The sequence below is a fragment of the Schistocerca americana genome, chromosome 8 (assembly GCF_021461395.2).
Source record: "Schistocerca americana isolate TAMUIC-IGC-003095 chromosome 8, iqSchAmer2.1, whole genome shotgun sequence".
In the NCBI taxonomy this organism is placed as follows: domain Eukaryota; kingdom Metazoa; phylum Arthropoda; class Insecta; order Orthoptera; family Acrididae; genus Schistocerca; species Schistocerca americana.
Genome location: NC_060126.1, coordinates 47,286,932 through 47,359,020, shown reverse-complemented (window position 1 = coordinate 47,359,020; position 72,089 = coordinate 47,286,932).

The window sequence follows — 72,089 nt, the reverse complement described above, 5'->3', positions numbered from 1 at the left end:
AGTTGCCTAGAACCTAGAACTAATTAAACCTAACTAACCTAAGGACATCACACACATCCATGCACGAGGCAGGATTCGAACCTGCGACCGTAGCGGTCGCTCGGCTCCAGACTGTAGCGCCCAGGACCGCACGGCCAGTCCGGCCGGCTGCCGTTCACCTCGATGACGGCGTTTGTGGAGATGAGCACCAACCTAATGTAACAAAAACGTGATTCACCCGAAAGTGCGGACATGTTTCCATTGATCAACGGTTGAATCCCGATGGTCCAGCGCCCACTGGAATCCTAATTGACGATGTCGTTGGGTGAACATGTCTACACGTTAGACACTGGACTCGCATTCGGGAGGACGACGGTTCAATCCCGCGTCCGGCCATCCCGATTTAGGTTTTCCGTGATTTCCCTAAATCGCTCCAGGCAAATGCCGGGATGGTTCCTTTCAAAGGGCACGGCCGACTTCCTTCCCCGTCCTTCCCTAATCCGATGAGACCGATGACCTCGCTGTCTGGTCTCCTTCCCCAAAAACCAACCATGTCTACACACAGGGGTGGTCTGCTGCAGAGTTCCATGTTCAACAATGTACGATCAACGGTGTGCTTCGAAACACACATGCGAGCACCAGCATTGTGCTCTTTCGGCTGAAATGCCACAGATCACCATCTATCCTGCTTTACAGAGCAGACAAGCCTTCGACCCCATGTTCTGTGAAGAGTAGTGGACGTCCAACCATTTAGCGCCTACTTGTAGTTTCACTGTCCTTCTACCACTTTCCGTAGATGCTCACTGCCACAGCACGCGAACGTGCAACCATCTTCGCCGTTTTCGACATACTCGTTGGGCTCTGAGCACTATGCGACTCAACTGCTGAGGTCATCAGTCGCCTAGAACTTAGAACTAATTAAACCTAACTAACCTAAGGACAGAACACAACACCCAGCCATCACGAGGCAGAGAAAATCCCTGACCCCGCCGGGAATCGAACCCGGGAACCCGGGCGTGGGAAGCGAGAACGCTACCGCACGACCACGAGATGCGGGCGACATACTCGTTGACATGCCGGCCTAAAACGGATCAGCCGTTTGTCAAAGGCGCTTATCTCCATGGATTTCCCCATTTGCGTCCCATATCTTCGCTAGGGTGAGCCCCTGCCCCCGTCTGCTCCGCTTACTTACTTTTCTTACCGCGTCACCTGCCCGCAACGCCACCCGGCGACGTCCGACGTCGTGGTAGGCAGCGGTCATAATGTTTTGTCTCATCACTGTACACACTGCTGAAAGGATCACTATGAACAAAACCTTCAGTTACAATAGAGGAGACAAACATCGAACGACCGTATGTAACACCACATCTTAGGCTATACATGTACGAGAAATTGAGCTTCCATGAACAATTAAGGGTAACAAGAGACAAATAAGGAAAAATACTACACAAACTGGTGCGGCTAAATACAAAACAATACAGACTACCTCTACCTGTCGTATGGACATGCAATCCTCGAATCAGCTCTTAGCTTTGCAGTTAGCACTTAGGCACACAGACTGAACCTGAATACCAAGCAGATAGAGAGGGCAGGGAAGCGTCCTACTTAGGCTTTCGGAAACCTTTGGCACCACTTCCTGGTAGCACTGTGTGTGGTGGTCGGAATATGCCCGACAGATATCACGATCAAATATAGAGCTGCAAGGTACTGGTAAAAGACGGGGAGACTAGATAAGGTACACACAATTTACTGGTGTACCGGTACAGACAGCATGTCACCATAAAAGTTGGAGTTCGGATAAATAGTGACGCGCTATTTCCCGATAAAAAGATTTTGAAACAGGAATTTCTGAAATTTGATAAAACAGAAAAAACAGGAAAACCACAGCATGTGGTAACAAGGTCATATAGAAAACATTGTCTCTTCTTCAAATTTGTGCATATTGTACAAGTAGTAGAGTGCATTTTTCCTGTTTAACAGAAAGAAAACATAAGCCTGCTGGTGATGCTGAAACATCTGGGATACATGTCTGGCAAACAGAAGAAAAGACAAAAATGCGTTTTGCCCGAGGAGGACACTCCTCCCCGCTCCCACTCCAAAAAAATAAAATAAAATAAAATAAAATAGACAAATATACCATACAGGGGTGTTTTGTCTCATAGAAGTTAACAAAGAGGGTTATAGTCTACCTACCAAAATAGTTGCAATGGCTCTAAGCACTATGGGACTTAACATCTGAGGTCATCAGTCCCGTAGACTTAGAACTACTTAAACCTAACTAACCTAAGGACATCACACGCATCCATGCCCGAGGCAGGATTCCAATCTGCGACCGTAGCAGCCCCGTGGTTCCGGACTGAAGCGCCTAGAACCGCTCCACCACAGCGGCCGGCTAACTAGCAACTACCAACTGAAACAGTGGTCGACATCAATCTATGTTCATTACATAATTCGTTGCTAGAAAACATGAACAACAAATTATTACAGGCTCTGTTAGGTTCCAAGGTATTCAGAGAACAGGAAATTTATTCATTGTCAACATGCGACAGTACTAATCTAACACGTGAAAACGTCGTCAGAGATCGGATGGTTCGGGGAAACGGGACAGGACCGTAAAATGGGTTGGTTGCGGAGTGATTGCCTGAATCTGCCAGTAAATTGAAAAACTACACAGGTTAATATTTCCGACTGAGTCATAATGAACCTTTAATCACCAGCGAAATAAAATTAATTCAGAAATGTTGCTTCTCCTACCAGGGTACGTACAAACGCACGTTATTTCTTAGGCCGCTCGCCCAGGAAGCGATTTCTCACCCTATTCAACACCCATGGCATAGCGGGCGCCGCGATCTGCCGCAGACTGCGACGTGTCAGCTCTCCGTCCCATCTTCAGGCAAAGCCTCTAAGTCAAGTGTTCTCTCCACAGGCCCCACGTGAAATGTCTTTCAGCCGTATCCCGACCTGAAGAGTTATTACCTCCCGCTCCTAAGTGCGTGCTATACCGACACAGAATGCCTTCGCCACTCTGCAGGTACGCACAATTCTCGTGCACCAATGAACAGACTATGCAATGTGCTGGCCAATGATAGTTGAGTTAACAAGGCAACCATCTCCCCTTCTTGCAAATGTTCTGCAACATTAACCTACTGTTATACTCTATTGCATGCAGTGCATACCTGCACGTCGAAAATTCTCGAAAATTGGCATCCTGATTTCTCCTATACTGGTATTTGTTTAGATGAGCCAGTGCAGAGCCGTCTTACAACTTCGAAGGAAAGAGGTTAATCAGCTCACACAAAGTGGCGACAAAATATATCTCCGGTGTTTTACTAAAGGGAAAAGAATTCCAGTTCACAAAGCAGATCGTCCACCTCCCTTTACTTACTACTTACTGCCCATCGCTATGCGTTCTCGCAAGGCGACCTTTCAGAACAAAACAGAGTTCCTTTGAAGCCTGTTTCGGCAGGATGGCCTTGCTTGTCAAAGCTGAAACTCTCAGCGAGTGCAGGTGTTGTTCATAACTGTTTCTGGCCTCCATATCATGCAGGGCACATTGAATTACGTAGGGACTGCAAGAGGGTGAATCACATGTGCCACCCCTGACAAAGGCGGGGTCACTGTCCAGTAGCCGCTCTTATTAATCGACGCGCCTCGTGCTTTCCCCCGAGAAGGCAGGCTGCAGTCCACAGCAGGGTTGGTCCAAGCATCTAGTCACAGGTCTGACCGCTCTGCCGTCCTACTGCTTCACGTATCCAACTGAGCTGTGGAGAAAATGACATGCAAAACAACCACCAGGATAAGGAAGGAATTAATGTAGACGTAGACTACTTATTCCAGACAATTACTGTCGTTATTAATTAGAAGCACTGAATATTTTATTAACTGAAAGGAATAAAGTTCAGACAGTAAGGATTTACAATCATTCATGAACAGCAAATGATACGGGCCAGCCCAGCAACGAACTGCCACGTACCATAGGGCAGAAGCCGCACCGAGATTTGTTCGAGGAATCGCCTGCAAGTGTAGTCCACCCAGGAAAGAGGTAGGTCACAAAGCCCACGTCCGACCGATACTGGAGTCGTGGTCGTCAGTCCAGGGTTCAGATCAGATACGTTCGAAACACGAAAGAAAGAAAAGAGCAGCATAACCTTTCGTCACAGGTTCACTTATTAAGTACGACGGCATACTAGTTGCACTCAACCATCTCCATATGAAGACGCTACAATAGTGGCTTAGTGCGTCAGGTACCTTTCCGTGTTGAAATACCGAGAACGCGTCGTCTCAGAAGAGTCAACGTCTCTGACGTACAGCTCACGAAACTACCATGAAAAGAAAATTATAGAGATTGGAGCTCACGTTGAGGCTTACCAGGAATCCCCCCGTGGACCATTCTCGACTGAAACAGGAAAGGGGTGAAGTGACAGTGTTCACAAAACGCCATCTACTGCATACCATTAACTGGCCTATAGAATACAGTTGCAGATCAGATGTACTGCATTCGGAATAGACATAGTTTTGTTAAAAGGATCAACCTATTCAACATCTTCCTTATATGTTATTGTTGTTGTTGTTTTTGTGGTCTTCAGTCCAAACACTGGTTTGATGCAGCTCTCCCTTGCTCTACCTTGTGCGAACCTCTTCATCTTCGAATAATTACTGAAACCTATATCTTCCTGAATCAGCTTACTGTATTCACCTCCTGGTCTCCGATTATAATGCCCCACACTTCTCTCCCATAGCCGGCCGGAGTGGCCGAGCGGTTCTGGGCGCTTCAGTCTGGAACCGCGCAACCACTACGGACGCAGGTTCGAATCCTGCCTCGGGCATGGATGTGTGTGATGTCCTTAGGTTAGTTAGGTTTAAGTAGTTCTAAGTTCTAGAGGACTGATGACCTCAGAAGTTAAGTCCCATAGTGCTCAGAGCCATTTTCTCTCCCATACTAAATAGGTGATTCCTTGGTGTCTCAGAATGTGTCTTATCAACCGACCTCTTCTTTTGGTCACGTTGTGCCACAAATTTCTTGACTCTGTAATGTTATTCAGTACTTCCTCATTCCTGTATTTTACCCTTGCTACCTTCAGAATTTCAAAGATAGTATTCCACTCACCATTGTCAAAAACTTTCTCTAAGTCTACAAATACTATCAGTACAGGTTAGGCTTCCGTAAACCTATCTTCGAATGTAAATCGTAGGTCAACATTCTCACGTGTTGCTACATTTGTCTGGAATCAAAACTGACCTTCCCCGAGGTCGGCTTCTAACAGTTCTTCCCTTCTTCTGTAAATAATTTGTGTTAATATTTTGCAATCATGACTTATTAAACTGGTAATTTGGTAATTTTCACAGCTGTCAGCAACTGGTTTCTTTGGAATTGTAATTACTACATAGTTCTTAAAGTCCCCTTTTATAATCAACCGTTGTACAATGCTCCCTTTGAAAAAGTCATCAACATCTGGTTCTTTCTGCTTGTTCAGATCCTGTCCTCTTATTCCTTTTTTTAAAAAATTTCTTCATTTTAATCTATGGTTCATAACCTATAAATTGTGAAAATGCGTTAAAATTGAAGATCTCGCTCCTAAATCTCTGTTTAACGATTATACAATCAATTTGAATCCTTCCGGTATCTCCAGGCCTCTTCTCCCAGTCTATATTCACCTACAATTTTTCCTTCCCTTCCTTTCCCTACTATCGACATCCAGTCGCCCACCACAACTAAATTTTCGTCCACTTTAACTATCAGAATAACCGTTTTATCTCACGATAAATAATAATTGTGTGCATTATCGTAAATGAATCACCATATTTTAAGATGAACTCCGACTTATTCTTAGACAATTAAGACGAATTCTTGAAATGGGTACTTCAACTTACTGTCGCTTACCATTTATTTTTAGAGAATTTTATTTATTATGTGTACAGTGAAATCAAAACTTCTTGTTCGAAGAGGCAAACGCATACCAGTCTGTACACGTGCGTGGTAGGGCGTAAATACTCACGTCATGTTATTGAGTCCACCGTCCTCAGTCACCAACATAAATACTTGCACTTACTGGTACACCCGTGACACCAGAGCCGGCCGTGGCGTGCCACAGTGTACGCGTGCAGCGTTGCGGGTCGCGAATGGGCCAAACTGCGACCTGTCACTCGCTTTTGCTCAGTCTTTCTCGGAACAGCGCGCCATTTCTTTTAATGCTGCCGTGAGGCCTCTTTTGTTCGACACAACTCTATGAGTTCGATAGAGTCGTGGTGTCACCGCTGTTTATCCTTCGCTATTTTTTCTTTGTATGGAGGACGTTCACAGGTCCAGTCACTGTTTGCATAAGAAGAGGCAGTCTAGCGCAAGCCTTTATGATGAATGGGAATGAGAGAGGAGAGGGCCGAAAATTCTCAATTCGCATAAGCGACAAGTACTGCATATTTGCCATGAAACGACACTACAGTAAAATGCACACAGAATTTAAATATTATGTAGTTGACAATGAAAGAGCATAAAATTACATTGTTCGATTTTTCTGCACATCACAAAGCATTTTGTGTTAAATTTGCAGGACTGGAGTACGTGAAGAAATTAGTGGTACAAACAGAAAATTTCTGAAGCCGCACGCATTATTCCATTGTCAGGTCCAACAGTTTTGAGTGGAACCGAACGAAGAGTATAGAGACTACATTCAAAACTGCAAAGTAGGTTGGTTAAATTAAGGGGCATACCTGGATTTTTCGATTTAAATCTCGCTATTCTTGAATTTATGAAGCAGAAAAGAGTGCAGGAACGAAAATTAGAACTTCTGGACTGGGTTTCAGACATAGTATTTAAAGTTGACATAACTGCACACTGCTCACAGAAACACATTGCAAGGTAACTTGTTCCTAATTTGATTGGGATGCATTTAAAAAGGAAAATCGCATTTTAGAAGGGACACATTCAAAGCCAAAAAAAAAATGGCTCTGAGCACTATGGGACTTAACATCTATGGTCATCAGTCCCCTAGAACTTAGAACTACTTAAACCTAACTAACCTAAGGACAGCACACAACACCCAGCCATCACGAGGCAGAGAACATTCAAAGACAGTGCAGTACCGTAAGCTCACTGGCATTGAAGAATCAGCGTGCTTTGAAGAATTTATTGTGTCCGTTAAAGAATTACATGGATATTTTTGTAAAGATTTTGAGGGCACTGTCAGTCTTACATCTTTTATCGAGCGGTTTCTGTGACCGTTTGCCGTTTCAGTTGAAACCGCGCCATGCATGAGCACATAAAACTGACTGACCTGCAAGGTAATTCCAGTTTTAGCGATACATATCTTTACGTTAAAACGTCTACATTGCTTTCCTCAGGTATAGTTTCCATGTCTCCATAATGAAGTTCCAAAAGAGCCACAATATTTCATAAGCTGCGACATTGTCACGAAAAAACAGTGACCCGTATATGTAATAAGTTTCCTTTAATTTACGTCTGTGGTCACAAACGTTTTGTTAACAGATTACCGGTATCGGTTTTTAATGACCATCATCAGATCTGTTTCATAAAAACAAAGTCCTAATGTATTTCGATCCAGATATTTGTGTGAAAGACCTTTTTTCAGTTATGAAACTAAATAAGTCACGATTATGTGGCAACTTCAGTGCGAAACTCTGAGAAATTGTCTGTGTCTGTCCTCATGCCGGCAGTTTGTAGCAGATGAAAATTATATATGTCTTCAGAGCTCAAAAATGATTAAATAATAGTGAAAATTTCCTTTATTTGTGACACATGTTATCGAAGTGCAGTATAAAGCAAAGCAATATAGCCGGCCGGGGTGGCCGAGCGATTCTAGGCGCTTCAGTCCGGAACCGCGAGACCGTTATGGTCGCAGGTTCGAATCCTGCCTCGGGCATGGATGTGTGTGATGTCCTTAGGTTAGTTAGGTTTAAGTAGTTATAAGTTCTAGGGGACTGATGACCTCAGAAGTCCCATAGTGCTTAGAGCCATTTGAACCGAAGCAATATGCAGTGCGACTGCACTGCTACTTAAATGCGGCGCATTCGCTGCTTTCCCCTCTTCACCCCCCTCGTACTCAGCGACCCGTGGCGGTGGGGTACATGTGAAGCGAGGCAGCGCTTTGGCACTCGTACCCGGACACGGCCCGTGGCCTGAAATCTTTCCCACCCCTGCATTACACTTTATGTCGACCTATAGTATTGTGTATTCGACGACCCATGTTGACAGCTTTAAAGCCGTGTGTTTTCTCCAAATATTTAGGAATGCATCGCTACTCTACAAAGGTATGGTACATTGCTGTTACAAGAGGCGCAAGTTCTGTCGTGTGCCCTGTATACAATCGAACTGGTACTCCATCGGTTCGTTTGTCGAGCGATTTCAATTGCTTTGCTTCCTGTTGCTCTCTTATTGGGACATCTGTCATTCTGTTGTTCATGCAACGATTTACAGGAGGAACTACTGATCTTTCTGTGAAACTGTTTTGGAAAGAGACATTTAGTATTTCATCTTTTTCTGTGTCATACGCCATTTCAAAGCTATTACAGTCACAGCATGTCTGGACACGGGGCTTTGGATCCGTTTTCTGATTTAACATAAGTAGGATTTACTTTCGAAACCGTTGGACGCTTCACGGATAGCTCTCCTCACGCTAATTTTGGCTTCATTTAGTTTTTGTTCGTCTGCGAGGCTTTGACTGTGTCTAAATTTGCACTGAAGCTCTCTTTGCTTGTGTTTCTTTGATGTACAGATTGAATAGTCGGGGAAAAGACTGCACCCCCGTCGTACACGCTGGACATAGACGAGAGATAAAAGGAAAGGCGAGTGCAGGAAATGTCAGGCTGGCTGAGTCAAGAGGCGGCAGTGGTAGGCCACGTAGCTTTAATGGCGGTGCGGCCGCGCGGCACTTATCCTAAGCACGGCGGCCGTGTGGGGGCGCGCCCGGCTGTGTCATTACGGGACGCAGATGCAGCCAGTGGCTACCGGGGGCGAGGCGGCGGCGTTCCAGCGCGTGCGCTGGAGGCTCCAGTCCGCGGAAGGCCGGCATACACTGCCGCACTGAGCGAGGTGGCGCAGTGGCTAGAAGACTTGACTCGAACGACGGTTCAAACCCGCGTCCGGCTGTCGTGATTTTGGTTTCCCTTGATTTCCCCAAATCGCTTCAGGCAAATGACGGGATGATTACTTTGAAAGACACGGCCGAATTCCTTCGCCATCCTTCCCTAATCCGATGATCTCGCTGTTGGCCCCTCTTCCCCAAATCAGCCAACCAACCAACAAGCTACACTGCCACTCTGCTAGTTCTCCGGAGTAGACGGATCGAACAAACACGGAGGAAGTCCTGTAAAGAGCGCTCAGTGAAATCTGCGATCACAGTAGGTGGGAAAGAGGTTGAGCCGTGGTAAAAATTGCTGTTTTGAAGAGGGCGCCGCAGCGCGTAGTGTGAAGCAGTCGCCCTCCGTTTCTGGCGGTGGCGCCGTTGTGGCATTCGCAGCTTTGGTGTCTTCCTCTGGTGAGAAAGGGGAAAGGTTGCCTGTTCACGTGCATTTAAGGGGCGCTATAAGCTCGCCAGTCAGTCTGGGTCAGTCTCTCGTTCCCAGCTTGTTAGTCTGCCTCTCGTCCGCATTTGTTAGGCAGTTAGTGTCTGTCTGTCGTTCGGATCAACTTTTAAAGCCGGCAATATGAGAGTCTTTCCAGTTCGCCAGTAAAAGAACTCAGCGAGTGGTCGTCCGGTCGGGGCTTAGTTCCTGCATCTGTGTGTTAGCCCGCCAGGCTCCTCGAGTTTGCTCAGCAATGGTCATTGGCGGTTGGATCGATCGGTTGGTCGGTCGCGCACTGGGACACAAGATGACTTGTCCGTCTTGAGCGTCGGTGCATGTGAGGTCGCCACGTGAGTCCAGTGGGCCGCGGCGTATAGCGAGGGGTAGTGACTTCACGGTCGACACGAGAGCAACAGGAGTCAACCCACGACATCAGTCTGGCTGGTGCGAGCTGCGACGCCGTGAGACGGGAGATCGGCACCCCTTCCTGCGTCCGTTGAAGCGGCTGACAGCGGACGGTTCGGGAGAGCGATTTAGGGGGCGCTGCGCCAGGTCTTCTCGAGAAACTGCAGTTTATTAGAAGTTAAGTGATTGGGGATATGTTGTTTGATTTACTATTGTTAAATTCTACTTGTTTTCTTGGTGAGGTCATCAGTCGTTTTGCTTTGGGGTTGTCCCACCATTATTCTCCGTTTTCCCACTCGTGGGAAGGTGGTTGTTTATAAATTGGGTGGTCCGTTTTTCCCTTGTGGAGTAGGGGCGGGTTAGAGCAACCTGCGGTTCGGGTTGTTCGGTAATCTCCCTATCAATCTACCGTACGTTAGTAGCTGCCTCTGTCATGTTCGTCGGATTTGGTGTGTTAACGAATTTATTGCTTGGAGTGTAACGGCCTAATACCTGAAATACACTCCTGGAAATGGAAAAAAGAACACATTGACACCGGTGTGTCAGACCCACCATACTTGCTCCGGACACTGCGAGAGGGCTGTACAAGCAATGATCACATGCACGGCACAGCGGACACACCAGGAACCGCGGTGTTGGCCGTCGAATGGCGCTAGCTGCGCAGCATTTGTGCACCGCCGCCGTCAGTGTCAGCCAGTTTGCCGTGGCATACGGAGCTCCATCGCAGTCTTTAACACTGGTAGCATGCCGCGACAGCGTGGACGTGAACCGTATGTGCAGTTGACGGACTTTGAGCGAGGGCGTATAGTGGGCATGCGGGAGGCCGGGTGGACGTACCGCCGAATTGCTCAACACGTGGGGCGTGAGGTCTCCACAGTACATCGATGTTGTCGCCAGTGGTCGGCGGAAGGTGCACGTGCCCGTCGACCTGGGACCGGACCGCAGCGACGCACGGATGCACGCCAAGACCGTAGGATCCTACGCAGTGCCGTAGGGGACCGCACCGCCACTTCCCAGCAAATTAGGGACACTGTTGCTCCTGGGGTATCGGCGAGGACCATTCGCAACCGTCTCCATGAAGCTGGGCTACGGTCCCGCACACCGTTAGGCCGTCTTCCGCTCACGCCCCAACATCGTGCAGCCCGCCTCCAGTGGTGTCGCGACAGGCGTGAATGGAGGGACGAATGGAGACGTGTCGTCTTCAGCGATGAGAGTCGCTTCTGCCTTTGTGCCAATGATGGTCGTATACGTGTTTGGCGCCGTGCAGGTGAGCGCCACAATCAGGACTGCATACGACCGAGGCACACAGGGCCAACACCCGGCATCATGGTGTGGGGAGCGATCTCCTACACTGGCCGTGCACCACTGGTGATCGTCGAGGGGACACTGAATAGTGCACGGTACATCCAAACCGTCATCGAACCCATCGTTCTACCATTCCTAGACCGGCAAGGGAACTTGCTGTTCCAACAGGACAATGCACGTCCGCATGTATCCCGTGCCACCCAACGTGCTCTAGAAGGTGTAAGTCAACTACCCTGGCCAGCAAGATCTCCGGATCTGTCCCCCATTGAGCATGTTTGGGACTGGATGAAGCGTCATCTCACGCGGTCTGCGCGTCCAGCACGAACGCTGGTCCAACTGAGGCGCCAGGTGGAAATGGCATGGCAAGCCGTTCCACAGGACTACATCCAGCATCTCTACGATCGTCTCCATGGGAGAATAGCAGCCTGCATTGCTGCGAAAGGTGGATATACACTGTACTAGTGCCGACATTGTGCATGCTCTGTTGCCTGTGTCTATGTGCCTGTGGTTCTGTCAGTGTGATCATGTGATGTATCTGACCCCAGGAATGTGTCAATAAAGTTTCCCCTTCCAGGGACAATGAATTCACGGTGTTCTTATTTCAATTTCCAGGAGTGTATGTTTTGATCTTTGGAAACTTTGATATTGTTGCCTATGATCTTCAGAGGCGGTATCTGTGTACTGTAGAGCATCTTAACTGTTGTTTGGTCAACTTTGTAGAATTTTATATAAGATTGCATTTCATGGGCTTTTACTTAAATGATCATTTTAGTATATAAAGTTGCCACCCTTTCACCTTAAGACTTTTCTTAGAATTTAAGATCAAGTTGCACCTTCGCTGGCAAGGTTAATATTTTTATTGTTAGTGTTTTGTACCAATTCCTTCCCCCCTACGGGGATGCATAGTTCGTGTGCTTGTGTAAATGGTTAAAACTCTTAGTTTAAAGTTATCAGATGTGTTGCAGATTTGCACCAGTGTAGTCTTTCAGAGGCAGGCTGTTGTAAGCGGTCGTAACTATGGCCGTGTCAAAAGGGAGCGGTAAGGTTCTCTGCGCGAAAGCTCATACAGTCAAAACTTGTTTCTTTCTGCCTCTGAATAAATTTTAACTTTGATATTTAGAGGGTGCTTTCTGATTATAATTTTAAATCTGTTTCTTTTTTTAAAAAAAGCTTTTAGGCACTATTAAGGTGAATAGAATTCCCATTTGTTAAAAGGGATTTGATTATGATTTCATCAGTTACTCCCCGGCAGTTACTTCCATGCTTACATAGTGTGATTAAATGTGTTAATGTTCTTGATGAATCTCTATTAAATAAAATAAATTCTTAAGAATATTCTTTGATAATAAATCACGGTTCAGAGGTCTACTAATACCTCTGTCTGAAATCCAGCTACATGATCCGAAAGCCATTACGTATTACTTTGCTTTATAATAATACGAAGATTAAGAGGATTGGGTATGCTCAAAAAGAACTCTAGTGACAAAATACAGTGACAGAAAAAAAACCACACCAAAAATTAATTAGGGTACAGTAATGACGTTTCTGGAACACCTTTGCTTCCGTAATAAATTTAAGTGACTGACATTGCAAGATCACAGGTTAATTTAAGCGCGAGATAAGCAACTGCAAATGTGAAATACTGGTACATTAATAACTGTTGCTACAACCAAAATGTTCAACTCAAGCATGCAAAGGTGCATGTATTGTACAGGTGCTGGATCTCAGTTTGTGGGATGAAGTTCCATGAATGCTGCATTTGGTTGGTCAACAAAAGGACGGGAAATGCTGGTTGCCGATGACGCTGGATGACGTTCCATATGTGTTCGACTACAGACTCATCTGGTGATCGAGCAGACCAAGGCAACGTCTAGAGAGTCTGTGAAGCGTACTGGGTTACAACAGCAGTATGTGAGCAAGTGTCATGCTGTTTGGCCGGCCGGTGTGGCCGAGCGGTTCTAGGCACTTCAGTCTGGAACCGCACGACCGCTACGGTCGTAGGTTCAAATCCTGTCTCCGGCATGGATATGTATGATGTCCTTAGGTTAGTTAGGTTTAAGTAGTTCCAAGATTTCCGGGACTGATGACTTCAGATGTTTCCCATAGTGCTCAGAGCCATTTGGTCATGCTATTTGAAAACACTCCCTGGAATGCTCTTCATGAACGGCAGCACTACAGTTTGAATCACCAGGCTGACTTAAAGATTTGCAGTCAAGGTGCATGGGATAACCACAAGAGTGCTCCTGCTATCGTACGAAATCACACACCAGACTGTAACTCCAGATGAAGGCTCAGTGTGTTTAACATGCAGACAGATTCGTTGCAGATCCTCAGCTGGCCTCTTCTAACCAATACGCGGCTATCACAGGTACCAAGGCAGAGCCAGCTTTCATCAGGTATCCAACCAACCCTCCAATGAGCTCTCGCTAGATACTAGTGAAGTCACAAACGGATGGTGGTGGGCCGGCCGCGGTGGTCTAGCGGTTCAGGCGCTCAGTCCGGAACCGCGTGACTGTTACGGTCGCAGGTTCGAATCGTGCCTCGGGCATGGATGTGTGTGATGTCCTTAGGTTAGTTAGGTTTAAGTAGTTCTAAGTTCTAGGGGACTGATGACCACAGAAGTTAAGTCCCATAGTGCTCAGAGCCATTTGAACCATTTGGATGGTGGTGATCAGTGGAATGCACCCTATAGGGCGTTTGTCTCGGAGCTGTCTTCGAAGTCACTGTGGTGCCAACTGCTGCTCAGGCTGCGGCTGCAAATGCAGTATGATTCTCCAGAGCCACATACCGAACACGACGGCATTCCCCCTCAATAGCGCCACGTGCCCGTCTCCAGCCCGCGCTTCTTACGACCGTACATTCTCGTCACCGCAGCTGCCAGCACTCACGTACAGTCGCTACATGAAGTGTTTCTGCAATATAGCAGAAGGAAGATCCAACTTCTCGTAGCTCTGTTACTCGTCCTATTTCAAACTCAATTACGTATTTATAAAGGCGCCTTTGACGCCTTAAAGACGTTCAACCTATCACGTTTATTCTAGAAGTAAACAAACTCTCACGACTGTTACAGTATGTACGTACTTAAGGCCAACCTGATTTCTATCCTCATACTGGCGTTACGTAAGCTGCGTGTAGATAAGGCTGCGAGCGGCGGGGCGATGCGCAGTAGCATGGAACAGTGTGCCACATGACACTCCAACCTGTAGCGTCATTTTGCCGCTTCAGTACATTTTTCGAGTTAGTGTTGAAACATCCCCTTAGACAAATTTATGAATTACTGTGCTGATAAGCCTCTTACGTTATTTGATTTTCAAACAACTGAGCAGAACTGAACGTACTCAGACATTTCTCTCTTTACTTATTCTCATCAACACTAAACTGACATACACTATTTTTAGCGCAACGCAATCTGACTTTCAATAATCCCTACAAAACAATGGCCCTGACTAACAATAACCTATACCTTTCATAAATCACTTACCTCACAAAAATCTTCGTTACTCAAACTACTGCAATACAGCTAGGGCCAATACTGCCAGCTAAATAAAAAATTATAACTACTGAAGGCACTAACTACTGATAGGCATACTTAGCAAATGAAAGATTTTGATAGAGAACAAACAATGTATTTACCTTAATCGTGTTCGAAAGTCATCATATATATCAGTTCATGACATCCAGTTTTACAGATTTACTCTTTCTGATGGACATACGTCCAGATCGTCCGCTCTCAAAATTCTGCCATCTCTCTCCCCACATCCACCACTGCTGGCGGCTCACCCCCAACTCCGCAACGCTGCGCGCTGTTCGCATCCAACTGCCTACAATAGCGAATATTCCAACAATGCCAACCAGCCACAGACTGCACACAGCACAGCCAGTGATTTTCATACAGATCGCTACGTGACGTTACCAACATAAAAACCTAAACAGCCTACTTACACTGTGTGTGCTTTAAACGTGCAGTGGTGATTTCTCCTCCAGTCTAGATGTGTGGACGATTGCATTGTTTGCGAAGTTTCCGTTATGGCTGACGGATCTATAAAGCAAGCAAGAGCTATAGTAGTCAGAGTGTGCAACTTCTTCAAAAGACATGCCGAAGCAGACGGTTCCGTCCCACAGTGGTGCTCGCCCCACCGTTGCCAACAGCCAGGCGGAAACATCTGAGGCGTGCGGTGTGGGACTGCGAACTGTGCAGCGCATCTGCAGTGAAGCTAGCGCGCCTCTCAAGGCCAGTGCGTCGCCATCTCTCAAATCGCCAGGGAAGCGGCGGAATCGTAAAAAGGAAGTAGGCCATCTGGACCATTTCTCAAAGAACGTTTTACGTCGGACCATATTTGAAATGTATTTGAAAGGCAAATACCCGACTGCAGACAATTTAGCTTCCGGGCCGAGCGAGCTGGCACATTGCTCAGCACACTGGACTCGCATTGGAGCGGACGACGATTTAGGTTTTCCGTGATTTCCCTAAAGCGCTTCAGGCAAATTTCGGGGTCGCAACTTTGAAAGGACACGGCAGACTTCTTTCCCCATCCTTCCCTAACCCGATGGAGCTGATGACCTCCATGTTTGGTCTCCTCCCCCAAATTAACCAATCAACTTAAGTTTGCCAAATGTAAGAGATATTGGACAGTGCTACGGATATTAAAGGAAATGGGCTTGCGATACCATAAGATGAACGATTCTTTTTGGTGAGATGTGATATTGCAGCTGCAAGGACAGTATTTTTAAGAAGAACGCAGGACATTCGAGACAGTGGGACATTTCGCATTTATTGTATCGACGAAACGTATGTGAATCAAAACCACGCATGATCAATATCCAGGAAAATAAGCGATGGATTTTGTAGTCTTAAAGTTTCAGTAGGTGAAGATAGTCGACTTATAAAGTACGACGCAGGGTCAGTGGACACGGGGTTTATTCCTCAAAGTAAACTAATATTTAAAGCTTCGAATTCAAAGAGCTTTGAGGCTTACAATAGTGAGATGAAGTACAATGTATTTAAATAATGGTCTACAAAACAATTGTTGACATGCCACCACCCAAATTTAGTTACTGTCATGGTCAGTGCGACCGAACTAAGTCCCTACTATCCGTGCCAGGAAGTGAGATATTATCGCTTGGTTATCGAGCAGTAACATATCTCACAATCCGTGACGAACCAGAGCGAAACTGCTGTTGTTTGTTAACACAAATAAGCCAGCTCACCGTGCCCACGAAGTAGGCGGGATCACTAAACAACATGGGCACCAAAAAATTAGGCTACCACCATATCATTGCCACTACAGTCCCATCGAGTTGGTATAGGCGCAGTTGAAAGCTTACGTCTTACGTCATAAAAAATAACAACGTCTTTCAAATTGCAGATTTTGAGAGTCTTATGCATGCAGCGATCGAGAACAACACGATTTCTGCATGGGCGGATTGTACAAGCCACGCAGAAAAATTACAGGCTCAGGACTTTCAACAAGAAATTGGTAGGAACTCGTAATAAACCTCCGTGAGCCATATTCATCGCAGTCCGACAGCGAAGAAAATGGCTTCGATTTATTGGCTTGAAGCTGGTAAGTACTAAATTCATCATCGCCTTTTCTGTAAGACAGTTGGATCTGTGATTCCATTACATGTTATTAATAGCTATGAATTCGTCTTTGAAATTATTATTATACAATTTTATATTTTATTTGTGCAGAGGCAAATAGTGATCTCCAACAGCCATCGTAGATGTTCATGCAAATAATGTCTCACATTTCACAAAATCAGTCTTTTTTTATTGTGATCTGACAAACTGAGCAACTGCAAGATTAGTTACGCAAGTAGGCCATTAGACTGACCTGGATATATAAAGCACACGTTTATGATCAGCAGTTATTTCGAAACACGTTACATTAAGTTCACTGGTGACTAACACATAGTAAATTGTTAACACTTTCACTCGGACATGTTCAGACATATTAGACAATGATGAACGGGGATTTACTTGTGTAGTAACACGTATCGTTTTACATGACTGCCTGTCTTTGGCTGGTCCAGGTAAACACAACTAAAATGTGTCATTTGTAATTTCTGTAGCGTCAAGTTTCTCTTGAAATCCATTCTCGTTGCTGTCGTTTTCGCTTGTCCACAATATTTTCAGTTCCACAGTGGAAATCGCGGCAGTGCATGTCCATCGCCTTGCTGTCCGTGGTCGTTCTGAAATAGTGCCTGACAATTGCATTGTCTACAATATCAGTAGTATATTGTTCATTTATGTGGCTTCGACGCTGCTTTCCATACACATTAATCTGTGCAGCAACTGCGTGTTCATATGACAATAAAATGACAACTTTCAGGATACTTTAACAAACATTTCGCCGGCCGCAGTGGCCGAACAGTTCTAGGCGCTTCAGTCTGGAACCGCGCGACCGCTACGGTCGCAGGTTCGAATCCTGCCTCGGGCATGGATGTGTGTGATGTCCTCAGGTTAGTTAAGTTTAAGTAGTTCTAAGTTCTAGGGGACTGATGACCTCAGATGTTAAGTCCCATAGTGCTCAGAGCCATTTGAACCATTTTAATGCTGTATAAGGACGAAAATGCATTACTTCAGTAGTTGTACCGACTGTATCGAAGCCAGCAGATCAAACACAAATTGAAATCCACGAAAATAGCGAGACAAACTGCTCAGAAAGTATCTCTGCAATGTGAAATTACAGTTAGAATATTCTCTACTAGGTGCATAGCATATCCAGTGGAGTGGTTGTTAGTCCAATGACTAACAACATTGGTAGGCTTGCGAGCGCCTAGCAGCCCACTCAGCTGACACTTGACTGCACTGAAAGGCCAAACTGGCGACCTCACAACCATTCTCCCCCTCTCTCTGCGCAAAAGGCCGCCGTCTCATCTGCACCCCACTATAGCATCACTCATGGGACTGGCGCGAAATTCGAATAGACATCGTCTTTCACGAAACACGCCTACCAACTTTCGTTTATGCGGACAACTTGTTCTTGGTGTTGTGATTTCTTTCCCGTCAGTGTATATTTCATCAGGGATGGCTTTCAGTGTGTAACAAGTAGATGATACTCGGCTCCTTCTCAGTGTATTTCAAATTGGATAATTTAAGTTACTCTCTGTTTGAAACTATCACCAAATTTTTCATGTATCCAAAAACTACATCGCAGAAATGACTGATACATGTAAGAACGTAATGGCTACCAGATAGATGTCTGTTGATTCTTTCAACTTCTAAAGTCTGTACGATTAATGTGAGAGGTAAGTAAGTAATACAACACATTTTTTTCTGAAAGAAGGTTATTTTTATTCACGGTTCCAATACACCATATTATTCCCCACTCTTCTGGTAACAAAACACTATTTTTCAACATATTCTCCATTCAAAATGACGGCCTTATGCTGAAACGTCCCCTTAGAAAAAATTATGAATGACTGTGCTAGTAAATTTCTACGCTATTTGATACAAAGACAGCTGAGTAAAAGTGAACGTACTGAGACAGTTCTCTCTTTACTTATTCTGATCATCACTAAACTGACACACAATATTTTTAGCGCAACGCAATCTGACTTTCAATAATCCCTACAAAAGAATGGCCCTGAGTAACAATAAACTATACCTTTCATGAATCACTTACCTCACAAAAATCTCGAACTACTGCAATACAGCGAGCGCCAATACTGCTAGCTAAATAAAAGATTCTAACTACTGAAGGCACTAACTACTGATAGGCATAGTTAGCAAATGAAAGATTTTGATAGAGAACAAACAATGTATTTACCTTAATAATATTCAAAAGTCATTATATATATATAAAATCAGTTCATGACATCCAGTCTTACAAATTTCCTTTTTCTGATGTACACCCGTCAAGATCGTCCGCTCTCAAAACTCTGGCATCTCTCTCCCCACGTCCACCACTGCTGGCGGCTCACCTCCAACTGTGCAACGCTACGCGCTGTTCACATCCAACAGCCCAACACTACACAAGCGAATATTCCAACAATGAGTCCAACCAGCCACATACTGCACACAGCACAGTCAGTGATTTTCATACAGAGCGCTACGTGGCGTTAGCAACATAAAAAACCTAAACAGCCTTCTTCCAATGCCATCTCCTGGGAGGGCCTGTATGCCACTCTACTGGTCAACATCGGACCCACTGTCTTGCTGCATCATCAACCTCCCCATCATCCATGTACTACTTCTCACAGAGTGCATCCTTCCGTGGGCCAGACAGATGGAAGTCGGAAGGCGCAGGAACCCTGGCTGTAGGGTGGTTGAGGAAGAACAGTCCCATGAAGTTTTGTGATTTCCTCTAGGGTGCACGGGCTTGTGTGAGGCTTTGAGCTGTCATGGAGAAGGAGAACTTCGTTTGCATTTCTGAGGCAATGAACACGCTGAAGTCGTTTTTTTTCAATTTCCTGAGGTTAGCACAATACACCTCAAACTTGATCGTCCCGCCAGGAGGGAGGACATAAAAAGGAAAACTCCTTCAGAGACCCAGAAGGCCATCGCCATGACTTTATCAGCTGAGGTGTGGCTTTGAACTTTTTCTTCTGAAGAGAGATGGTGTGGCGCTAGACTGCTGTTACGTTCCCGGTTCGAAGTGATGAACCGATGTTTCCTCTTTTGTGATAAAGTTCAACAAAAGTTTTCACAACCAGCGTCGAAATGCGCAAGTAATTCCACACAGATCGTCCTTCGTTGTTCCTTATGACCTTCTGTTTTTACACACCTCTCAGCATCGCAACTGGTGGACAAGCGAGTCAGCACTATCAACAGAGATGTCCGTTGCGCAGCCAAGTTTGACATCCGTCGATCACCACGTCCGCACGTTCCAGAATTGCAAGAGTCATAGCTGTGTGCGGCCGGACTGCACGGGAGAGATTGGAATGGTTTGCTTGGACTTCTTGTAATGATGACAGACTCCTCGCCCAACGATTCACAGTGCTTTTGGTTACTTCCAAGTCTCTGTAGACATTCTGCACGTGCCTGCGAATACCTGCGATACTTTGGTTTACCGGAAAAAGAAACTCAGTGACAGCTCTCTACATGGTACGCACCACCGTTACAGCGGCCATATTGAAGGCTACGTATACAGCCGTCACCAGTCGGAACTTTATGAAGCTGTAGAGGCTGAAGAGGGAACACTTCACGATGTCCCAAAACAAATTTCGCTTTTTCTAACCGCAACCGGCCCAGAAAAAGAATGTGTTGCATTACTTGTATTACTCCCCACGTATAACCGGCAACCAAATGGAAACGAGACACCTGGAAGGACAGTAAGTAAACTTTTTACTACTCCAAAGGTAAACGCCATAAGCGCCTGCAGCATAGTCGAGACAACAGGCACGCCGTGCACACCAGATGCGGGAAAGTCAATCTCCATTTTCTTCGACTGCAAGGGCCACCTATTCAATGGCACCAAAATTAGCACACAGCGAGCCGCGGACACTTTGCAAAGTAGGAGCACGCCATCAGTTCGAAACGGCGAGGGGTGTTGCAGAGCGGCATCAAGCTGTTGTGGGGTAATGTTCGTTCACACATTGCCAAGGTTGTTTCGACTAAGCTGCACAAGTTTCGTTGGGAACCCCTCACAGATCCTCCATACTGTCACGATCTCTCCCCATGCTACTTCCATATTTTTGGACCCCTGAGAAAAGACATTCTTGATCGTTGATTCGCTTCAAGCATAGGCGTTTATTGCACTATATTTTACCGTTTTATGTTATTAAGCAGTGTTCACTCCGTGCACTTTTGAGTAGCGTTACTGTTTGAGTATTATCGCAGGTGTGAAGGTCTTATGCCATTAAGTTATTAAGCCGTGGGTGCATGACATTGTCTTAAGTTGTACCTTTTAGCTGGTGTTTCACCTGAGTGGCGCCTGTTTACAGACGTGCGGGTCCCCTGTTCGGAGCAGCGCTTGTCCGCGGGGACCAGTTGCTGTTACACACCGGCATGGTGTTTTATGGCAGTGTTTGTGGCAGCCCGACATTACCTTAGTGGAGCTGTTCGCTCTAGCAACGCATTTCTTAAGTTTGTTTAGGCTACGGTCGTACTTACAAGCCCTTATGTTAATGTTATCAACCAAATATTTTATGTCTCTCCTGAAAAGGGTAATATTATCCAGTTTATGACTACCCTTCACAGTTTCTAAATCAGATTATTTCAGCCTATACTTACTGTGCTAATATTTGGAAACCTCTAACAAACTATCTCTAACGGTTAATGTTTGAGACGTTTTTCTAATTATATTGTCATCACTTCCGTACTATATTCAATCCATGAATGTAAACGAAAGCCTTGCTGGATCGCAACTGTTGGCACTTAACATTTATGGTTGGACGGTTCCGAAAATTGAATGTTTGGACTGGTGATTTGGTAATTAATAACCGCAGCTGCAGATGTTCCTTCAAAGGCTAGTCTGATTAATACTGAAATTAATTGAATTTTTTTTTAAATCCTTTCAAGAGCTGTAAGAAGCGACTTGTTCTTTAAGTTTTGGGAGAGTAATTCTTTTAATTATTCCAAGGCCAAATTGCGTTAATTAAGAAATGTCTTACCTTATTGTCTTGAAACTTTGTATTTAATACTAATTTCTCGATTGTGGCTTGGGGGTCATTGAAAAAAAGAAAAGTAATCCTGTTGCTCATTCTTCTGGCATGTTTAATATTGTATCTGGCTTTTGTTAGTGTAATGTGTTCTGTAAATAAGTGTAAACTGTCAAAGGAAAAATGATTCGATTATCCATTGTCCTTTCCATTTTCCATCTTATGTAAGAGGATTTCAACCGTATAGTCTAGATGCATACCGTCATATAGGTCCTCTTTGTGTTCTATTCGACCATGTTTGATGACGCGCTACGACTATCTCCCCTCCTGCCGATTGGAAGAGACGGCTGTACCATCTTAGTCATGCAGCAAAACTTTCTTTATTTTTCCGTTTGGAGGGGATTTTTCTTTTTCTTTTCTTTTTTTTCCACACACCAGATAGGTAAGCTCCCAAGATTGGTCCCGTTATCACGAAGAGAAGAAGACTCTAAATTGCTATTAATGAAATAAGAATTATGTTTATTCAGTCATAAATGCTTCTGCAGAGTGTAATATTCCAATGGGAAATCCTAGAGCGAAAACTAAAAACCGGTTGTGATTTTAAACATTAACGGTTCCTGATTCCTGTTATCACAGCCAATGAGGAGCGAACTGACCACCATATAAAGAAAGAAGTTCAAGTCCACGGGCTTCCAGTAGCAAGGGACAGCCTAGGGAGTTTATCCTACTGTTTTGCAGTAGAGCTTCACCTAAAACATAAATTTAATGTTGGAAATGCAAGAGCAGGTAACCACTGGTTACACCTTTTCTTGTCTAGACTGACCTATTTGTGCGGAAATCTGAATGTGTGTCTTACGCCATAGTCCAGGGAATGAGTCGCAATGAAATCAATGAATATTTTGGTTTACTTTCCAACCTAATGGAAAAGAAAGATCTGCTGACAAGACCCAGAAATTATGTTTCATATAGTGACACGGGACTTCAGTTAAACAACAGACAAGGCGCTGTTACAGCTGAGAGAGGGCCAAAGGCTGTTCCTGTGGTTACACTATCTGAAAACGGAGAAACTATTACCGCGCAGGTATGCTTCAGTGCCGAAGGGATCTTTCTTCCGCCGGCCGCAGTGGCCGTGCGGTTCTAGGTGCTGCAGTCCGGAACCGCGGGACTGCTACGTTCGCAGGTTCGAATCCTGCCTCGGGCATGGATGTGTGTGATGTCCTTAGGTTAGTTAGGTTTAAGTAGTTCTAAGTTCTAGGGGACTGATGACCTAAGTTGTTAAGTCCCATAGTGCTCAGAGCCATTTGAACCATTTTTGGATCTTTCTTCCTGTTTATGTTGTCATGAAAGGACTTCGCAGGAAAAAAGACTGGTATCACTAGATTCTAACGGGTAGTAAAATAGTGATGTCGAGGAAATCTGCCTACGTGAATGCTGAGATCTTTTTCCAATAAATATTTTGCCTCGTCAACCCCTTGGAAACGTTACGGTAATTCTGGATAGCCACACGTCACTATATAGTTCTGTACACATGTTGGAGTTTGCTGATATAAACAATATCATTTTAGTTTCTCGCCCTGGTCAAACTACACACACATTATGTGATCGAAAGTACCCGGACACCCCCAAAAACATACGTGCATTGTGCTGACGCCTACTCCCACGTATTCCATATCAGCGACCTCAGTAGTCATTAGACATCGTGACAGAGCAGAATGGGGCGATCCGCGGAACTCACGTTTGGAATGCGGTCAGGTGATTGGGTGTCACTTGTGTCATACATCTGTAAGTTAGATTTCCACACTCCTAAACATCCCTAGGTCCACTGTTTCCGATGTGACAGTGAAGTGGAAACGTGAAGGGACACGTACAGCACAAAAGTGTACAGGCCAACCTCGTTTGTTGACTGACAGACACCGCCGACAGTTGAAGAGGGTCGTAATGTGTAATAGGCAGACATCTATCCAGTCCATCACACAGGAATTCCAAAGTTCATCAGGAACCACTGCAAGTACTACGACAGTTAGGCGGGAGGTGAGAAAACTTTGATTTCATGGTCGAGCGGCTACTCATAAGCCACACATCACGCCGGTAAAAGCCAAACGACGCCTCGCTTGGTGTACGGAGCGCAAACATTGGACGATTCAACAGTGGAAAAACGTTGTGTGGAGTGACGAATCACGGTATGCAATGTGGCGGTCCGATGGCAGGGTGTGGGTATGGCGAATGCCCGGTGAACGTCATCTGCCAGCTAGTGTAGTGCTAACAGTAAAATTCGGAGGCGGTGGTGTTATGGTATGGTCGCGTTTCTCATGGAGGGGGCTGGTGCCCCTTGTTGTTCTGCGTAGTGCTATCGCAGCACAGGCCTCCATTGATGTTTAAAGTACCATCTTGCTTCTCACTGTTGAAGAGGACTTCGGGGATGGCGATTGCATCTTTCACCTGATCGAGCACCTGTTCATAATGCACGGCCTATGGAGGACTGGTTACACGACAATAACATCCCTGTAACGGGCTGTCCTGCACAGAGTTCTGACCTGAATCCTATAGAACACATTTGGGATGTTTTGGAACGCCGACTTCGTGCCAGGCCACACCGACCATCATCGATACCTCTTCTCAGTGGAACACTCCGTGAAGAATGGGCTGCCATTCCCCAAGAAACCTTCCAGCACCTGACTGAACGTATGCCTGCGAGAGTGGAATCTGTCATCAGTGCTAAGGGTGGGCCAACACCATACTGAATTCCAGCATTACCAATGGAGGGCGCCACAAACTTGTAAGTCATTTTCAGCCAGGTGTCCGGATACTTATGATCAGACAGTGTAATCTGCGCTGCTGAACCGATTAGTATTTAGATCTTTGAAACAAAAATGGCAAAGGAACCATCTAGAAGGGAAAGGAGGGAGACTACAATTTGGCGATCAACGCCAACGAATGCCACGTCTGGGTTCAAAGCAGGGGCGATTTTTTTTCTTTAAGTCAGACGCAGTTCCAGACCACGCCTTTACAAGTGATTGAGCTGAACTTGCAGGCAATGAAACCAACAGCCCATAAGGCCAAAGCTTCGATGGAAGAACCTCTCTGACTAGGCCTCAGTCCACCATTAGAGCAAACATCCCTACTGTGAGAGTCAAATGTGGCGAAACATTGCATGAAACATGAGCTCTGTCACCTCAGCCTAGTCCCTCCACTAAAGCCCAGTAGGTTCTTCGATAGAAGTCGATTGACTATTGGTGATTCACGCCTGATATTCATGATATTCACGTCTTTCCGGCCGCTACCGAACTGAGCTTTCAATATTGTGCGCAAAGAGTATCTTCATTAAGCGTAACAATAGATTTAGACCATTTGAAATTCAATGACGTTTAACATGTATCTGGTTTTTAATTTCACCTGTTACGTCTGTTTAGTTCTTGAGTATGCTGACGCACCGACGTCTGATAGCGAAAGTTGACTAAGTGATTTCCATTTCTTCCCATCATAATGGTTTCCAAAATCAACTTTGAGTATTTTAATATAAAGAAAGTCTTTACATGCAGATCGAATTTACCACGTTTTCATTTTTCTTTCCAGTTTAATTTTTTCATGTTTTTATTTTCATTTCTTTCTTTTGAGCGCATAGGGCAATGTCTAGATACACCATAGCAGTAAACTAATACGAACAATATAACGAGACTTTCTAAAATGGAACTAATCTCTCGCTTCAACTCAGTACAGAGTTTAATTGGACAACCGAATTTGTAAGAAGCATAGGTAGTTCTAGCTATTTCATTGTTAGTACCTTGCGTGTGGGGGGTTGATCTGTTATTCTGTTATTCTGAGCAACGGATTAATTTGAGATGTACCCTTTACCCTGTGGCTCCTGCAAGATGCAATTTCCACCCCCACACTACTACACAAGTCAGACATACGCTCCTAACGTTCTAAAGAGAAATGCCTGAAAAACTTTCAGCATTAAATATCTTCTGGAGTCGTCCGCTGTAAGGAAATGACACAAAAATGCACAAAATTTCTTACGTAACTAGTGGGATACTTGGGTATTGGAGTAGTGCTACTTAGTGTAAGAAAAACATGAAACTAACGAAAGTTATTATTTATTTTGCAAAAATTCTGAGAAATCGCAATGGCACTTTTAGTTATGAATTTAACAAGTTATATCCTGGTTCTTTTCGGAATGTGAAGTTACCTTTCAAGGATAGGATTCGCTAATGAAATTTCTGTACAGAGTTTAATATGCTTGTTGCCTTGGCAATGGCTGAGAGCCGCGCCTACTCAACTTGAATAATTATCCTTTAGAATGTTGCTAGGTACGGTAGAGGCTGTCGCGTGTGAAATGCAGTGAAGTGTACCGTTGTGGAGGAAATATGGGGCTCACAATAGCTGTAGCACACAATACCGTAAGCTGTGATGACTGCTGTATGCGCCGCTCGCTACTGACAAATAAGATAACTCTCGTTCTATCTGGATTGACCCTTCGCCAATCAAACTCTCCCTACGCCTTGATGAAGTCAAGGATTCCTATTCGCCCCTAGTCTAACTATTGGCGTGGTACACCGGTCAGATAACCAGTCCACCGCGATTCCACTCAAAATTCGCTTGCAGTCGTTTAACTATAACTCTGTCCATTCACACCGCTCAATAAGTTTATCGGCCAACACAGTGAACAACGCTTAATCGCGAGCAACTCAGTACAGAGTGTCACTCTGATTTGCTAACGACAGAGGTGCTGTCCCAGTGAAGTACTGAGGAGAGACTTGTTGTTCCTCCCTCTCTGAGTACTCGAACGAGCGCGCACGCTCTCGTTACGTGTTCTCGCTCCAAGAGCGACAAAGGAACGGCTCCCCTCCACACCAGACGTGAAGGGGTATATCTTTTGGTCTCTGCCATTACTCCTTCAGCTCAAGGCGTCAGAAATATCGTCTGCCAATCAGCATTGCTCTTCTAAAATGGGAGAATGACATTTCGTTTAAGGCGACCAATCCGGAAATCTGTAGCATCGGCGTTTGGCGTTTGCTGTCTCCTTGTGAGAATCTCTGAAACTGCATGCTATATTTGTAAAGAATGTGTAGGTTGGGCGCTCCCACACAATGTAGCGGAATTTGCTTTTAAGCCGAACATGGGGTTGTTCTCCCTTTCACTTGGGCAAGTGCTGTCTGCTCTACGAGCGGTCACTTGCCGACACAGGCTGGGTCGTCCTCTGAAGGGACTGGCATCCCATTGTGCGGTTTCTCTCCCGCACTAAAATCTTTTGTGACCGTCGTGTCTGGATTGTATGTGTGCACGCCAGCCTCGAGTATTTCAACCACGGTGCGCTCACTTGTCAATTGCATATCGTTTACATGAATTCATACAATATTGACTTTGTCTTATCGAGTTTGGGTTCGAATGAAGCGTCTTGATGTGCGGGACATGATTGTGAGGGCGGAACATGTAAGCAATGAAGGTCAGGAGACCGCAACGTCATACAACCTGTACAAATCACTCAAGCCTGTATTGCTCGCGGAAGGCGCTTGAAGTGACAGGATGCAGCGTGTGAAACATATCTAGCAGTTAAGGCATCGAACACTAGCGACTACTGCTGACTTGGCCGATGCAGGACGCGAACTGCTTGCAGAAGAGAAAATATGACGATTGGCAAGACGTACTCACGCGATGCTTGTCACTGTTGGCGTGCCCGATGCTTGTCACTGTCGACTTGCTCCGTTGGGAATACAGAACGGGAGGAATTCGAAAACAATCCAGTGGATACGAGCTCGCGGGAAAGACGACAAGCGCGTAACGAAGCGGTCCTTCGAGTCTCACGATACATTCGTTACTCACATGGGAACTTGCGGACTGGTCCTCCCCGATTTAGCTTTTATGATAGTAAGATGTGAAGAGGGGGAGAGAGGGGAGGAATACAGCATTAGTAGTGTGCTGTTTGACACAGTAAGAGCGATGACATATGTAGGCATAACGTTGCAGACCCATATGTAATACAATGAGCATGTATTGACGATAGTAGGGAAGGCGAATGGCCGACTTGGGTTCAGTGGAAAGATTTTAGGAAAGTGCGGGTCATTTGTGAAGGAGTACTGCTTGACTGTTTGGGATCCAAAGGATTACAGGAAGAGATCAGAGCAAGGGAATGGCGAGCGGCTAGATGTGTCCAGGTAGGTTCTATCAATACGCGAGTGTTACAGAGGCGCTTCATGAATCCAGATGGTGATACCTTGAGGGAAGACGACAATCTTTTCACGAAACGCTATAGAGAATGTGTTGAAAACCGGCATTTGAAGCTCACTGCAAGAAGATTGTGCTGAGGCCAACGTATACACACATCAAAAAAAAGTTTTGCAACACACCGCTTCCCAGAACTCCTAAAGATAGACGATGAGTGTGGATGTTGTATCACAGACACATTCCGTTTGACTGTTCAGAGAAGTCATTAAACCCGCCCAAAGACGTGAACAACCATGCAGGAGCAGCGTCTATTAGACGGTGGGGGTCAGACAGCCGATCAGTTCCAGTCATTCCAACAGGAAGGAGGTACAAGGGTCGTGTTGCCTGTAGTTCAACTATGTCTAGACGGTCAATGACGCTGTTACATCGCGTCCGCATTGTTACTTTGTGCCATGAAGGGCTCTCAACAAAAGAAGTCCCGAGGCGTCTCGGAGTGAAATGGTTCAAATGGCTCTGAGCACTATGGGACTTAACTTCTGAGGTCATCAGTCCCCTAGAACAGAACTACTTAAACCTAACCTAAGGACATCACACACATCCATGCCCGACGTAGGATTCAAACCTGCGACCGTAGCGGTCGCGCTGTTCCAGACTGAAGCGCCTCAAACCGCTGGGCCACTCTGGCCGGCGTCTCGGAGTGAACCAAAGAGATGTTGTTCGGACATGGAAAAGATACACAGGAACTGTTGATGACAAGCCTTGCTCAGGCCGCCCAAGGGCTACTACTGCAATGGATAACCACTACCTATGTATTATGGCTCGGAGGATCCCTGATGGCAAGGCCACAATGTTGAATAATGCTTTTCGTGCAGCCACAGGACGTCGTTTTACCACTCAAACTGTGCGCGACAGGCTGCATGATGCGCAACGTCACTCCCGGCGTTCATGGCGACGTCCATCTTTCCAACCACGACACAATGCTGCGCAGTACAGATGGGCCCAACAACATGCCGAATGTAACATTAAGGATTGGCATGACGTTCTCTTCACCGATGAGTGTCGCATATGCCTTCAACCAGACAGTCGTCGGAAACATGTTTGGAGGCAACCCGGTCAGGCTGAACGCCTTAGAAACACTGTCCTGAGAGTGCAGCAAGGTGGAGGTTCCCTGCTGTTTTGGGGCGGCATTATGTGGGGCCGGCGTACGCCGCTCGTGGTCATGGGAGGCGCCGTAACGGCTGTACGACACGTGTATTCCATGCTCCAACCGATAGTGCAATCATATCGGCAGCGTATTGGCGAAGGATTCGTCTTCATGGATGACAATTCGCGCCCCCATCGTGCACATCTTGTGAATGACTTTTTCAGGATAACGACAGCGCTCGAGTGGCCAGCATATTCTCCAGATATGAACCCTATCGAACATGCTTGGGATAGATTGAAAAGGGCTATTTATGGACGACGTGACCCACCAACCACTCTGAGGGGTCTACGCTGTATCGCCGTTGAGGAGTGGGACAATCTGGACCAACAGTGCCTCGAGGAACTTGATGATAGTATGCCACGACGAATACAGGCATGCATCAATGCATGGAGGACGTGCTACTGGGTATCAGAGGTACCAGTGTGAACAGAAATCTGGACGTTCTACTGGGTATTACAGGTACCGATGTGTTCAGCAATCTTGACCACCACCTCTGAAGGTCTCGCTGTATGGGGATGCAACATGCAATGTGTGGTTTTCATGAGCAATAAAAAGGGCGGAAGTGATGTATTGCAATTTTCTGTACAGGCTGTGGAACTCTCTGAACCGAGATGATGCAAGACTTTTTTTGAAGTGTGTATTTCGCCTAAGGACAGCGAAGGTATGGTAAGAGAAATTGGGGAGGCGTGCAGACTGTTTTTTCCTTTCTCCATGGAGTAGAAGAAGATAGGAGACGACAAGTAATCGTACAAGGAACACTCCACCATGCACCGCATAGTTGTTTGAAGAGTATGTATGTAGATTAAGATATAGAAGAGCTTGATACTATAATGAGGACGAATTTATGGACAGGTATATGGGGTTGTAGGAGCTGGAGAGAAAGGGAGGGGGAGGAGAAATGGGAGGCAGAGAAGGGGAAGGTAGAGATGGAAAGGTGGAAGGGTGAGATGGAAAGGTGCATGAGATGGAAAGGTGGAAGCATGACATGGGCAGGAAGAGGAGGAGATGGCCATAGAGGGAGTGGAGGGAATGGAGAGATAGATGGCAGAGGAGGGAGGAGGAGGTGGAGAGGGGCAAGGAGACCATGATCACAGACGGAGGGAGGAGGGGTAGAGGCAGAGGGGTCATGAAGAGGTGGGGAAGTGTAAAAGAGAGAGAGGAAGGGATGCACAGACAGACGACGTGGAGGGGGAGCTGTCGGAGGCAGGATTAGTGTGCGGATGTAAAAGGAAGAGGGGAGAGGAGCAGGTGGATAGGAGTAGGAGAGGGAGAAGGATATGGACAGAGGTAAGGATAGGAGGAGGTGGATAGAGAAAGGGGAAGCACGAAATGGTCAGAGAGAGAGGAGGAGATAGACAGAGGGGGATGTAGGGGAGGTGTAGAAGGCAGGTGGAAGATTGAGGGGCCTAGTGTGTAGGTCTTGAAGAAGAGGATCGTGCGTTGGTAGGCAGACCCTATGATAAACATGGTTGGTTATTAGTGGTATGGAAATGGAAGTATTGAAAATAATTTAAAATATGGAAATCTTGTAATGTGTGAGTTTTACTGATGGCAGCTTCGTACTGCCTTAGGCTACTCACATCCGGGCACTGAAAGAAACTGGAGAGGGCCCATTTCCCGTAAGGTGCCCTTGTCAATAATGAATACATACGATATGCAACAGCTGTATGGCTCACGGGTAAACGAGCAGCGAGAACGCACGTTGTCTGCACCAAAATAACAGCGGTAGGAGTTTCTCTTCGGACTTTGTGTGAAAAGGAGTAGGAACCTTAGAAAATGCCTCGCGGAGAACAAAGCACGCCTTACTTTTTTCCTGACCGTAACAAAGACGTGGAAGTGAGACGGATCTGTGGGAGCCGGTAGCTTTCTCGGCTGCACACTGGAGAGCAGAGGAGAGCAGGGCAGATAGCATTTATGGCGCGCTCGTGTGCGGCGGGCGCTATCTCGCGTCTAATGGCCGGCTGCACGCCTCATGAGCGACGCCTATCTGTCCGGCCCTGCCTCGCCTTTCGTCCGCCGCCGCTCGCTCGCTCGACCGTGTCGTTCACGCTGCGAAGCTCGGCCCTGACTTACGGGCTGTTCTTGCCGCTGCTGCCGCTCTGAGGCGCACTGCCAAAGCGGCTGATAACGCGGCTCGGCTCCGCCGCTGCGGTCCAGAAGGGGCGTGCGTTCCAGACGCCGCGGCAGTCCGGAGCGTTTCGCGTGTAAACTACGACGGTTATTTCTACCAGCGTAACGGGACAAATATTTCGTTTAACCGAGAGAGAGGAAGAGGGGGAGCTGTAGGAGGCAGGTGCAATATGTAGAGGGTCAGTGGTCGAATGTAAAAGGGAGAAGAGCAGGTGGGTAGGAGTAGGAGGAGACGGACTGAGACAGGGGGAAGGATATGGACACAGGTAAAGTGAGGAGGAGATGGATGGAGAGAGGGAGAGCACGAAATGGATAGAGAGTAGGAGGAGATAGACAGTGAGAGGGGGAGGTAGGAGAGGAGTAGGAGGCTGGTGGAAAATTGAGAGGCCTGGTGTGTAGATGTAGAAGAAAGGATAGTGCGTAGGTAGGCAAACCCTAGCATAAACATGGTTAGTTATTAGTGGCATGGAAATGGAAGTATTGAAAATTAATTAAAATACGGAAGCTTGAGGAAGTACATGTTCACGAAATCGCTGCAGGAAAATGTGCAGATATTTATTGTCCAGTCACCTTAATATGACTACCAGTTAAAAGCCTGAATAACCACCTTTTGCACCACAGACCCTGCGAGACGTACCGGAAGAGAGTCAATGAGGTTCCGAAATGCACCGACAGACACGAGGAACCATGTCGACTCCAGTGCTGTGGCGAGCTGCGCCTAGCTTCTCCGTACAGGATCCGTGGTACGAACAGCCCGATCGAGGTCGTCCCATAGATTATCGACTGGATTTGCATCCTGAGAGCTTTTTGGCCAGGGCAGTAAGGTGAACTCATCCTAGTGCTGTCCGCCCCTGGTAGCTGAGTCATACCTAACGGACCGAGTTCGATTCCCGGATGAGTCGGCGATTTTCTCCGCTTAGGGACTGGGTGTTGTGTTGTCGTTATCATTATCATTTCATCCCCTTCCCGACGTGGCGTCGACTCGAAAGACTTGGACGAGGCGAACGGTCTACTCGACGGGAGGCCCTAGCCACACGGCAGTTATAATCGTAGTGCTCTCTAAAACACGCACGTACACCGCGAGCTGTATGACACGTTGCATTGTCCTCCTGATAGATACCAGCATGCTGCAACGCCAAACGGCCCTGCTCACTACCAAAAATCCCGTCGTTGTTTACCGATAACTTATTGGATCTCTCTAAGGACGATTTCGCTTAGCATCTTGCCAATTCTAGCGATACGTGATATTTGTTCACTTAATGCAGCTGGCTGGGTTAAATAAAAAACCACTGTTTTAAAACATATTACTTTAATCCAGTTAAGTGATCACATCCACACTCCAGCGCTTCCAAACGCAACATGTGGCAACATGTGGCTAGGACTCTCGCCACTTGCGCTGCTTCCGCCACATTCCTACACACAAAATAGCAAATAGTTCTACAACTTTCCCTTATTCTGGCATTCTAAAACTATTTTCTATGGCTAAATGTCGCTGTTCTTGAGCAAATATAACTGTTGTATTTTAATTCTATGGAAAATTCTTGCAAGAAATATGGCGCATGGGTATTCTATGTAAGCATACTGATTTCCTTCGAAAGTAGCCAACATGTGGAAATAGTATCGTTGCATTATTTCAAAGAGCCTCTACGTTGCCGTCTGACACTGTCCGTCGCTGTTATTGTAATGTTTCAATGGCCAGGAAAAACAAATTGCATGTAGCGGTGAACGGGATCCCCAAGGATAAATGCATACTTGTGTTGATCCAGCGTGCATTTCACGAGACGAGATAACACAGGGAATGGCCTCCGGCCTGGACTCTTCGGACGACTGTTTCAGGGTGTCTGCTTACAAACATTTCACGCCGTCCACGCCAATTTCTTTCCGTCCGATGGAGCATAACACTTGATTCATCTGAAAAGCCCACCTTGTGGCACTCAGTGGACGTCCAGTTTCAGTACTGGCGCCCAAAACCTAGCCTTCGTCACCCACCGGAGACTAACAGTCAGCAGGTGTCCATGAACCGGCGCGGCGGCGTGCTACGGAGGCCCAGACACAGCAGTCAGCCGCTCAACAGTTGCGCATCTGTTCACCTGTACACATCACCGCAGTCGTTGTTCATCCCTACCGTCTATGACCCATGGTGCACCACACCTGCCTGTGGGCCAGATTTCGATACCACCATTTTGCCATCCACGGTATACTTGAAAGACGATTATTATTAATGAAGTAAAAGATCCACGCAGTGGACACCAAATGAAAAAGCTACTCCTTATGTTTCTGATCTAGACTTCCATAAAAATGCCAAGGAACTGTTAATCAGAACTCAGAGAGAAGTTGTAGTCTAATTCACAATCGATTTATTGATCTTAAACAAGACAACAAAATTATTAAAGAAACATCATACAAAAAATATTTAACAAAAGCCTTACTAAAATGGGTTCTATGGTGGACAAAGTGATCTGCTGAGGATCGACACACGACACTAACCACTTCATACACGTGAATCCAGGTTATGGCTTCAAACTACGCCACCACCACGCATCTATATTCTACCATACCAAAAAAAAGGAAAAATATGGTTCGAAAGGACAGTGTGCTGAGAAATAGATATTATAGCCCTACGTCACAGTAGCGAACACTTTACCATGTTATTGGTCAAGGCGGCACGCTACGATGTGTTCGGCGACTGAGGCCATGGACGGCGGCAATCTGTTACTAATGCGCGTTCCCAAAAAATGCAAGTACGCGATCCCGCGTTCAGTTAATTCAGAACACAGATACTTCCCTAAGAGCCTCTGAAACCCCGACAGATTCCAGTGTGCAGGTGGACCCGTTTGGTGGTCTGCCAAACAAATTCGACTCCGTGCCACGACTGTGAGTGTTGGAATATGTCAAATGTTTAGCCAGCCGACTCAAAACAAATAAGTACACCCACGCATCACTCGTTGTGATCGTGATGATATGAGCAGTACCTCTGATGGTCCAGAAGGTGACTGGCACAGGCTTTAAGTCGCACCCTAGCAAAGGACACAAGTCTCACCGTTTAGGTAGAGACCTGCAGTTCTTTACTAGCGGAACACCAGTACAAGAGTCTTGTACAAGAGTCAATCTCCATTTCTCTGTTTTGCCTCCTCAGCTCCATTCCAAAAGCACATTTCTCTTTTTCGATTTCCCCCAATTTTGCACAATCCAATCACGAGCTGGGGCCCAGCATTCTAAGCTCGGTGAATGGTCTTTGCACTGCAAACTGATTTGACCAATCAGAGACTTGAAGTTAATTGGCAGGAAACGGAAAAAATTCAGCTTTGCGGCCTCTTTCCCACACGTTTTCCGTGTCTTTTGCTAACACAATACAGGGTGGAAGCACAGCCCTCCATAAACAGCTTGTTATCTCCCCTGTTGCGTCCATTTCAAAGTTTGCAAAGAACGGCCATAAACTCGCGTTGAAACAGAGTCTGGACGTCTGGGCCCCAGTTTCCTTGTCCCACAGACACTTGCAGAACGTTTACATTTCTTTTGGCGGCTTGCTCACTAACAAGGCCTACAATGCGCTGTCGGCGACTTTTCAGCGCTAGGCCGTATACCTGGACGTCTGGCGCAAAAGCTAATGTGTTCTGAACAATGCAACTGCTGCACGCGACCGTCTGGAAATGTCTCTTCATCGTTCCCCGGAAAAAACGCGCTTTGTCGCCCCACCAACGCCGTGATCTTACTGCAGCCGTTTAAGTCGGCACCCTGGTCCTCTGAATGCATTAAAGCTTAACGTATTCCCTTCCCTAGAGCACGCAAACAAGATCATAAACTGCTGCCCACCATTTCATCACAATGTATCAAGTCAAATCGCCGTAGATCGTATTCCCTACACCGAATCAGAAGTGAGAGTGCCCTGCAATCTCTCATACTTTAACCAGAGGTGGCACACAAACAATTTACAAACTTAGTGGTTTAGGAAACGCTCAGCCCTTGGCCCGGAAGCCAGAGACTACCTTTTGGAAATCTTGCCGTTTCTGCATTACGTGACTGCACTGTCGTCAGAGTCACCCCGCAACACACTTTTATATACTCTCCACAGCAAGTGCTGACATATGCCGTCTGTGTATGGTTATTGCATGTTGATGTTGAAAACAGTCGGTGGTCACGTTAGTCTGACTGCACTGTGTACAGTGGTCAGCAAAAGGACTGATTTAACGTACAGAAAAGTCAAAATAATACAACATTAAGAGTGCCACTGTAAAACGTAAAAGAGAAAGTATATGGGTGCGAAGTGTACATAGAAGGGCCCTAAGATTGGGAGGAGCTGTCTGATGTGATAGAAAAAGAAATGGGAATCGAGGAGGAAGACACAGGGAGTCACACTTTAGCAGAACTTTATAAGACTTGCTAACAAATAAGGCAGAATAGATTTCTGAACTCATTCGAGAATGTAGCAGCAAAAGGACCATTCATTTTCGTGTTTGGAATCTACGAGACTGTAGACATACCATCAAACTCTCGGTAGAACATCATCCACGATCTTCAGAAGAGCAGATAAATGCGAGAACCGTTGCACAAATGAATGGATCATCAAATTGATGTTCAGTCAGACGACGATTGATTTGGCTTTCGGAAAAGTAAGGACATCACAGAGGCAGTTCTAGCGTTGTCATTTGTAATGCAAGACGCGTTCTCGATGTAAAATCCTGCAAAATGTTTGAAATTCTGACAAAAATAGGGGTAAGGTATAGGTAAACGAGGGTTCTACGAGTATGCAGTATGTACAACAACGAAGAGGGAACAATAAAAATGGAGCACCAAGAACGAAGTGCTCGGATTAGAAATATTTTAAGGCATAGATACAACATTTCGCCAAGGCTCTGTACCTATACACGCAAGAAGCAAGGACAGAAGTAAATGAAAGATTCAGCCGTGGGATCAAAATTGCCGGTGAAATGATAAATGATAAGATTCCAGGTAAACACTGCTACCCTTAATGAAACTGAAGAAGTAACTGAAGTATAAAATGTGGATTAAAAGTAAACAGTAGAAAGCCTAAAGTAACCAAGAGTAACAGAAATGAGATTAGCCATACACTTGGCATCAAAATTACTGACCAAAAATTAGATTCAAATGGCTCTAACATCTGAGGTCATCAGTCCCTTAGACTTAGAACTACTTAAACCTAACTAACCTAAGGACACCACACACATCCATGCCCGAGGCAGGATCCGAACCTGCGACCGTAGCAGCCACGTGGTTCCGGACTGGAGCGCCTAGAACAGCTCGGCCACCGCGGCCGGCCAAAGAGTTGACAAAGTTAGGAAATCTACTGCTACCTTAGCAGGAAAATAGAAAATGAAGAACGAAGAAATGAGGTCATGAATAGTAGACATGCACAGGCAAAGACGCCATTCCTGGACAAAACAAGTATACTTGTACGTAGGACTCAATTTGAGGAAGAAATTTCTGAGAATGTATGTTTGCAACACAGTATCGAATGTTAGTGCATCATGAACTGTGGGAAAACCGGAAAAGAATACAATCGGGTTGTGTCTAGGAATTCTGCTTATTCGGTTCGCTAGAGAAACTAACAAATAAGTTGTATTAATGACTTTTAATTACAATAAGACTATTATAATACTTAACTTTGATAAATGTGTCGCAAGCGAAGGGCGAGATACAAAATAATTAGTCCTCTTCAAAACAGAGATACAAGTCTGTGCTAAAGAAAAGAGCTAGCGAAGTCGGTAACGTTGACGCCGCTATCTAAGTCGCTAATCTTGAAGCTGCTACTGAAGTGGCTAACATTGAAGCTGCACTCGGAGTCGGGTGCCACCAGTCGGGAGCGGCGCATTTCTCTCTCCACGTAGGGCCGCAGTTGACGCGTTGCCGTCCAGGAGGGAGAGGTCGGTCAGCGTGTGATTGGCTGACTTCTTGTCACAGCCTTCTCGTCTCTTTCGTTCCCCACTGGCGTGCCGGCGCTGACCTTAGGCCGTAACAAATCGAAAACTTTGAAATGTGGTCTGAAGGTGGAATAATAATAATAATAATAATAATATAAGAAATGAAGAGCTACGCTGCAGAGTCGGAAAAGAAAGGAATATACGGACAACACTGACAATAAAAAGGGCTGGATGATAGGAGCTTTGTTAGGACATCTGGGAATAACTTCCGCTGGTACTAGAAGGAGCTATAGAGACTAAAACTGCAGGTGAATAAGGGGTTGGAGTACATCCACCAAGTAATTGAGGATGTAGAGTGTAAGTGCTACTCTGAGATGAAGAGGTTGACTCAAGAGAACTGTGGTGTCACCGCCAGACACCACACTTGCTAGGTGGTAGCCTTTAAATCGGCCGCGGTCCGTTAATATACGTCGGACCCGCGTGTCGTCACTATTAGTGATTGCAGACCGAGCGCCGCCGCACGACAGGTCTAGTCTAGAGAGACTCCCTGGCACTCGCCCCAGTTGTACAGCCGACTTTGCTAGCGATAGTTCACTGCCTGCATACGCTCTCATTTGCAGATACGACGGTTTAGCATAGCCTTCAGCTACGTCATTTGCTACGACCTAGCACGGCGCCATATTCAGTTCCTACAATTACTTCAAGAATGTATTCTGAACAGATAACATTGTGAATCATGTCAAGAGCGACGTTCATCATTAATGGATTACAGTTAAGTATCAAACTAATTACGTCCGCTTTCTGAATTCTCATTCCTTGTCATGTTCCAGACCTAATGTCAGCATAGTTCTTCCCTCCTCACGCTAGCCTGCTTAAGCTAAAACGCGTTCATTTCGGCCTGGAAGTTTTATACTATCAACACTGTCGTAGAGGCAAACAGTAATGCAGTCTTAATTCGTTGATATCACATGTTTGTTACTTGTAGCTTCTTGATCTCAGCGTCAAAGAGCTCTCCCATCCCATATAACGCACATGTGCAGTTCCGGGGAGAACAGAGCCTCATGTTGGGGTCTGTCTAATGTTGTAGTACGTAGTGTCACGACGTTCTCGAAACAAGAACAACGTAGGTGGACAAAATCTGCCATTCCACAGCATTCCCAAACTCTGTGGCACTGGTACAGCAACCGTGGTGATGTTATAGAGAGAAGTCAGTTGTGGTTGCAGTAAAGAGGGGTTTATTGGTTCCTCACTCGTGACACGTTTCGCCTGTATTGAAAGGTATTTTCAGACAATCTAGGAAAAGTACTAAACCCAGTAGAGATATGATGGCCTTATACAAAAATTCTGAATCTACGAATTCACGTAAAAATTCATTAATCCTACAACATAAACGTTACGGGTTCTAAATTCCATTAAGGGGAGGGGGGAGGGGATGGTAACAATACAGGCGAAAGGCGTCGCAAATGAAGAACTAATAAATCCCTATTTCTTGCACGACTGAATTCTCTCTATGAAACTGACTGTGGCAGAGGACGTACAGCACAACAATGTCATCAAGTCTTTAAGAGGCTCGAGGGGAATCTGCATTGTTTTCACAACAGTGGCAAGGGTGGGTAAAAGATTTCATCGAGGGACAGCAAATCTGGCAGACACTTTTCAGCCAGGTCGTCCGCGTGTCAGTGAAAAAGCGTCTGCTGTCGTCGCATTATTCTACAGCGGTCGACGCAAAACGGTTCTTGATCTGGCCCCAGAGATAGCATTAGCGCATAAGTTTTGCTCCACTTTCTGTAGGAATGCCTTGGCTTCAGAAAACTTGCGTCACGGTTGACGAATATGCAGAAATGGATACAGTACGACGCTGCTCATAACGGCTTGAATGCTGTGTACGCGATGGTTAGTTGGTTGGTTGGTTGGTTGATTCAGCCGAGGGTACCATCCAGCGAAGTCATCGATCCCATTGGATGAGGTATGGGGAAGGAAGTAGGCCCTGCCCTTTCAAGGGGACCATCCAGCCATTTGCCTGAAGCGAGTGCGGATGGTCGGACGCGGGTTTAAACCGCCGTCCTCCCGAATGCGGTGAACTTGATGGAGAGGCTTTCTACGCTGCAGCATTACTTTGCACGAGACGTGAAGCAAATCGTACTAGCCACCCATGAATCGCCAACAAAACGAATGGCGTCATTACGGAAGCTCATCAGCGCCCCAGCAATGCTAAAGCGTTGTTATTCCCGTGCGCGACTGTGGTGGTCTTGTCCAAATGTGCTAACGCAAGTTGTTCCCCAAAACGAGATCATCAATTCGCTGTATAAATGTTCATTTCTGGAACACAGCCTGCGACTTTCTGCAGAATTCACGAATTATTTTGCAGAATAAGGGTCGGTTGCGTACAGTACAAGCTCTGGTGACTGATTCGGCGATCGACAGAACTGAGACGTAATGCTCTTCGCCCATCGTATTCCCAAGACTTTGGCCCTTGTGACAGCGACTTCATTCAAAGTTGAAGCATTCGCTTCAGAACTGTTACAGAGATTGATCTGGCTACAGATCGCTCCATTCAAACTATCAGCACAACTGTCGCGACTAAAGACACAATACGACTTCCACATAGCCACAGCACAATGCTGGTGACTACAGGGTGAAGGTCAATAAAACTCTGAAACATGTACGACTTTTGCATCAGTTGTAAATAAATCTTTGCCATTATTAAAGTTCCAGTCACAGTATTTAATTGGAAGTCGCAAGGGAGAAATAGGGGAACTGAATGTGAATAAATTTTACAGTAGAGAAATTTGAAAACCTTTAACACAGTGATTCATACATCAATATTCTATCCCTGAAACTTCTCTTTTTTTCATCAGTAGATACTTATTCCAGTAGTGATAATAGCTTAGTGATTACACGAGATTTTTGCAATAAATAAACGGCACTGAGACGTCCTTCTAAACCCGCAGGACACGACAGGTAGTTTAAGTTGTGGAAAGGGGCCAGAATAAGCGGCTGTCAGTTACACTCGAACATACAATCTTGTATTTGATCAAACATTACAAGAGCCAAGAAATTAAAAAAAAAAAAACATAGCTTCAGTTTTGGAACTTTATTAGCGGCTGAATGCGCCGTACAATCTCATGCCTTAAGGGCAAGACCACTTTAACTTAAAAACGGCTGAAAGCCAAAAACTTAAAGCTCAACGAAAATCAGAAATTTAAAAGGCAAAGCCTTATCTTAAAACAGTACCTTAATTAATCTGAAGACCCAAAGAATCTGACATTTTAGGAGCAAACAACTTAAATTCAAAATCGGCTGAAGGCCCAACACTTAAGACTCAATAACATAAATTTTAAAAATTCCAAATGCTTTACGTAAAACAGTTCTTCAATTAGGCTGAAGGTTGGTTGGTTGGTTTAGTTTGTTTCTGGGGGAGGAGTCCAGACAGCGAGGTCATCGGTCTCATAGGACTAGGGAAGGAAGTCGGCCGTGCCCTTTCAAAGAAACCATCCCGGCATTTGCCTCGAGCGATTTAGGGAAATCACGGGAAACCTAAATCAGGTTGGCCGGACGCGGGGTTGAACCATCGTCCTCCCGAATGCGAGTCCAGTGTGCTAACCACTGCGCCACCAAGCTCGGTTTAGGCTGAAGGCCCAAACCATCTAACACCTTAACAGCAGAACAACTTTAATGCAAAATCGGCTGAAGGCCCCAAGAATCTGACACCTTAAAAGGAAAACAAATTCAAAATCGGCTGAAGACCCAACACTTAAGACTCAATATCATTAATTTTAAAAATGCCACAGGCTTCACGTAAACAGTTCTTAAATTAGGCTGAAGGCCCAAACCATCTGACGCCTTAAGGGCAAAACAACCTTAATCTAAAAATAGGCTAGAAGCCATACAAGTATAAACAAAAAGAACAAACAAGAAAAGGCAGTACACCCAAGGGTGCTCAGAAGTTCTGAGGGTCGGCCTGAAATTCAAACACTAACGCTCGCTTTGGTGAGACAGGCAGTCGGCCCAACCATTGTCGATCCGACGACAACCCAACCGACAGACAGTCAGTGGACCATCGACAAGCTAACCTCCGCTTCACCCGACCAGCACACAACCGGGTGTTCAATGGAACAACGTAGAAGGTATGGGCGCCCACAACCAATCATACATTGAGCTGTCAAACTGCACACCGTGCTGAACAGCGACAACACGATGAGGAAAATACACTGCCTGAATTTACGTCAACGGCCTGGACAGAGAACCGGAACGTTAACGGCCACAAGGCAGAAGATTCGGCTGGTGCACTTCAATTCAAATAACCAAGTACAGTCAAACTCCACCGGCGAGTGGCGAAAATTTGCCAACTTCAAAACACACGTTGTTGCTCGCGGGAATATCCCAACAGCCAACAATGTGAACAGTCGTGACTTGCTGGTAGATTAAGTCAAAAACTCAACTTTCATGTCCAGGATCGGTGAGCCACGAACCTCGAAGCAATGGTAACAGCACCACACACTCCGACACCGCATAGAGGCCGCCAGCGGGCCCCGGTAAAATACGCGCTGTGGAGATTTCCTCGCTGCTCCACGCCAACCGACCAACTGCACAGGCCCGGAAACGGTGAAAGGACCAAGTATACGTCGGCCGATGAGACGACCAACCAACGTTTGCCCCGCTCCATTCTCCCTCCGTCGGACAGTTCGTGTGTGCCGCCAGCGGTCGGCGAGCACTGGCTGTCAAGCCTCACCGGCGCTGCGTCCGGACTGCACTGCTGTTCCAACTGACTGCCGGACACACGACGACCCGTAAATACTATCGGTCGCTCCAGAGGTGGTACGACAGAGCACTTATCGATACGCGCTGCTGCTGCAGCTCACCGGCAAGTAAGGCAGGGAGTTAGTGAAGCCAGTAAATGGAATAAGAAAACGGGGCGGCAGAACCGTAATAGAAGGTGACAAACAATAAATAGGATAAACGCGAGCCGTGCACTGCTGAGGCACATTGGAATCTGGTGTCACAGCAAGATGCGAAAATAAGGTGCCATGGAAAGCTGTCCAAGGGGTGTTTCTCCCCACTCGGCACAGCACACAGAAGAACATACCGCGTGTTTCAACTGGCAAATTTTGCCTCACCGTGCATTGCGATTCTGACGGGACGACGTAATTTTCAAGGTGAGACATTTCCTGGTTCGCCAAAATGCAGACTACTACAACCGAAGTCCCGAACCTGTAGGAACAATTTGTCGCAATGAAGCACCATCAGCGAGACATTTGGTGGGAGTTGGTGTGTTTCGAGGGAAAAACTAAAAGTCTATAAAACTCCTCATTTTAGTTCGCTGATTGTAATGTACCCCGAATCGACGTTTAAATTTCCTCCAGCCTCCTAATTCTCTCTGCCTTCTGCATGAAAAATCACTTTTGTCCTCTGGCTCTCTGTTTCAGAAAGAACGCTGTCACTTTAACGGTGCTTTTCCTGGAGCTCTGCCGATTTCTTATTTAATGTTTTAAACACATTTTGGCAACCGTCCGAGTCGCCATCTTCAGGTGCTGCGAGTATTGCTTTTGTGTGTACTCGCTGACTGGACTCCCCGCAGACTGTGAACCAATGTTGGTCTGAGTTCGATTCCGGGCGCGCATTACGGCCACTACCTCCCTCTGTGTTCTTTTGTTTTTCAGTGAACACACTGACACTCTTTGGAAGGCAAACTCTCTCAGTACTTCCCAGCTCTGATGCATGTGATGACCGGTGAGATTTCAGTATGCTGAGTACTAGACCCCAAGCCTTCTTTCAATAGAAACCTGTATCCCTGTTCATCAGGTGTTCTGACATCTTTATTTCGACAGTCTCCTTAATTACGCTATCTCAGGAACTTGGTGCTTATACCACACTTCGGGTCTCCTCGTATCTCATTTCTACATCTATACTCAGAAAATGCCTGTGAAGTGCATGGCAAATGGTAAGTTTCACCCTACCAGTTATTAGGGTTTCTTCCCCTTCCATTCAAGTATGAAAAGCGGGAAGAATGATTGTTGGAAAGCATCTACGCATGCAGTAATTATTCTAATCTTATCCTTACGATCCCTATGTGAGCGACACTATGTGAGGTTGCGGCATATTCTTGAATCATCACTTATAGCCCATTCTTCAAACTATGGTCAGAGACTTTCTCGGGATAATTTTCGTCATCTTCAAGAGTGTGCCAGTTAAGCTCCTTCAGTATCTCTGTGACACTCTCCCACGGATCGTACAAACCTGTGACCACTCGTGCTATCCTTCCCTGTGTACATTCAATATCTCCTGTTACTCCTAACTGTTATCGGAGACGTAGATCGCCTTTGACATTACGAAAAACATATTGCATCAAACGGTTCAAGTGGCTCTGAGCACTATGGGACTTAACTTCTGAGGTCATCAGTCACCTAAAACTTAGAACTACTTAAACCTAACTAACCTAAGGACATTACACACATCCATGACCGAGGCAGGATTCGAACCTGCGACCGTAGCGGTCCCGCGTTTCCAGACTTTAGCGCCTAGAACCTCTTGGCCCATGCTGTATCCTTGCCCAAGGGAGCGAAGTGCACTGAATTCTCACAGCAGTCTTCCGATTGGCCTGCATAAAGCGTGCTTCTCTGTTTCAGTTTCGACTTCTTTCTCAGGCGTTTTTCATTTTTACTGTCACGTCCACTAAATCTGACGATCTGAGAATTCATTCTATTGTAAACCCTCGTCGCCAGTTTGTAACAGCCTCGCCGCTACTGCTGTGGAAGCTGAGTAGCCATTGTTATTATAGCAAGCCGAGAATGGGAGTTCCTGAAACGGCTTCCGGTGCAGTACACCGCTAAGACAATTTCTCCCTGCCGCTACTACACAGGTAAGCCCCAGGTTCAGGTAACAGGACAGCAGAACTAAGGTTCTACAACACTCCAACAAATTAGTAACAAAATCACACAAATGAGTTAAAACCGTTTATTTATCTTTGTGACTTGTCGAATAATGAAGTGTACAAAACTGCATGTAATATAACACAAAAAGCTCCTCAATGGCTAAGTGCAAATAATCTTAGATATAATTCACCGTACACAGCAATTTCAATTTACAACAACCGTCTATTCACTTCTAAGAGTTCACTAAACAACGTTCGCTGTCTAAGTCAGCCCTGGATGATCATCTACAGGATGGTCCATTGATAGTGACCGGGCCAAATATATCACGAAATAAGCATCAAACGAAAAAACTACAAAGAACGAACCTTGTCTAGTTTGAAGGGGGAAACCAGATGACGCTATGGTTCGCCCGCTAGATGGCGCTGCCGTAGGTCAAACGGATATCAACTGCGTTTTTTAAAACAGAAACCCCCATTTTTATTACATATTCGTGTAGTACGTAAAGATATATGAATGTTTTAGTTGGACCACTCTTTTCGCTTTGTGATAGATGGCGCTGTAATAGTCACAAACAGATAAGTACGTGGGATCACGTAACATTCCACCAGTGCGGACGGTATTTGCTTCGTGATACATTACCCGTGTTAAAATGGGCTGTTTACCAATTGCGGAAAAGGTCGATATCGTGTTCAGGTATGGCTATTGTGATCAAAATGCCCCACGGGCGAATACTGCTCGGTATCCTGGACGACATCATCCTAGTGTCCGGACCGTTCGCCGTATAGTTATGTTATTTAAGGAAACAGGAATTGTTCAGTCACATATGAAACGTCAACCACGACCTGCTACAAATGAAGATGCCCAAGTAGGTGTTTTAGCTGCTGTCGCGGCTAATCCCCACATCAATAGCTGACGAACTGTGCGAAAATCGGGAATCTCAAAAACGACGGTGTTGAGAATGCTATATCAACAGCGATTGCACCTGTACCATATTTCTATGCACCAGGAATTGCATGGCGACGACTTTGAATGTCGTGTGCAGTTCTGCCACTGGGCACAAGAGAAATTACGGGACGATGACAAATTTTTTGCACGCGTTCTATTTAGCGACGAAGCGTCATTCACCAACAGCGGTAACGTAAACCGGCATAATATGCACTGTTGGGCAACGGATAATCCACGATGGCTGCGACAAGTGGAACATCAGCGACCTTGGTGGGTTACTGTATGGTGCCGCATTATGGGAGAAAGGATAATTGGCACCCATTTTATCCATGGCAGTCTAAATGGTGCAATGTATGCTGATTTCCTACATAATGTTCTACCGATGTTACTACAAGAGGTTTCACTGCATTACAGAATGGCGATGTACTTCCAATATGATGGATATCCGGCACGCAGCTCGAAGCACCATATCATGGCCCGTACGTTCACCGGATCTGACGTCCCAGGATTTCTTTCTGTGGGGAAAGTTGAAGGATATTTGCAATCGTGATGCACCGACAACGCCTGACAACGTTCGTCAGCGCATTGTCAATGCATGTGCGAACATTACGGAAGGCAAACTACTCGCTGTTGACAGGAATGTCGTTACACGTGTTGCCAAATGCAGTGAGGTTGACGGACATCATTTTGAACATGTATTGCATTAATGTGGTATTTACAGGTAATCACGCTGTAACAGCATGCGTTCTCAGAAATAAGTTCACAAAGGTACATATATCACATTGGAACAACCGAAATAAAATGTTCAAACGTACCTACGTTCTGTATTTTAATTTAAAAAACCTACCTGTTACCAACTGTTCAAAAAAATGGTTCAAATGGCTCTGAGCACTGTGGGACTTAACTGCTGTGGTCATCAGTCCCCTAGAACTTAGAACTACTTAAACCTAACTAACCTAAGGACATCACACACATCCATGCCCGAGGCAGGATTCGAACCTGCGACCGTAGCGGTCGCGCGGTTCCAAACTATAGCGCCTAGAACCGGTCGGCCACTCCGGCCGGCACCAACTGTTCGTCTAAAATTATGAGCCATATGTTTGTGACTATTACAGCGCCATCTGTCACAAAGCGAAAAAAGTGATCCAACTAAAATATTCATATTTATTTACGTACTACACGAATACGTAATAAAAAATGTGGTTCCTGTTTTAAAAAACGTAGTTGATATCCGTTTGACCTATTGCAGCGGAATCTAGTGGGCCAACCATAGCGCCATCTGGTTTCCCCCTTCAAGTTAGACAAGTTTCGTTCTTTGTAGTTTTTTCGTTTGGCGCTTATTTCGTGAGATATTTGGCCTGGACACGATCAATGGACCACCCTGCATAATCAAGTTGGCGAGAGCTGCTCTTCCACCTTCCGAATAGGCTTCTGTCCGTTGTCGTCCGGTCACTGACGGACTGTACTCGACCGGCAATTGGCCGAGGCGAAGTCGATACTTTCATCATCAGCGCCGCCCGTGGCGCTGGTGGAACTCTAGCAAGTGGCGAGTGTCTATGGCACTGGCTCGCATCTGGTGCTTTTACCCTCGCCGTGCTTGTTCCGGACGACACATCACATTCGTTGTATGTGGGCGAAACAACAGTCCGGCTGTATCCCAGTCAGCGAGTACACGTAACAGCAAAACTCGCAGCAGGTGGGGAACACAACTTGTCAGGTAGTCGAGGTATTATCTATGAAGTAGAAACAACAACTCCGTAGTTTACCCGGAAGTACGACGACGAAATTTGTTAGAACAGCGGTTAGAGTTTTGTAGCGGCAGCGTGGATTACGGTAACGGGTTTGCAGGGAGCAGCCGGCAAGGAGACGCACGACCCGGGGCAGCGCGCCAGGGCCATCATTCTGCGCGGCGGCGGGTCGTGTCCCGCCACGCCCCGTTCATAAGCCGGCCGCTACCAGCTACCAGCTACCAGGCACCATGCCCCTGGTACCTGCAGCTGGGCCGCGTTATTACCCAGCGCCGCCCACGGCCTAATGGACGGCCGGGACGCGGCGCGCTGCCGGCCGCTTCGACCACGACCGCTTCTCCCACGTCAGGGGACCACCGGCAGAACAGTGTTTATACCCGTTTCTCCTCTCCAGACCGTACCACGTGAACCGCAGTGCTCGCATCTCGCCACAGAGGCTGGACGGGATAAAATGTTACGATGTCGGCGCTCACTTAAGTGCCCTCTAGGTGGTCGATATCATTGCATAGTATTTTCTGAAGCGCAGTAATACTGAACGTCTAGGGCTGAGAATGAGACGTTACACAATAATACTGAGCACATTAAAAATTTTTGAAATACAAGTTACTTCACAGTGTTTTAACGATTTCAAGTTTGAATAACTCAGAAATTCATCGCAAAACAACGTTGAAAATTTTACAGAATATGATTTTCACTCTGCAGCGGAGTGTGCGCTGATATGAAACTTCCTGGCAGATTAAAAGACCGTGACTCGAACTCGGGACCTTTGCCTTTCGCGGGCAAGTGCTCTACCATCTGAGCTACCCAAACACGGACGGGGTGTGAGTCGTATTTGGGTAGCTCAGATGGGAGAGCACTTGCCCACGAAAGGCAAAGGTCTCGAGTTCGAGTCACGGTCCACCACACAGTTTTGATCTGCCAGGAAGTTTCGGTACATCGTTTATTCAAGTTTACTTACGAAACCCTACCTCGCACAAACGACGACCATTCGCAGCGGTACAATACTCGCGCCGTTTCACCCACATTTTGAACGCATCTTTCAAATCTGCTGGAAGTTGCACGGAAGTTTATTACCCAAGACAATACTCTTCGACGAGCAAGAACTGGATATCGCGGTTTAATCTTGAAATGATTACGAAAGGCACGTTGCTAGCGAACCATAGAATCGCCGTAGCGAAAATGTTACTCCGCCACGAACCATGGGGTTGCTCTGACTAACAGGACATGGTTACTGACCTGCTTATGGAATGAAACTTGACACTCCTCTCTAGTAATAGACGTCGCCATCGTATCAGTATCTTGTTTTTAGAGCGCGTTATTCAAATTGTAAATCGTCAAGAAATTGTCAGACAAGCTGTATAGATTATTGGCGACTCTGTGGCATGTTAGGTACAAAAACAGAAATGTTGTGACTGAATCGTATGGTTTGTTGTTCGTAAAAAGTAACGAACAGTCACTAAGATGAAAGTAGTATATCCTTTTTTTTAAAAAATGAATTGATGCAAAGTTATGAGTAAAAGTATGTATAGATATTTATACATTGCTTAAACGAATATAATCACTCAGGGAACGTATTATTGCGTGATAGGTTTCTGTAACTATGATTCAGATACTTCAAAGTGGAACCAAACTTGCAAATTTCAAGTCTTTGAAATAATTCGCTGTGGCGAACTATCGTAGGCTCATGGATAAGAGCTGACATGGTAGAATTCTGTCTCTCATCGTATCAGTTGGTTTTTTGATAATGGGGATATGGATGTCTGGAGAAATTTATCTAGGACGAGGGGTAAGACTAAAATTCCCCCCATCTAAACTTGCAATTTCTGATACAAAAGAGTTGGTCAATTTCGACACGTGTCAACCCACAAGGACAAGATTTTGTACATGACAAAGAAAGCTTTTTACAGCTCTGAGAATTCATGGTTATACACTCAATTTTGTATCATGGATAAATTTCTATGATACTTAAAACCAACAAACAAGTAATTATACAGTACTCATAATAATCCATAGCATTATCTCTCAGCAATCAGACACAGTTGGCTAAACGAGAAGTTTAGTATAATCATGACAAATACATGAGAATAACGATAAAATCACTGTACTCCATATTCCAAGAGGTAGGTAACTGCCTGTGTATACCTTTGCCCATGCATGTAGACATTCATTTTCAGTAATGTATCAGAGCTTGAACCATCAACAAACAAAATGTTATGATAATCTTTTTTATCTTTCAAGCTTGGCTCTCGCAGCAAATTTTCGTGTGTGATCTTTGATGCTCCTTGAACAATTTTTCATCCACCTCCTATTTCGCTTGCAACAATGTTCAGCAATTACCACAGCAGCAGTGTCTTTGTCATCCTCCATTTCATACCACAATATTATTTAACAATGGTACTGCACAATAATATGACCAGTCTCAGGGGAACGTCAGTAATGTTGTACAGTGTTACTGCGGACTCGTATTTAAGTCTAGGGGAAACTGTGCAACATCCTGTCATGGTCGTCATTTTCGTAAACACAAGGCGAAGCTACTGATAAATGCTCCATGATATCAGTGTTATCAAATGGTTCAAATGGCTCTGAGCACTATGGGACTTAACTTTTGAAGTCACCAGTCCTCTAGAACGTAGAACTACTTAAACCTAACTAAGGACATCACACACATCCATGCCCGAGACAGGATTCGAACCTGCGATCGTAGCGGTCGCGCGTTTCCAGACTGTAGCGCCTAGAACCGCTCGGCCACTTCGGCTGGCTCGGTGTTATCCACTACAGAATAGTTACCATTAGATACTATGAACTTCTGGTAGCGTTTTTTCCAATCGTCAAAACTCTTCTGGATTTCAATTTTTGGTACAACTTTTAGCACTCTCCGTGATGCGTTTTTAATTACACCTTCACTTATAAAACGACAGCCCTTTAAAATTTTCTTTCATTTGAAGATGGAAAAAGGTGAATTTGGCTACATATGGCGAATATGCAGTCTCCAGCACCATTATAGCACTATATTTGGCCAAAAGTTTGCAAAGAAGCAACAACGTACGAGCAGGTGCATCGTCGTCACACAAATATCATGGACTGTTGCGCCACAAAAACGAGCAGGTTGTTTACGGACTGATTCAATAAAGCGGTGATGATCTATAAGTTGTACTCCTTGCAGATCGTTCGTCTTTGAGAGAAGAAATCATGGTGCACTATGATGTTAAAATGGAAAAACACCTTCATATTTGACGGTACTCGTCGAGCTTATTCCGGTGTTTGGGATCCAGAATGCTTCCACTGAGACGATTGAGTCCTTGATGCCACGTAATATCTGTGAACTCATGTTACGTCATCTGCTATGACCCGTTTCAGTGGTTGTACATTGCTGTTGGTTTCACCTTGCGAGTCCTGAGCAGTTTACTTTCGCGACTAATTTTGTTAGATATTCAACAACTTGAGAACAAATTTTGCTGTTATAAGATTCATGCCCAAAAGACCCAATATTTCACGAGATGAACGAAGTAATATCCCAACATCATGAGTGACTTATCTGATAGTGACTGTTCATAACCGTTTCCTTCAGTTTTTGCAAGATTTCGTCAGTTTCCGAGACCCTGGCGTGTCCAGGGCGGCCGACATATTCAACGTCTTCGCGACGTTTTCGAAAAGCCTACATTACCCGTAAACACCAGTTTTAGCCATAGAAGACTCGCAAGAAATAGTATTTAACTTTTCTAAAATTTCACTGCACTTTACTGCGTTCTTATATAAAAAATTATACAGATCTTCTGGTCCGTTTTAATACAAAGTAAGCAGCCAACATACTACCAAAATACGTGTAACCTTCCTGACAGCTGGCAACATACGACCAATACTGTATAGGGACTTTTCAGGCATGTTTATTAAAACAGTCAGGAAACAACTGTACGAATCGGAGTAATACAAGACGTGAAAATACAAAATTGGCGTTTCTTTTTTAACACACCTCGTAAGGCGAATATTAGGATCCCCATTATTTGTTTTGTAGAAACTCTTAAAACATTCACGCTACCTTCAACATATTTGCTTACAGAACGTTTTCGTGGTTCCATGTTACTGTACATTGTAGCATAATTTGTGTTTACAGTGTAATTTGGTTATTAAGGTCACACAGACAGATGTTAACACAAGGGCCGTAGAGTTCTTTTTCTTTTTGTACAATACTTGTAGCAATCTCAGCTAGTAGCTACACTGCAAGGTTCATTCAAGTAAAGCAGTGGCCGAACAAAAGAAAATATCTCATTAAATGAATGCTTTTAAACTGTCGCCGGTTAAATTATGACATATGGGAGGTATTCATAGTTTATCGGTCACCACCTCAATAAAAATAAAGTTAGATAATTAATTTTCCGTTAGTTTGTAGGTACCTGTGTACTGTCCTGATAGTAATCGTGGAACTACAGTACCGTAGCACGCCGCTACACAAGACAAAGCATGATGACGCTGGTCATTGATAAAACGGAGGCGTACGGCAGCATTCTCTAGCGGCGTGCTAGGGTACTGAAACGCTGCGATTTCCGTCGGGGCTGTGGGCAGGTATCTATAAAATAACGGAAAATTAATTACCTAAATTTACTTTTACTGAGGTGATCATTAATACTGGTTCAAATGGCTCTGGGCGCTATGGGACTTAACATCTGAGGTTAACAGTCCCCTAGAACTTAGAACAACTTAAACCTAACTAACCTAAGGACATCACACACATACATGCCCGAGGCAGGATTCTAACCTGCGACCGTAGCGGTCGCGGGGTTCCAGACTGAAGCGCCGAGAACCGCTCGGTCACAGCAGCCGGCGATCATTAATACTCTATGACTCTATGTATACCTCTCGTAACGAAAACTACAGTAGTAACTAAGTAGTTTTAAACACTCACCTTCCAATAGATTGTGAATTAAATGTAAATGTACTTTTAAGTAAAATTAACTTGTCGTGAACAGACAGATATTAAGAGAACCAGAACAGTATGATCAGGGCAATTAAAAGGGACCCACCATGATCGTTTCAGGAAACCGTCCCGACACTCGTATCGAATGACCTGTGAAAAATACAGAGAACCTGTATGGGGGCTACGGTTTGGAATTCGAACTCTATACGAATACGAGTCCAGTGCCTCAAGCTCTGGCCCACATACGTCACGTCCATTGCTGTTGCTATCACTGTGTAAACATTCACGATTTCCGGTATTTCTGTGTGGATACATTTTAATGGTTCAAATGGTTCAAACGGCTCTGAGCACTATGGGACTTAACATCTTAGGTCATCAGTCCCCTAGAACTTAGAACTACTTAAACCTAACTAACCTAAGGACAGCACACACATCCATGCCCGAGGCAGGATTCGAACCTGCGACCGTAGCAGTCCCGCGGCTCCGGACTGCAGCTACATTTTAATCTGCAGACTTCCACAGAGGAATTGTAATACTACCCTCCTTCACAAGGTCGCCATCAGCGAAAATTAATTCCAGGGATATAAATTTCATATAATACTGGAATGTAAAAGAGCCCTATAAAAAATCATTTAAAATATTGTAGATAATCAGGGCTGTTGTAACTGAATAATGTGACACGAAGTGAGTTTTACCGTGCATGAAATATGTACTATGGATTTTAGTCTGGACTGAAGTCTTTCGACAGGCTACAGTATCTGTTTTTATAGACATATGGGAAGTTTTCTTTTCCCTCTATGTGCCTAACGATGAAATTCCACCCTATCAGGAAGACATAAGATCTACACGTGAATGGATGTTGAGACTCATTTTTTTTCCTTTTTTCCATTTTCTTGCGTCCAGCGATGTGAGTAATGCACTTACGAACGCCAAAACATCGCATAGTGAGTTTTAGTACTATATGGAGTGGTATTGGTTTGCGGCGCTGTTATGTTGATACTATTTGATGGAGGTTCTTTAAAATGTCACAGAAGGAATTATGTAGTCCCGTTAGAGAAAAATGAAGTCGATGTCATATTTCGACGACTATAAACGAAAAAGAAATACTTGTGATCGTAAATTCGCCATATTGTCCGCAATAACTTAGCGAAAACCGCACGTCGATGTATTTATTCATTTTGGATATATTGCGGTGGCATTTCTTAGCTGCCTCGGCCTTTATACGCAAATATAAACATATACATATAGACCTAATACATACATATTCATTTATATAATTGTATGTATCAACAGAACGATATTGACTGCTAACGAATCACTTATTGCATTGGCATACAATAACTGATAGCCGATATCCAGCGGTTCCGTACGTAGCGGCGATGCGGTTCGCAGTTACATTTGCGAACTCGTGCACTCGCTCTCATTTCTATGCAGGGCGGATCCAAAGGGACATACAAACCCTGCGTCGTGCGTCACAGCACGTTACACTACACGTCTTACAGGTACCAGTGACCGCCTCCGACAGGGAATAATTCTTAACTGCGCCTTTAAATACATGCAAGCTCTCGATAACACACGACAAAGTTAAGACCTTCAGTGGGTACCTTTTTATTGACACACCGCTTTCCTGTAGGTTCTGCCTGGAGCCGGGCTGTAGCGATGTGCACTGATCAGCCAAAACATGATGAACACCTGCTTTATGCCATACCTTGTTTGTCCGTCTTTGGAACGAAATACATCACTGATTCTGCGTATCGCCGGCCGGGGTGGCCGAGCGGTTCTAATCGCTACAGTCTGGAACCGCGCGACCACTGCGGTCGCAGGTTCGAATCCTGCTTCGGGCATGGATGTGTGTGATGTCCTTAGGTTAGTTAGGTTTAAGTAGTTCTAAGTTCTAGGGGACTGATGACCTCAGATGTTAAGTCCCATAGTGCTCAGAGCCATTTTTTTGATTCTGCGTATCAGGAACGCGACAGTTCCACATCTGGAACGACTATTTCTGGTACGCAAATAGGGTGCACACTGGATTCCTTCGCCTCCTTGGCAGCCATATCCCTAAGGTACTCCACTACAAGCCTCATGTTGGAGCTCCCAGCTACCAGTAGACCCACCTCCGTGAACACACAGACGCGTTCCGAATGGCTTCCTCTGGAACATTGCGAGCCACTTCATCTGGTTCAGAAACTTTATCAGTCACAGACAGCGCCGAAAACCTCTTCGACACACGAACAAGGGTGGCCCTCAAATCGAGCCCCGGCAAAGTCTTTCACTGCCTGCCTTTCCTTGGAGCGACTTACCACTCGACGACGTAATGAGGAGTCAACTTCGTTGCTGGCAGTACCCGAGGCGGCCATAGTAGTGGACCGATTGAGGGGGGGGGGGGGACATGGTATGGGCTGGGTGTCCCTGAATCCAAGTCCAGCCTCCAAAAGCATCGCTCATTGGTAACAACGCCGCCTGGAGCTGTTTGCAAAGAGTCACCAACTTAGCAAACACAGTCCATATCCACACCAAATAAGGAAAACTGTACACTACACAGTTATCAGAACTCTAGGCAGTGCCTGTTAAGCACACAAATACACAAAAAATTAAGAAAGTAAAATAGCATCCTCACAGATTTCTGAAAATCATTCGCTCCTGATTCAAGCTCACAGATATAATTTGCCAACAAATAGAGTACTCGCCTTATCTGCAGCAGCAACAGAAGATGGACCTTACCGCTGATGGCCCAAATGACACTGACCTGCTTCAAGCAAAACAAACAAAAGCCTTTGTGATATGCAGTCGATACAACTACCAGTATAGGCCCAGTTATGCTGCTATTAAACCGAAAGACCCTCAGGGCCTCAGCATTCATTTCCTGGGTACACAAGGGTTCCTGAGCTGGAGACTGGTAAACAACACCAGTCATCTGGACATGTTTCAGCGACCATCGTGCAGAGCAGCAGCGGAACATTGTTTGCAACAGGGACTGGGTATCTTGGCATGAGCACTCAAATCGCAAGGATAGTAGAAACCTCTATAAAAAAAACTCTCAGAGTGTGCTGTGTGCCAATGAGATGCATTGCTGTTGAAATGGAACAGTCGTTAGCGGGCAGCCTCTGGGGAACCGGCTGCACCTCTGTTGTATAAGCCTTACCTAGGCAAGGGAAGGGGGGGGGGGGGGGTTCTGTCTAGATGGACATTTGTTTCCCTAGATGCTCATAGGACCGAGATGTATGCTTCAGCCGGCCGGAGTGGCCAAGCGGTTCTAGGGGCTTCAATGTGGAACCGCGCGACAGCTACAGTCGCAGGTTCGAATCCTGCCTCGGGGGTGGATGTGTGTGTTGTCCCTAGGTTAGTTAGTTTTAAGAAGTTTTAAGTTCTAGGGGACTGATGACCTCAGCTGTTAAGTCCCATAGAGCTTAGAGCCATTTGAACCATTTGTATGCTTCAAATTTTTTTTCCTCCTCCCAGGGCCAAGGATGGCCGCTGGAAGGCACCACCAACACCCAGTCCAATAAGAGTGGAACGGTGGTCTGATCATTTAATATTAAAAGACTACGACCAAAGTGTGGACGGGGCCAAGGAATTGACATATCAGACGTGATTTAACACATAAATAATTTATTCATAACATACAAGACATAGCACCAACTACGTAAATCCTGCTTCGGTGCTTACAATTGCCCAAAACGGGAGGGCCACCACTTTCGATTTGGAAGGGCTTTAATTTAAGAAACTAAAACGCCTACTATAATTTTTAAAACAATAATAACACAACACATAAGTAAGCGCTAAGTAAACGCACTGTTCAATCTTTAATTATTAATCACAAAGCGTGGGTTTACCACATTTAAATTCTCATTGCAATATAAAACATAAATACATGAATTCACAACACAGCATGCCTTCAAAATTTCTACCTGAACAACCTATGGTCCTAAAACTTTCGTATTACATTCCAGTCAATCACATTAATAACTTATAAACACCGCTGGTAAAATACAAACGTTTGCACTATAATCAATTTTAATAATCCACAATCACTCAAAAAACAACATCAGAAGTTCGATGCGGAGCATGTAAGCCTGTTTATACAATCTTTCGGACCAAAATAGGCACAAGGGCCACCATAACAGAAGTGCGCTAGTGGCTTTTAGGATAGGTGCTCCCATTATCAGTCCCTAAGCTTACACACTACTTAACCTAAATTATCCTAAGGACAAACACACACTCCCATGCCCGAGGGAGGACTCGAACCTCCGCCGGGACCAGCCGCACAGTCCATGACTGCAGAGCCTTAGACCGCACGGCTAATCCCTCGCGGCGAAGAGAATCCATTCCTGCACTTGTTTCAATGCATTATTTTTTGCCATTTAAACCGAACACCACAATTCTACAACTCTCTCTACAGATGCGTCGAAACTGGGGTAATCTTTTGGTTGCTCTGTTGTTTTTCCTGATCATATTCTCAAGGTCCGACTGCCTAGAGACTTTACTGTACTCAATGCGAAACTGTATGCAATCTTGTGGGCACTGGAGCAGATGAGGCTTGCTTTTAATGGTAAATTCTTCGTATTTTCCGATACCCTGAGTGCCCTTCACTCTCTAAAACCTTTTTTACTCGGCAGGTAATGTAGTCCAGCTACAACGGCTGACGAATCAGGTGTCTTTCTGCTGTGTAGCGTGGCACTTGGGTACTGCAGGGAACGAAAGGGCGGAAGTAACATCTAAGGAGGTGCGCAGCGATCCTTACTTATTAATTAAATCAGGTTTAACTGCACTTAAAACATTAAACGGCACTTTGTGTAACCGTGTTGAGGAGATAAATAAGAGACTGGACAAGTGTCCGACCTCAACGCGAAATTTTCAGAGCTTTCGCTACAACAAGAAAACACAAATAAAGATGTGACTGATTTCCAAGCAAAAGTAAACAATCTCAGTAAAACATGCGAGTCTGTAGTTAAGTTAAACCTTATCCGGCAGCGCATGATGATATAAAAACGCATATTGCCGATATCGAAAACATGGTTGACACAATTGACAAACAGCTTTCTCATAAAGCAAGACTACGCACTGATAACCATTTCTCATGCACCAATAGGGAGTTTCGCAGTTGGATAGAGCAAAAAGACAAATATTTTGACGAGTGCTTACCACGACACTGCCGCAGAATTTATAAATAACAACAGACACGTAATTAGTCAAGCAGGACAATCTATCGCTGCGCAATCGAAACAGTTTAAGAATTACGTACAATCAGAGTGCAATGACGGTGATAGCCACCAAAACACACAGTTTGGAAATGAACACAAGTACATTTATGACCATCTTACCGCCCACTTCGTACTCACAACAACAACAGTACGCACCTCGACATGACACACTGCATGGCAGTCGTGATAATTATCAACAACATTTTCCTTGCCATTCGCCAGTTGAACCTTACAGCAATCATTCTGAAACTAAACATTACTATAATGCCAAGGAAGAGGAGAGCCTCATAAAATGCAGACAATTTCAGCCATTTGTACCTGAAAAAAGAACCATACATCCTGTTATCTTTCTTAAAGCCTTCAGAAACGCTTTTTCTCTTAGGTTGAGTGACCGTAAGAGGATATCTTATGTTGCCGGTATAATGGAAGCTGACAGATGCGTCAGATACGAACAATTTGAGAGAGCCTTTTTATCTAAATTGTGGTCACAATCTGTACAGAACGATTTCGTAGGCAGATTGTGGATCCTGAATCAGTCAATCCTCAGCACGGCACTGTTGCTGGTTTGGTGGGGACTGATAGTTATTTTTATTTCTCTTAAAATTTTTTTTACCATTCTGATAATTATTATTACTGTCGTAGTTGTAGTAGTTGTTGTTGCTGTTGCACTGTCCCTTATTTGGATTGCCGCCAGTAGAATAAGAAGTGTTATAATAGCTCTATGTGCGGTGTTGAGCATGTTGGTTCTGCATATACATTTGACATATGAAGCACGGCAAGCACGGTACTTCGAGAAATATTTAAGTATGGTACGTTTCCTTGACGAGCCGATTGCAACACGCGACATCCTCCGAGCACTGAAGGCAAGACTGCCGTTTAATATCAAAGAAAAACTTCTACACATCCCAGACAACGACGCAGAGTATTTTCTCACAGTGCTCGATTTTATTGATATACTTTACGAGGACCAGCATTCCGTAAAGCAAAACAATTGCTGCAATATTTACACCAGTACCATACGCAGGGTAACCAACCCAATTCCTGCCGGCTGCTGTCGCTCACGCAAGCCAACAGAATCAACCGCTACACATGTCAAATACATAACTAACATGCTCAACACCGCACATACAGCTATTATAACGCTTCTTATTCTACTGGCGGCAATCCAAATAAGAGACAGCGCAACAACAACTACAACTACGACGGTAATAATAATTATCAGAATGGTAACAACAATTTTAAGAAAAATAAAAATAACTATCAATCTCCACCACACCAGCAACAGATCTGGAGTGACGACAACTACGCCGCTCAGTGTCAAAACACTGCGACACCACCGCAGCAAAAGAATAACGCAGACCAGTGGCAATTGCCGCAGCCGCAAATGCAAACTCAAAACTGGAATGCATCTAAGACCCGCAGGTGAGTCAGAACATGAAAACGCAACGAGCGCCACAGTTCGGAGACTGGAATAAACAATACCCAAATTTAAATATTATCGAAGTAACTAGTGATACCACACCTCCGTCTGTGCCTGCACCCACTACAAATGTGACGACGTCAAACTAAAAGCAGTCACTACTGTGTCCCAGGTTGTGGCTGTGGAAGATTTAAATTTATTATTTGACACACTCACTTTGCAAAAGCACAATGATCATGTACCTGACAGTTATATACAAGAAAATATGTGAGTTTGAACCCGCACCAACGCGTCTTGTCCTGAACCGTAAAATTTTAACTGCCTAGGCAATAAGTCTCCTAGGGTTAAGAAACAGGTATATGTGGCAGTCAAGGCAGGTAATGGAATCGTACAATGGCCTTTCCTTGTCGTCCAAAACCTGGTGACTAATTGTATTTGAAGTTTCGATATATTGTGCGAGCAGAACAGCACTATTGACTTATCCCAAAGTAAATGTATACCTAGACATAACGGCAGCGAAATTTCAATTGACTGGATACCAGGACTCTGAAATACGATAAATATTGCACAGGGTACAAGATTCAGTTAATACAGGACACTGATTATAGTGACACACAGACACAAGCACCTGATGCCGAGTTTGAGGACTTAAAAACTTTAATTAGTAATAAGTTATCAGAAACCACAGCTGTCACTAACTTTATGATGTTTTGTCTAAGTATATACAAGTATTTAGCAAACGACCAGGTGTGATCAACACGTATGTGTATAAAATAGAATTTAAGCCTCACCAGATTTTCTTACACAAAGCCTATAATGTGCCACTATCCCAACGACCTGCTGCGTGGCACGAGTTGAAATAAACGTTAGAGTGGAAAATCATCGAACCTTTCACGTCACCTTACTGCAGCCCTTTACTTGTTGAAAGAATCGCAACAGGAATATCAGAGTTGTTTTGGATGCTCGTTTAATTAATGCGATTATTTTACTTGTCGCACGAACCCGACAATTTAGAGGAGCAACTCCAGAAATGTTTAGATCGATCTGACCAATTCCTTCTGGCAAGTCGCAATCACATCAGCTTCTGTAGTACCAGTTGCCTTGAAGAATTTCAAAATGCTAAAATTCCAGTAAAATTTAAGCAATGTTTAACTTATACAGTTCCATAAGACCAATTACGTGCTAGAATATAGTTATTACTAAGAAAAAGAAAAAGCGACATCAGTCTAAATGAACAGTGTAACCAGTGAAAGAATAGAAAATGTGATACCAGTGCTCGCGCACACGCATCTGTACCAAAACTGTGAACTGTGACAACATAATTCCAACGGCATTTACGTAACATTTAACTGCTATAAGAAATGCTCACCTTCATAATGTTATCGAATGTTTTCGGTTCATGGAACTGTGAACGACGACACGTCGTGAAAAGACGCTATATCTGAAACAAAAAGACATTTCAAGTGCAATTCTGTGCAAAAGAGATTATCAGCAATAAGAATCTGTAATTTCATGTTAACGAATGTTGTAACTTTAGGATTTTGTATCTGTTTCAAGTGTTACACGTTCTGGAACTGTCGGAACCAAGGTGATGCGAAACCTTTTTTGATTTGTGTATAATGTTCTTCAGGAGGAATAATAAATTTTTGGATGGTGGTGGTTCAGAGTAATTCGATTATAAATCTTCGTATAGCATGCGTAGAACTTTTACTGGTTACAGAGGTACAACTGCTAGAATGTAACCCAAAGAAATACTCAAATATTGTGGCAAGCAGTGACAAGTCATTAAGCTCAAACTTTACTTTCTTAAATTCCATGTCCTGCTTGAAAGCATTCTCGAATTTATCTTGGCTTGTAACTCTTCTGAGCTCATCCTGGCGTCTTTTTTTAACTTCGCCTTTCAGTTATTCCTACAGGCACAAAGTTTAACCTGGGGAGATCGTAGGACCTTGACGGCCAAGAAACGTGGCCATTAGTGTTGATCCAGTGTTAAGTTTACATGACTTCACGCGACGACAAGAATACGGAATATGCATGTCATGCTAGAAGAACACACCCATCCTTTTAACCAAAGAAACCTCTTCCATCAATGATGAAAGCTCGTTTTGAATGAAGTCTAGACAACCGGTCCCTGTAAGACGAGCCGCTGAAACAGCAGGACCAGTACGCCGACTGCCTATGATGGCACATACAGAAAAGCGTTCTTGAAAATTTGTGATGACCAAGGCATGTGGATTATTGAAGGACGAGCGGTGTGAAATACGAGTGTCATGGGTACCGTTGCAAGTGCATGTGTCTTCATCAGTAAACGATACCAATAGGATTACTCGGCGATTTACAATTAGCCAAAGGCAGAATTCCAATCAGTTCCCTCTCGAAGGTGTTGAATCGGCTGTAAACGATAAGGTTAGATGCCGTCCACAGCTGATATGTACCATATTATTGTATGTAGAACATCGATATTTGTGGAAATTTTGTGTCTTTGTTCAAGTGTATGTTTTACTAACTGCATAGTACCTCCTCCTTCATGCACGTTCAGACGAGATACGAGGGCTGGACACTGCACTAGCCTCACACAGTCCAGCGAAAACACGGGTAAACACTCTTGAATCTGGTGCTTTGCGGTTAGAAAACCGCCTACCGTATTCTCTGCACCAGCAGCAGGAGGGATCCCATTACCAAAATCCGTGCACATATACCATACTCGTCTTTCGTAAGTACGTGTGGTATGCTAAAATTACACGGTAGAATTATCCACCATTTCACATTCAGAACCACAATTGCAAAAATTAGTTATGTAGACGCAAGCATTAGTTCAAAACTTTACAGTTTTATACTGGAGTACCAGCACAGGACATGGAAAGTTAATTCGATAGATGAAAACAATTGGACACATATTAGGGAGAATCTTTTATTCAGTTAAGTCTCTTCTTCTTCTTCTGCCTCCTCCTCCTGCTCATCGTCATAATCTCCTTTTTCTTCTTCTTCTTAGTGTCTTTTTGTTATGGCAGACGTCAACTGGAACTCGACACTGGGCCGTGTTCTGAGTATGTTCCATCTGTTTGAATGTTCATCCATTTAAGATTTCGTCCATCATTCTAATTCGCTTTGTGTGTCTGTTCCTCTCATTTCTTCACCTTTTCCCTCTATAATTCTTTGTTTCAGTCAATTCCTACGCAGTATACAGGGTGGTCCATTGATAGTGATAGGACCAAATATCTCACGAAATAAGCGTCAAACGAAAAAACTACAAACAACGAAACTTGTCTAGATTCAAGGGGGAAACCAGATGGCGATATGGTGGGCCCGCTAGATGGTGCTGCCATAGGTCAAACGGATATCAAATGCGTGTTTTAAAACAGGCACCCTCATTTTTTATTACTTATTCGTGTAGTACGTAAAGAAATATGAATGTTTTAGTTGGACCACTTTCTTCGCTTTGTGATAGATGGCGCTGTAATAGTCACAAATTTATAAGTACATGGTATCACGTAACATTCCGCCAGTGTGGACGGTATTTGCTTCGTGATACATTACCCGTGTTAAAACGGCCCGTTTACCAACTGCGGAAAAGGTCTATAAAATGCCCAACGGGCGTGTGCTATGTACGCTGATCGGTATCCTGGACGACATCTTCCAAGTGTCCGGACCGTTCGCCGGATAGTTACGTTATTTAAGGAAACAGGAAGTGTTCACCCACATGTGAAACGTCAACCACGACCTGCAACAAATGATGATGCCGAAGTAGGTGTTTTAGCTGCTGTCGCGGCTAATCCGCACATCAGTAGCAGACAAATTGCGCGAGAATCTGGAATCTCAAAAACGTCGATGTTGAGAATGCTACACCAACATCGATTGCACCCGTACTATATTTCTATGCACCAGGAATTGCATGGCGACGACTTTGAACTTCGTGTACAGTTCTGTCACTGGGCACAAGAGAGATTGCGGGACGATGACAGATTTTTTGCACGCGTTCTATATAGCGACGAAGCGTCATTCACCAACAGCGGTAACGTAAACGGACATGATATGCACTATTGGACAACGGAAAGTCCACGATGGCTGCGACAAGTGGAACATCAGCGACCTTGGCGGGTTAATGTATGGTGCGGCATTATGGGAGGAAGGATAATTGGCCCCCAATTTGTCAAATGGTTCAAATGGCTGAGCACTATGGGACTTAACATCTGAGGTCATCAGTCTCGTTGAACTTAGAACGACTTAAACCTAACTAACCTAAGGACATCACACACATCCATGCCCGAGGTAGAATTCGAACCTGCGACCGTAGCAGTCGCGCGGTTCCGGACTGAAGCGCCTAGAACCGCTCGTCCACAGCGGCCGGCACCATTTTGTCGATGGCAATCTAAATGGTGCAATGTATGCTGATTTCCTACGTAATGTTTCCACCGATGTTACTACAAGATGTTTCACTGCATGACAGAATGGCGATGTTCTTCCAACATGATGGATGTCTGGGACATAGCTCGAATGCCGTTGAAGCGGTATTGACAGGTGTATTTGTCGTCGAAGCACCATGCCGTGGCCCGCACGTTCACCGGATCTGTCGTCCCCGGATTTCTTTTTGTGGGGAAAGTTGAAGGATATTTGCCATCGTGATCCACCAACAACGCGTGAAAACATGCGTCAGCGCATTGTCAATGCATGTGTGAACATTACGGAAGGCGAACTACTCGCTGTTGAGAGAAATGTCGTTACACGTATTGCCAAATGCATTGAGGTTGACGGACATCATTTTGATCATTTATTGAATTAATGTGGTACTTACAGGTAATCACGCTGTAACAGCATGCGTTTTCAGAAAAGATAAGTTCCAAAAGGTACATGTATCACATTGGAATAACCGAAATAAAATGTTCAAACGTACCTACGTTCTGTATTTTAATTTAAAAAACCTACCTGTTACCAACTGTTCGTCTAAAATTGTGGGCCATACGTTTTTGACTATTACAGCGCCATCTATCACAAAGCGAAGAAAGTGGTCCAACTAAATCATTCATATTTCTTTACATACTGCACGAATATGTAATAAAAATGGGGTTTCCTATTTTAAAAAACACGCAATTGATATCCGTTTGACCTATGGCAGCGCCATCTAGCGGGCCAACCATAGCGCCATCTGGTTTCCCCCTTCAAGCTAGACCAGTTTCGTTCTTTGTAGTTTTTTCGTTTGACGCTAATTTTTTGAGTTATTTGGCCCCATCATGATCAATGGACCACCCTGTATAGTGTATCGCAGCCATGATTTGTCCCTCTTTCTCACCACTTCCAATTATGTTCGTTCTTTTCCTATTCTCTCGTTACTTTTTCGTTCTTGAGTTTCTCAGTCCACTTTAGCTCAAGCGTTCCTCTGCACAGCCACATTTCAGAAGTTTCTAAATATCTACCTAATTTGTTTTTAAGTGTGCGTGATTCACCGGTGTACAACACTACACGCCAGACACAACATTTAGCAAGTCTTTTCCTGGGTGGAGATGACTGGCTGCAGCGATCGTCTGTGACGTCTGCCACGGGGACTGGTGTTGTGCCGCAGCAGGCTACACACGCAGGCCTCCACGCAGCTGTTGCACAGGGGGACAGGACTGGCTGTGCGGTAGCGGCAGCGCCACTCATCGCCCCGTGACGTCACTGGTGCTCAGATGGGCCCGCGATGGCGCCGGCTGGAACAACGGCGGCTATCGCGATGACCCCGGCTGGCCCGGGGCTGGCTCCTCCAAGGCCGCCACCCGAATTTACCGCCGGCCAGCCGGCAGCGCGCCCTTAGGCGGAAGGCGCCTTCCGACTGCTCCCCAGCCGACCGCTGTGGCCGAGCGGTTCTAGGCGCTTCAGTCCGGATTCGTGCGACTTCTACGGTCGCAGGTTCGAATCCTGCCTCGGGCATGGGTGTGTATGATTTCCTTAAGTTAGTTAGGTTTTAGTAGTTCTAGGTTGAAGGGGACTGATGACCTCAGATGTTAAGTTCCATAGTGCTCGGCGCCGACTGCTCCCAGCACTTGCCACTCGGCGTCCTTCTAGCGAGCTTACTCATCCACCGACACCTGTTCTTTTCGAAGAATCATCGTGACGACGATGGAGGAGACAACTATTCAAAGATCGCCGATTTTATTCGAAACGACGTGACTTGGTGAATGAGAAGATTTTATTACACGAATTCGGGTCCGCTTTTTGTGCAAGCAACCGTTATTCACTGCCTGAAAAAAAGTGATTCACTGAGAAAATGTGGAATAAACTAATTGAAACTTCATGGGATGTGATGGTATGTGATGTTACTTGAGTGATTACAATACTGATTCAAGCTCACAATCAACTTGGTAGCATCAGCACACTTATTAGTATTACGCTGCACCCCGTCTGACCTGGACGCACGTGCCGATTTGTCTGGGAAGGGTGGCACAGAGCCGTTGTAGCCTCTCCTCCCCCACGACGGTTATAGCTGGTCCTGAGATACTGCTTACGTCCTAGATGGTTCTACACATGTTCTATCGGGGACAGATATAGGGATTTTGTTGGCCACGGAAGTAACTAAACATTACGCTGAGAATTCATAGAAAAATGCGTAATGCGTCCAAGAGCATTGCCCTGTTGAAAAGTGGCAAAACAATACTGTCCCGTGAGAGGTAGCACACGAGTACGCAGCATCTCCGTGACGTGCCTTGTCTTAAAATGTAGAGCCACAAGGGCCAAAAGCTTTTCCAATAATTTGTTTGGCACATTTGAAGGAGAAAAATTACTGCTTGTGTCTGTTTCCTTCTGGTAAGGAAACTTGTGCTACTGGCGGCGATATGGATTTGCGACATTGTGGTCTAATGGCATTTCACTTTGACGATGGAAGGCAGAGATACAGAAGAAATTACTGTAGGTTTTGTTTGCTGTCTTAGCTGACTGTATGCTCTGTTTTGTTTATTTGTTTCTGTTTGTCATGTTCTGGGTACCTTTTATACATACTGATAGTATTTGTATTTCCCTGCCGAATGACTATAAGCACAGTTTTTTCAAATTTCTGCTAACGACGTTGACTGGTAATATTTTCGTACTTTGAACAAGCATTATTTGACTGTTGCCACATACGGTCGGATGGTCGGATATGACAGCTCATCCACATATGTTTTCGCATTCGTACAAGCTTCTCTAATCGACAGGCAAAACGTAGATTTTGTATGAGAAGGATGACCAACAGTTGCCTTGTAAAACGCGCTTTGTTATCCGTCTGATGCGGTGAACTTTTATCGGTGATTCTATGTCTTGTGTTAGATCGTCATTAGTAATGTTGAGATCAATGTTACGAATTCCTCTGGGCGGAGATAATCTGTGACCCGGAATATAGTTTAATAACTGTTCGCTACAAAACAGTGACCATTTTTACAAGTAGTTTGTAGTTCCTTACAGATCCGATATTTGTTTTGTTCCTTCGGCGTTCCAGTTTTTCTTGGAAAGCAATGTATTTGAGTGCCTGTGGGTGCATGATCTCAGTGTTTTCTGCCGTTCCCTCTATGCATACGTAAAAAGGACGTAAAGATTAGAATTTGTACTGGCCGTCTATAGCTTTCATACGTATACACTATTTCTATGTCTATCATCCTGAATTAGTACTGTTGACCATAGGATGTGTTAAAGTCATTTTCGCACCTATTTTGGAGAACTTCTCCCTACGCGAAGTAATATATCCTGTATCTGGTTTCATCCGAAGTCACTGTTAATACAATACCTGTGAAGTGCTTTCTGAGATTCTTGCTATGGTAACCTGTGAGCAGCTCGTCTACATCCTGATTCGTCTGTGCATCTTTGATTTCTCTTCCTATCCACTGTTTCTAAATCCTCTGCACACTTCCTTAACGTATGCCCAAAACTTTTTTTTCGCATGTAGTCTCACTGAGTAACTGCGTCTCTTTCTCACATCCCTGGGCAACTCTTCCTTCGTCACTCCGTCTACCCGTTTAATTTATTACTTTTGTCGCTTTCCACCGTATCCAATTTTCGAAAGCCTACAACCTCTTTCCGTTTCCATACACGGCCTTCGATATTTCGGTACCGCGGCATATGACATTCCAGATATAATCAATACCAAATGTCAGCTCCAACCTAGTTTCAAAACATCGCATAATACACTCATCTTCTTGCAGAGCTCTAATTTTCTCGTCCCTATTGTCGATTTCATGTTCGTTCTACATCCTAGTCTCTCGAAACTTTACTCACAACCCAATTTCTCTCCGTTTAGTAATATTTATAACGTTTCATTTCAAGCTACTAACATCTTTTTCTGTTTTGTTTCATTTGCATTTGTAATAATTTCATATTCTTCACCATTACAGTCCACTCAAGTCAATACGACGTCCATCTGTGTTCGATGTCAGCAATACCTACACACAGACGGCAGGTTACAGCTCTAGTATTGGAGGTTATATAAAGGGTATCTGCGGTACGGGGAAAACGTTGAAGTCGTAGCCTTAATGAGGAAGCACAGCGGTTTACCTGACATCCAAAAGGGTATGATCATTGGCTTTCGGGCCAAGGGTGGAAGCATTTCCGAATCGGATAAGTTTGTAAACAGTTTGCGTGCCGCCATGGATACAGTATGACGTCATCTCAAAATGGTGCTATCCGAAGCCGGGGCGACGTAACTGTGGTTCACCAAGAGTCATAGACGACAGGGATGAGCGACTGGTGCGGAGATGTGTGGGGGCGAACAGACGTACGACTGTTGTGCAACTGACCGCCAAGATGAACCAACAGGCTACCAACAGTATCTCCTCAACCACTGCTGAGTGTGGGCCTCCACAGCATTTTGGCAATGCAGGAGGACGGCGCAAGTTATTTTCAGTCAGATTCCCAACAATTAGTAATAAAATGATATTTATTAAACATGAAGCAATAATCAAGTTAAATGACGCTTCTTCTTGTGAAATGTCCAGCACCACTAGACATTTGGAATGATCAGAAGTCGTCTAAAATATTTAAGTCACGCCACTGTGCCTCTGAGTAGTGCCTACACAGAGCTAGCCTACGCTACGATGCCTTTGTCTCGGAGACGACGGACGAATGCCGCAGCTTGCAGAGTCTGCGGCAACTGGAGACTGTACACGGCTCGCCGCACTGAAGAGAACTTTCCGCCGTACCTCAATGCCCCGGTATTTAACGAGGCGTCCACCAATCGCTATTCACACACGTGATGCCCAAGGTTCGGCGGCTGCGGCCCCTGACGGACCTCATCTACATCTACATCTACATCAATACTCTGCAAATCACATTTAAGTGCCTGGCATCGAATCACCTTCGCAATTCTCTATTATTCCAGTCTCGTAAAGAGCGCGGAAAGAACGAAAACCTATATCTTTCCATACGAGCTCTGATTCCCCTTATTTTATCGCGGTGATAGTTTCTCCCTACGTAGATCGGTGTCAACAAAATATTTTCGCATTCCAAGGAGAAGGTGATTGGAATGTGGCACTGCCAACCCATACAGCTGCTGCACTAGGAGTGTTTCGAGCGCGGCTTATCGACTGTGGTGCTGTACTCTCTGGAGTCATAAGAACCGTCACCACACAGCAGGCGCCTGGTTTATCCACCCATTCTGGCTGCAATTTCCATGCCAATACTACAATTGGACGTCCAATAACTGGCAACAGATGGCCCTTTCCGATGAATCATGTTCCGTGCTCCCCCGGACAGACAGACGTTGGCATGTGCGGCGTGAGAAGTCTGAAAATACCCTGCAACAGTCGAAGAAGCGTTATGGTCTGGGGGATATTTTTGAGGCATTTCCGGTGTGATCTCGTCATTCTGGAAGCCACAGCGATTCAACTTAAGTATGTATCTCTTCTTGCGGGCCACGTCCGCCCCCGCATACAGTTTATTTTTGGTCGCCACAATGCTATCTACTAGAAGGACAATGTAATGTGCGAAACAGCTCTCAGTGTAGGTGCGTCGTTCAAAGAGCACGAGGATCAGTTTCTGATACCCCTCTGGCCACCAATTTCCACAGATTTGAGCTCCATAAAGTATCTGTGGGATCACCTTGATCGGGCTGTTCTCGCCATGGAGCCGCAGCACAGATAGCTAGCGCAGCTGGCGACACCACTGGAGTCCGCGTGGCTCCACGTCCCTCCCGGTACTTTCCAGAACCTCACAGACACTCTTCGCGCACGTCCAGCAGTGGTTCGCGCTGCAAGTGGTGGTTTTCAGGCTTCTGAAGATTGGCCACCTAAAATGGCTGAATAGTGTAGTACATCAACGCTATCTGATGATGTTTTCCAACCCTCCGCAAAAGACTCATGTCGTCTGCGAATCTCACATGCTCTATTTTTAGTTCACCAAGTTTTATCTGATTGTCTATTACTAAACAGTGTTCAAAAATATCCAGCTATCTGCATGTACAGCGTAACGCGCAGTAAGCTAATTTGTGATACAAGGAGGTAAGCCAGGCGCGGACAGAACCTCGCGGCAGGTTAGCGAAACTGAGTTCAGTCTTAACGCGCGTTTCACCGTTCGCCTAAGCTCGGCTGGTACCCAGTCCCCGCCTTAGCAAATACGGTACACAAAAGTTAAAATACGATCACACACTGAACACGGTTTACACACCGCCCCCCCTTAAGTCACTTGACTTCTGTGACGACCGGATTACAGAGTTAAAACAAAACAAGTCTGCTGAATGATGTTTACATAGGACCATGTACGATTGGTTTAAATCTTAGGAAAGACTGTTTGTTTCTTTGTTTCGTTTTAGGGCGCAACTAGAATCATACGCGCCCATGTCATAACTGTAGAACACGAAGACGAAAGAGGAGTCAAAAGCGGCGGAAGGAAAGACAGCTAAAAATAGGGGTAACTAACGATTAAACGTCCTTCGCCATATTGCTACGGCGGATAAAAAGTAAAATGCGGTCGACAGCCCGTACGTGGCTAAAACGGCCGATAACACAGACGGCAGGCATAAATGGGTACATAAGTGGTTATAAAAAGAACATTCCGTCAGGAAATGGCAAAGGTTGAGGACAATGAGCACAAAGTTGTGGGGGATCACCACTTAACAAATGGCAATGCCTAAAACGACAGTACACAATATGCAACCTAGCTAAAATGATTTCGTCACGGCAATAAGGCCGAGAGGAAGTTGGCCAAGCCGCTGGGAGAGGTTTAATTCATCGGAGCTTGTTCCCATGACGGGAGGACCAGTGGTGATGCCAAAGTGGTACCAGCTGCTAACAGATGGCAACACAGAGATCACTGGAGGGAATGGAAGACCCAGCGGTTTGAGGTACGAGGGCTGCAGCCTTAGCAGCAGCGTCAGCGGCCTCGTTTCCCGTCAGACCGACGTGACAAGGAAGTAACACAAACATCACAGTGGCTAAATCATGAGTGAGCAGGTGACAGCTATCCTGTACCTGCTGCACTAATGGATGGGTGGCATACAGCACACAGAGACTCTCAGGGACACTGAGCACGGAGCAGATGACGCAATTGAAAAGCCTGTGTCGGTGGATGCACTGCTTCGACTGATACTGGGCGAAGAGCTCTGCTGTAAATACCGACCACTATTCCAGAAGCCGACACCGAAGAACGTTGAAGGCACGCACCATAAATGGTTCAGATGGCTCTGAGCATTATGGGACTTAAGATCTGAGGTCATCAGTCCCCTAGGACTTAGAACTACTTAAGCCTAACTAACCTACGGACATCACACACATCCATGCCCGAGGCAGGATTCGATCCTGCGACCGTAGCGGTCGCGCGGTTCCAGACTGAAGCGCATAGAACCGCTCAGCCACAACGGCCGGCCACGCCCGACGCCACTATCAGTCCGAGAGCCATCAGTGTACACAAAGGTACAGTCGCGAAGTTCCATGTGAAGGTCGTGAAACTGAAGGCGATAGAGTGAGGCTGGAATAGTGTCCTTAGGAAACGAATGAAAGCCAAGGTGAACACGGGCCGCTGAACGAAGCCATGATGTTGAAGGGTTCATACCCACTCGAATAGCGGCAGGTAACGTGAAGTTAAGCTGCCGGAGCAACAGCCGAAAGAAAACTCCAGGAGGTATCAGAGAAGATGGATACGCACCATTCTGGTGGCAACGCAGTCATCATAGAAGAAGGCATAGGACTGGTAGACAGGCATGACAAACGGCATGTGCATCTGCTGAGGAAGAAATTCACGATGGTATGACAGCGGCAGTTCGGCAGCTTCTGTGTACAGACTCTCAAATGGACTAGTGTAAAAAGCGCCAGTGGCCAAACGGATGCCACGACGGTCGACTGTATTGAGATGGCGTAACATGGACGGACGTGCAGATGCATAAACGGAACAGCCATAATCTTGTTTCGAACAGACAAGGGACTGGTAGAAAGGGAGGAGGGTCATCCGATCCGCTCGCCAGGAAGTACCGCTGAGGACACGTAGGAGTGCGTACACCGGGCGGCAAGGTGTCTGGGTAATATCTATTTGGATGACCCTCTCTTGCATTACACCTTTCCCTGATTCTATCTACTCTGTGCATCGCCATTGCAGTCTACAATAAAAGTACTGGACCGGATATAATGAGTTTATTATCCGCCTTTCTTGCCGATTCACTTGTTTTTCCTTCAGTGCTTTCCGAACTTATTCTCAAGTTACATAATGCTTTTCTCCAGTTCTATAAACACATATACAAACTCTTTCTGGTTACTGTATCTCTCTCAGAGAATGGATAAGAGCCGCATTTCTCCACTCTTTCTAAGTTGAAACACAGCCTTGTTCGGTTTTTACAAACACTATATGGAGGTAAAAACACCATCATCGTCCTGATGTAGCTGTTGACTCTCCGCCATTCATTACGTCAATGTTCATAAAGCCGTGTTATATTTGTTTTTTTTTTTTCAATAGTGATGGTCTTTTTTGCAAGGGATGCAAGTGATTAATAACGCACATATTAAACGTTTTACCTTTTCGTCGCAGCCCTGTCTGGAGAACGGTCACTGCAGGTTTAAACGTCTCTCACATATCTACACCCTTTCCTTGTGAGCTGTGCGATGTTAAGTTAAACTGCGATTCCTCTTTGACATGGCTAATAATTGTACAACATTTCAATAAATGTATCCGCATCAGATCTGTGACTCAGCAAAATCATTCGTTTACTCCAAGCGCATATAGGGCGCACGCTTTCTGTCCTTTCTACATCGATGAAGCGAAACAGTCCGAGCAGAAGTAAGACGTTTCTTGTTTCTCCAAATATTTTTACCAACGAGAATATTTTATGATTGCTGACAGGAGTCGGATAGGGGCATCAAAATTGAGTAGAGGTGCCTAACTGACTTTAAAAAAAAAACCTTAGCATTACTGGCGACGCGAATATCGGCAGAAGCCAGAAATGCTACAACGAAAAGATGTCGGTGTTGCACATACAGCCGTTAGAACATGGGATACGGACAGAGGAACCGTGGCGGCTGTGGCGGCGCTGTGTAGCCGGCAGAACAAACTTAGGGCTCCGCCAGCCGACAGTCGCCACACGCCAGCAAAACCTGCACCGCTCTGCGGGCCAACGCATCGCGCCCCCTAGCGCCAGATAAGCGCGCAATCCCCTGGCGCGCGAGGCGGGCACGCCCCTGTAGGGCTGGCAATCCGCCGCGCAGCGTCGCCGGCAGGGCTGCCGCACTCGCTTATCCGCAGGCGCAGCCAGCTCCCGCAGAGGGAACAAACGCCTTGCTTGCGAACTGCGTCGGCCGCTCTTTCTCACTACACACACACACACACATACATACATATAAATACTGCTGCATAATTGCGTTTGCTGCTGGAGGATATGCGATAGTGATAAGTGCATTTTCATCTGACACTGAATATACTCGTAAAGCCCAGCCTAAAGATTGAGGAATC